The sequence below is a fragment of the Taurulus bubalis genome (assembly GCF_910589615.1).
Source record: "Taurulus bubalis genome assembly, chromosome: 10".
NCBI classification, from domain to species: Eukaryota; Metazoa; Chordata; class Actinopteri; order Perciformes; family Cottidae; genus Taurulus; species Taurulus bubalis.
The window spans coordinates 5,804,846-5,858,465 of NC_136598.1; the positions used below are offsets into that span (position 1 = coordinate 5,804,846).

General features: G+C 41.2%; 1 protein-coding gene across 1 annotated transcript; it reads right to left on the minus strand.

The window, feature by feature from the left end:
* Positions 1 to 5,881: 5,881 nt before the first annotated feature.
* On the minus strand, positions 5,882 to 38,352 carry LOC306742143 (CD166 antigen homolog; the record flags this gene model as incomplete). Its single annotated transcript, XM_079224483.1, has 16 exons — positions 5,882 to 6,445; positions 6,538 to 6,673; positions 7,069 to 7,180; positions 7,642 to 7,671; positions 8,372 to 8,504; positions 10,773 to 10,894; positions 11,478 to 11,604; positions 11,698 to 11,813; positions 12,168 to 12,300; positions 12,421 to 12,545; positions 13,931 to 14,104; positions 14,337 to 14,421; positions 14,820 to 14,884; positions 15,030 to 15,246; positions 15,486 to 15,592; positions 38,292 to 38,352. The coding sequence occupies 15 exons, from the start codon at positions 38,350 to 38,352 to the stop codon at positions 6,571 to 6,573; spliced, it is 1,710 nt and encodes a 569-aa protein (XP_079080609.1). The 3' UTR covers positions 5,882 to 6,445; positions 6,538 to 6,570.
* Positions 38,353 to 53,620: the final 15,268 nt, after the last annotated feature.

Sequence of the window (53,620 nt, forward strand, 5' to 3'; positions counted from 1 at the left end):
AAGGTAACATCCAAACAACAAAGTATCAAAAAAAAAAGGGTCCAGTTAGAAAACATCCCAGAGGAGAAAGTGGTTAATTAACCAAACAAAACTCAACACTGGGGAATCCAGGCTACAAGGTCCCCCTTCTCCTTCTCAGGTGCTCTCTTAAGTCTTCCAGCCCTGCCTCAATCAGGTGCCTTAAGCAGCTGCAGTTGGGTGAGCAGTGAGGCAGGCTGGGAGATGTAGTTCTTGCACTGGTGGCCATTTTGTAGCACCCCTCCACTACCTGTCCCCTTGTGATGCCACATATCCCTCTCCCCGGGCCTGACGTCCTCAGCAGGGTGAATGAGCACCAGAAGGAATCACGGCGGGACTGGGCATCTGCGTTGCCATGGCGTCGCCCTGGCCTGTGAATGACAGAAGTTAAACGGCTGGAGGCTTAAAAACCACCTAGTTACCCTGCTGTTTGTTTCCTTATTTTTTGCCATCCATTGCAAAGGTGAATGATCTGTCGCCAGAGTGAACCTCCTTCCAAGCAGGTAATATTTGAGGGTTTCCTGGGCCCATGTCAACGCTAGGCACTGTTTCTCCACTGTGGCATAGTTCTTCTCCCTTGGCAGCAACTTCCGGCTCAAATACAGAACGGGGTGTTCCTCACCTTCCTTCATCTGGGCTAAGACAGCACCCAGCCCCACCTCAGAAGCATCTTCCTGGACCACGAACTCCTTGCTGAAGTCGGGGGCCATCAGGACTGGTTTCGAACACAAAGCCCTCTTCAGGTCGGTAAAGGCCTCTTCTGCCGCCGGGCACCATGTCAGCATACGGGAATGTTTCTTGGTCGTCAGTTCGGTGAGAGGGGCCGCTATCAGAGAAATCAGGGATAAAACATCTGCAATAATTGGCCGGGCCCAAGAAGGATCTCACCTGTTTTTTGGTCAGTCTTGGATGGCAGCGAGTTTCGCCTCCTGGGGTTTCACAAGGCCCCGGCCGATGGTGCACCCCAAGCAATTGGTCTGCCCAAACGCCAGCCTACACTTTTTGGGGTTTGCGGTCAAGCCTGCCTGTCGGAGGGAGTCGAGGACCTTCTGTACTCGTGGTAGGTGGCTCTCCAAGTCTGGGCGCTGAATTACCACATCATCCAGATAGGCCGCTGCATATTCTCGATGGGGTTTCAGTACTTGGTCCATCAGGCGCTGGAAGGTGGCTCCAAACAGGCCAAAAGGCATCACCCGGTACTGCCAGAGGCCTCCCGGGGGGGCAAAGGCTGTCTTCTCCTTCGACCCTGGAGACAATGGAACCTGCCAATAACCTTTGGTGAGATCCAGGGTGGTTAGGAAACGTGCCTGGCCCAGGCTTTCAATTAGCTCATCGACACGAGGCATGGGATATGTATCAAATTCAGAAATGTCATGGGATGAAAATACCTCCTGATTTTCTTTCTACAAGCTCCTTTGCCTGCTGCCACTGGTGAGGAGAGAGGTCCGGGCCCAACTGCACCTCGTCCCGGGCGGGTTCTCTCGTCTCTCTGGGGGGGGAAGGCAATTGAACACAGCTGCCATCCGGTCCCGCATCGCCCCCATGTGTTCAATCATGGTACGATGGGGACGGGGTTGCTCCTCCCACGTCTCCTTGGCGATGTCCAGAAGGCCCCTGAGTTTGTGAGAATACAACAGGTCAAAGGGTGAGAAGCCAGTGGAAGCCTGAGGCACCTCTCTTACCGCAAACAGAAGGTAGGGTAACAGCTGGTCCCAGTTTCTTCTGTCGATGGCCTTCCTCAGCATGGCTTTCAGGGTCTTGTTGAACCTCTCCACTAGCCCATCTGTCTGGGAGTGGTAGACCGAGGTTCTCACCTCTTTTACGTGTAACAGCATATAACTCCTTGGTGACCCTCGACATAAATGGGGTCTCCTGGTCAGTAAGAATCTCCTTTGGAATCCCCACGCGGCTGCTGAAGAGGCACAGTTCTTTTGCTATTTGTTTAGCATTGGCCTTTCTTAAAAGGGACAGCTTCTGGATAACGGGTGGCGTAGTCCACTATGTCCAAGATGTACTGGGACAGCAGCCACCGGCGCTTTACAAGGTGGTCGGAGAATGTCTGAGGCCACCTGGAACTGTTCTACGGCTTCTACCAATCCTGTGGCCGTTGTTAACTTTTGGTGGCCAATTACCCTTTTTGCCTCGTATGGTAGACCCCGTAGATACTTGTCCATAACCAGGGTTTCTATCATGTCTGCCGGGCTGTGTTTGTCTGGTTCTAGCCACCTTTTCGCCACGCTTATCAACTCGTGCATTTGGGACATCTCGAAACGCTTTAAGTGCCTCACCGGATAGGAAAGGCGCCAGAAGTCCAACCCACTGTCTCCTTGGCCACCCTTCGAGTCGCCGTAGCTTCAAAGGCATGAAGGTAAGCTTCCACATCGTCGGTCACGCCAAGTTCAGGGATGAAATCAGCTGCCCTGGGCTTCGACTCTGGCCTCTGCCGGAGCTCCTGCTCCTTCAGTTCATTAGCCCTGATTTGCTGTGCCAACAGGGCATCGCTGATTTCCTGCTGCGCCCTCTGGCTCCCCAACAGCATCTGTATCAGTGGCTCCATTTTGGATTGGTGGCCTGGGGTTTTAAGTTCTGAAAAAAGTTGGGACAAGTCGTCAATATCTCCTCTCAATCATCCGCACTTTGGCCCCAGTGCCCGCATTCCGTAGTGTCACGGGCTGTCGCTAGGACAGGCTAGCCTGGGGCAGTCCAAAAAGAGAGCTGCACACAGGCACGTCCGAGGGTATTTAACAAAGAGTAAAGGTTTAGTTCCCATCCCACCAGCAAGGTAACGTCCAAACAACAAAGTATAAAAAAAAGGGTCCAGTTAGAAAACATAAAACATCCCAGAGGAGAAAGTGGTTAATTAACCAAACAAAACTCAACACCGGGGAATCCAGGCTACGAGGCCCTCTTCTTTGTCGTCCTCTTCCAGGTGCTTGTGGGTTCACCTTCCGCTTGTGCCCCTTCTCCTTCCCAGGTGCTCTCTCTTAAGTCTTCCAGCCCTGCCTCAATCAGGTGCCTTAAGCAGCTGCAGCTGGGTGAGCGGTGAGGCAGGCTGGGAGATGTAGTTCTTGCACTGGCGGCCATTTTGTAGCGCCCCTCCACTACCTGTCCCCTTGTGATGCCACAATATAGGTTGTCGTGGTGGTGCATCCCTGAACCCTTTAATATCTGTGATGTTCATCAGTTGTTGGATTGTTTGATTGGTTTTCCAAGTATTTTATAATGTTTAAAATCTTGAATACAATTTTCGTGCAACACTGAAAAATCCTGAAAAGTAAAAACCACAAATGCAGCTATTTTTCTAAAAGCTTAATGTTTTTCAATTTCAGTAGAAATCCAATCTTTAATCCTCACATTGTCAATTGTTTAACTCTTCCTTCTGCATAGGCAAAATGATCGGCCACTGAGAATAATAATGTCAATATCATGTGCAATGTCTTTTAACATCATGCACCATTCATTTTCAATGTCAAGTGCCAAATTACTTCTTAAATATAATGTGCAATATAGTTTAAATAAATCTTTCAGCATCATAGGCAAAATTACTTTTAAATGATAGTTTACTTAGTTTCCTTTAATTGTTATTATATTAGGCACAGGAGTTTGTATGACACTTTTACTCGTTTTTATTCTCATGTTGTTGTAATTTACATTTTTTTTATTGACTTATCTATCCTATTTTATCTTCGCTGATGCTCGCAAACTTTAATTAACTGTATGAACAAGGTGTTTATTCCCAGAAAAAAACACTGAACAGAAATGTTTCCTCGAATCCAACACAGATAATTACAGTATATTTTTTTAGCACAGGATGGCAGTATAAGCTTATTTTGTTTAGTATCATGCAGACCATAGTGATGACGTCTATGCTTACATTTCTTAGGATACATTTCATGTGGATGTTGTACATCAGCTGGCTGCGTAGAAGCTGGTTAAAGGTAACGGCTAATCATATGCAGAGCTATCACGGCCACACCCACTGGCAACATTGAGCTGTACATTTTCTCTCATGTGATTATTAAAGTAACAACATGTTTTAAATGTAGTTTAAATCAAAGTCTTTGTCCTTGTAGGGCTGCATGTCTCCAGAATCAGTCAGATTTAACATTCCCACCTTTTCTCTTGACGAGACCTCATGAGCCTTTTCTGCTTCAGTCAGTGAATTGAATGATTTCCAAGGATGTTGTCCACTTGGACATGATGTTAAAGCCCCAGCAGAGTCACCACTACTGAGTCAAATAGATTCCAAAAATATTGTTTTGCTATACAAGTGTACGGCAGTGCTACAAGAAGCAGTCCGATTCTTTATTTCAGTTTTAAGTAGTAATATCATAGAGTTAAAACACGGCATTCAACATGTTGACCTAAGTAAAGGTATTAGCACACTATATTTAAGTAAAAGTATAAGTATTAGCACAAAAAACATTCATTAAAAAGCATGGTATAAAGTACAATATTTCCCTCAGAAGTGGAGTAGTGTGGAGTAGAGGGTGAAGTGTGCTTCTTCAACACAATACTTGAGTAAATGTACTTTCCTCAAATGGTGGACGGTGAAATGGTTTAAATGGTTTTGAATCTGATATGAACACAATTCATCTATCCGTCCATCTATTTGTTTCCCAGTTGTTTTTGGTCACACTGGCAGCAGCATCAAGGCTATTTAGGTTTCTATTTCCTGAGACCTCACTTCCTTGAAATGAGGCGAGGTTTAACCTGGAATTATAGACAGAAAAAACGATGTTGCGGTAATAATGGAAAATCTGATCAAGAAAAATATTTCAAGAACCGTGTTGCTCTTTATTTCAAAAGATGAAAAATGTGAACACTGTTACAACATAATCACCATTCAGTGGACATAACTTTTCCAAATGTACACTTTATTTTAAACAAAAGTACAAAAACAAACATCAGGTATTTACAATACTTGCATGGCAATGTTCACTTTCTTTGGTCAGTCTTCCAATTTGATGGTTTTACAAACAGCAGCCTGGAGGTCTGAGATTATCACATGCTGGATCTATTCCACCAGACGCTGAGCAACTTAATTACACTTTTGTAACGTCTGCAAGCAATTTACCAACTGTTTCAATCTAAGTTATGAATTATATGGACATTATTGAATTTGCCTACCTGGACATTTTTACAATATAAATAGCAAAAAAGAAAATGAATTCACATACTTCACAATTATATCCTGGTCTCGATACATTTTCCAAATTTAGTAAATGCTCTTAAGAGGACCAAATGTGTGACATGTACAGCTGCGCGTATTCCGTCGTATTCTACACAAATCTGACATGAAAACATGAACCCTAGTGCACATCACAAACTGAAGCAATTACAGGTAGATTTTCCAAAGAAGGCAAATGTATCATGACGGCTACGTTGAGATAAACACCATGTCCTCTCTGTGTGCGCCGTCACAAACTCATGCCATAGCTACACAATAAACAATCATACCTCAACACGAATGAAGAACAAATTTAGAATGAATTTACAGCCTTGGAAATTTCTTTCACTACTACAGGCTCAGTGAGTTCTTCTTGCATGAAAACAAACAATGGCTTTATGTAAAACAATCTGTACAGACAAATTAAAGCCAGTAATATGAGTTGAGTTACCCTAACTTTCTCTCAATAATCTACCTGCCTGTGTCACACAGTGGTTATGTCCAATGCACAGTACATATGAAAAAAGAAACAGGCTAAATGAACTGAGTTTCTGTTGTTTTCTGAGGAAGACACAATCAAAGAACAAAAAAAAAAGCCAAAGAACTCGTGCCACACCGCCTACTTCCTGCAATGTAAATCATATCACCATGTATAACTAATGCTGAGTATTACCCCCATAACCCATAGCCCTTTCAGGAATTCCATCTCTATTTCATTCAACATTGTTTTATGCCTGAACGAACAAACTGAAACGAATGCACCAATAAATAGATTTAGTACACTGACGTTGAAGGCAGAGGTTGTTTGACTGTGATGACGTGAAGCTAAGAAAGCGATGGCGGTCCGAGGGCCAAAGAGTCAGACTAATGCAGGCCTACACATCCTTACAGCAAAGGCAACTGGTCTAGTCGTAATTCTACTTGCAACAACTAACAAAACCAAAAAGATCAGCATTTTCTCAGTTTCCCAAATTCCATTCTAACAAACATGAGTCCTAATAGTAGACAAGTTTACACGTGTATCAGTAGTGCAGACAAGTTATGTATATCACATACAGTATCCATTCTTTTTATTTTTTTTATTTTTTTATTTAGGAATGGAGGGGTGACGGTTTAAGGTGAGGGGGGTGTTTGGATATGCTTTTTAGTCAAATTTTCCCTGAAACCAAATCCAAAGCGTCTTTATCCCAATGTACACTTGTTTTTTCCCTCCAAAGACAAAGGTGAAGAGAAATGTGCAAAAGTTCCACGTTCCCACTGAAAAGAAGAGAACGAAATCGATGTTGTTTAAAAAGATAATTACTTGGTTCATCTTTATTTCTGAGGCATACGATAGAAATGTTTTCTACCTTTCACATTTCCGAAGGATAGTTGCCGGTTCTTTACACCTCAGCTTTTTGGCTGTTCTCCTCCACTTTCTCCTCCAGTTTTTTCTCTTCCTCAGAGGACCCATCCTCGTTTTCACCAGTCTTCCAGCTTCCTTGCCTGTTTAGAATAAAACATTGTTACCCAACATGCAGTCATTTGTATAAAAAACAAACTTTATATGGTAGGGATGGTGGATATAATATCTAATATACACTGTTCATTTGCACTTGATGTTAACTTAGTGGTGACTACTACTACTATTAAGTATGAAAATACTTAATATATACAATACAATAAAATACCAGAGCATAACACACATTCATTTTAAGAAAATTAAATAAAGAAAATATATATATATATATATATATACACTATATATAATATTATGTACGTATACGATTAGATACCAACACACACTATTTTAACCTCGTGCCTAAATTACACAATAATTGATAAATCAGAATTGTATAACAGTGTTATGATTTGTAGAAAGGTCAGTGTCAACTTCTTACTTGGATTTCTTCATGTAGACCCAGTATGCCAGGGCAATAACTATAGTGGCGACGAGGAGACCGACCACAACTCCGATCACCAGCTTGGTTTGGTCGTTATCATCCGATTGGTCTGGAAGAGAAAACAGAAACATGAGAGACCTGGGAGACACATTTCAGTACCAAACTCCAGTCTGACTGCATACTGATACCGGGAAGCAAACAAGTCATGATGTGCAATAAATGCCTCGATGAATGGACACATCCGCTCTGTACATGGTTATGACTCATTGAGTTAAATGTTAATGACAGATTAAAAGTGATTCATTTCATCAACCAATGGGATTATGGACAATGTTGACATTTTGTCAGGATGCTGGTAGCTCCACTCCTCTTAGTCCTTCATATCTGTGTTTTATGAATGTGAACACACTGTCCAAAGATTGATTTTCCAGTTGAAGAGTCCAAGGTGATGTGAAAGGTAAATATTAAATCAAGAGCCTTCTTTCAGTGAGCAACATTTGATTCCCCCAAAGACTTGACTTCCCCCCCCTCCCACCCACTCGTACAAGCAAGAAGACTGCTACAACTTACCTTGTTTATCCATTCTCACCTCCCCATTGACTGAAATCAGATATAAAATAAAATTAACTTCCAACAAAAAATAAAAAAAAACAGGCGTGATGTCCAGAAAGAATACCACTCTAACTCTATTCTACTTTTGCATGCAAGAAGTTCAACAGAGGGAACAGATTAAATCCAGCATCCCAACACACACACCACTGAGTGAATGGGGGGAAAGAGAGATGAAATGCTGTCTCAACCACGCAGGAATGAGTAAGCAAGGGAGAGCAAAGCATGATGTTAACACTGCATCAGTGTCTACAAAGGGCGAAGAGCATGCAGTGATGACATTTGGACAGTGGTGAGGTGTTAGAAGTCAAATCATCAAAAGGCGAACAACTGCTCATGTAACGAAACAGAGATCTGTCAACACCTCAAAAGAAGCAAAAATAACATAATCATTTATACATCATGTTGATTATACAAAGAAGCTTATGTATCTTAAAGGTTTGTGTCGGCCCTAAATTCTGTGATTTCCTTATCCACTGATTAAACAAATACTTAATTATGTGTTTCCTCTAAGGCACACACCTGCTAAGTTGGAGTAGTTTTATTCAATCATGTAAAGTTAACATGCAGAAAGAAAGAGTTAGTGAGCAGAATAGGAAAACATCAAAACAAAGGCAGATCAAGAGTTAGTCTTTAGGAAGAACGTGAAGCGGAGAGAGACGAGAGGACCACACTGCCACTTTGTACTTACTGGATGACACATTTATAGTCCTACTGTCCGAGCCAAACTCATTGGCCACCGAACAAGAGACAGAAAGATTTGCAGTAGGCACAACTGTGATCTTGTGTGTTATCTTTCCGTTGACAAATGGAGTCTCATCAATCTGAATGATAGGAGAAAAAAGTAGAAATGTTAGCTTCTATTCGTGCCACACATGTAAGGAGTGTATGTTCTGTACCACTAGGGGGCGGCATTGGATTAATATGAGCCTTTCCATGACAAAGAAACAGCATGTGCCTCTGGGATATAGACACTTAAGTCCCACAGGAAAACCCTAGACACAAAGACGAAGTGCCAACACCCTTTTTTATGTCCTCTACATATACAAGAGGATGGGGGCAATTTCGTAAATACCCATAACCGAGCCTGTATTCAAGGCTAACATTATAATCTCTGTGAATAGGCTTTAAAGGATGCGATGAGGGGATTGAAAATAAACTTTGACTGAAATGTAGGCATGTTTGTTATCTCAAAATTCATTATCCTTCAGTGAAAGAGTGCCTGTGCACCTTGGGAGTTGATTAATTATGACACACAAGGACCGAAAGGGCCGAAAAGAAGTGTAACCATCCCACACACCCTCAGGTTAAAGTGCAATTCAAACTGCTTCATTGAGTGGCTCTGCTATCAGTGTGCACACAGGTACACACAAAGGAGAAAAAAGGGTCCATTTAACACAAAAAACAAAAAAATTGTCTTTATGACAGTCTGGTGCAAAACACTGTGTTTGAGCCTCAGAGAAACTGAAGAAATGTACTCTTTCGAAACACTGAGCACAACCGCCTGTAAATGTTTGGTCTAGATAAGTGTGGTAGCTGGGGAAAACACGAACAGAGCAAACTGCTATGCACATAACAGGGAGCATTCATTCAGTGGCAAAAGCAGAGCAGGAACACGACACTGGCAGACCTTGGGCTTTTCTAGCATCCTCATAATGGAAGCAGGCCTAAACCGATTGCCTCTGTTTAGTTGCATCTTCACATCTCTGCTGATGTTGTTCATAGGTTTGTTTTAAGGGAAAAACCCACCATTATGCTTTAACAACCATACAAGCGTCTCAGTGGTTTATACCGGCTGCACATAAACATCATCTACAATATGGCTTGGATACTTTATAACTTTTAGATGATGTTGCCTAAAGATTGCAGATACGGTCCTGCAGGACAAACATGTTTCCCTCTTACACTAGAAGACCACATGGATTTATATGACGATCCGCATTAAACAGTCAGGGGATGACTCAGAGAAACATTCAAGGCTTTCTGAATGAAACTTTGTTTCAAATGTGATTATTGGCGGTCAGGAGGACTTGAGGAAAAACTGGGTCGTGGGGTTACTTGTTGAAGCTGGTTTCCATGCTGTCTAATCAATAAATCGTTATTGTCAACTGTAGCAGAACACACATATTAACAAGCACACCAGGGAAACTCTTCCTCCATAATCTAGGGTTGAGAAATTGGTTTGTTATGGTTCATTGGGTTGCGTCAATTCTAAAGTTCCGTTATTGAAGTTATGCAAGGGCCAATTTAGGATATTTTACAGTTTTTGAAATAGCTGATTCAAATGAAGCAATACAGATTTCATTACAGTTTAAAAGTTAGAATCCTTGAGATTTTAATTAAAATAAACCCTTTCTTGATGTTATTCATTGTCTGCAATGTAAAACTATTCATTAATAACCTCTATAGAGCTGTTTTCCTTGTTAGTGGCAGAGTCCCTCATTCCCACGCTGCATTAAAACTGCCCATCGACACACAGAGGACTCACAGGAACCGATGCAGCAGAATGTGAGTCACCTTTACTGCTCGTAAATGACTCTAAATGACTCAACCTCTTTATTAAAACATTGTGAGTCTGTTTGGCTGCACTGTAAACATATACACCAGTATATACATACACTAAAGGAGTGTTTAACAAAATGTACTGTTACCGTTATAACCAGGACTGCAATCTCAGAGATAATCATTTTAAACTGTGCTTGTGAGCAAAAAGTCAACCTGTTTTTATGAAGGGTTATGTTATATACCGCACATCTTTCACACCCTCATCCACAGCTCCCCAATAAATTCAAACCCTAAAACGGGTCAAAATACCACATGCCTGCAGTTTGTTTGTCTACAGCTTCGTGCGACAGGTTATCAGTTAACTTTCCATTTTAAAGAGTTTGTGAGTTGCGTATTATACCCCACTAAAACTCTGGCATAGACATCATGAAAAAAAAGTTTTTTGAGTACCAGCAAGTACATGAGACGTTCACATTCAGCCCGACACCAAATCTAATTTTGACCGTGTCTGTGTTGCAAATCTTAGAGAATCTCGCGAGACATGGACGATGTCCGATACCTTCGACCATGAGAACGATTGTGCTTACCGAGGTGCCGTTGATGCTCCAGGAAACATTTGGCTTCGGAAAACCTTCAACCTCACAGATCAGGACTTTATGTCTGTGGTCTTCACCTCGGTTTTTGGACAGCCCCCTGATAACCGGAACACCTGCAACAGGACGTAACTCTTCAGATACATCTGAATGAGCATGTGTGGCGTGAATGGCTGCTTTTCATTCATGCACGCACACACAGTGACGGGAGAAAGTCTGACTTAATATCCTACTGAAGAGAATAGATTCAGTAGCCTTTTCTCTTTCTTGCTGAGAGGCAGATGAGAAGATTGATACCATTCTCAATGTCTGGAAGGAAAGTATGTCGCTACAGTTAGCTTAGCTTCGCATAAAGATTGGAAACCTTGAAACAACTAGCATGGCTCTGTCGAAAGGGAACAAAAGAAGCCTACTAGCACCTCCACAGCTCACTAATTAACAGGTTGTATCTCGATTAAGGTGTACAAAAACAACACATTTTACAAGTTTTTACACTTCAGATTTTCTGTAAATTTTTGAAGATAACCGTTTCCCTTTTCCCTCATGTCTCCCGTATCTAAGCTAAACAAATCTAACCTGTCACTGGCTGTAGCTTGAGGAGGCATGAGAGAGGTAGGAATATTCTCATCCAACCCTTACCAACAGAGCAAATAATCACATATCCCAAAAATCTCAGAGTATACTTCAAGTCCTTCTTACCTTCGACAGCCAGCTCAAAAAAATCCTTTTTGCTGAGGAGCCCCATCGTCACCTCACACTCATAGCGGCCAGAGTCAGTGTAAGTCAGCTTGGTAAACTTGGGCTCTTTGTTCAGTTTAACATTGTCCTGAATGAAATATAATGGATACCAGCACAGTCAATAACAACCAAAATGTTTCTTCACGGATTCAGACTTTGTTGTATAAAAGATTGCTTTTACCTTTGTCCAGGAGACCTTGACGCCTCCAGAGGCATCAATCTGGAGAGTTAGATTCAAGGCCTGACCGGCTGTTTTCTTGACGTCGGTTCCAGAGTGGCTTAATTTGATGTCTAGGTCTAACAAGAGAGGAGAGGATGGTGAGGAGATTGTTCAGAGGCCTGACAAGGGTGGAAACATTGCTGTTGTTAACCACACAACCCTGCACTTGGCTCAGTGCCCTGCCGATGCAGCTTATTAGAGGCAGAGCGGTTGACACAACATGTCTCTTCATAAAGCACAGTAAGACAGGCAGGCTGGCACAGAGAGACATTAGGACGCTCTTTTCATTAGCAAATAGCAAATTAGCTTTCATCGTGACAGAAAAAGATTACAGGTAGAAAAGGAAAATTACGCTGACAATTATACTGGCATGTGGCAACATTTGAGAAATTTCTACCACTGAATAAATACAACATGTTTTGGTCTCTTACAGCTGACTGTGATGTTCTTTGATGCTTCCATTGTTGGGTCGTCAACAAGAGAGCATTTGTATTCACCAGTAGAGTTACGTGAGACATTCGTGATGGTGTAAGTATCTGTGTTTTCCACTTTCACCAACTCTCCCTACAAGGACATACAATCAAACAATGGTGTTTTCAAGGACTTATTGAAGAGAAACAACACAACACATGTAATAGGCATGAATGGAATATGTCTTGATGAGATATTGATGAGCATGTGTACCTTAAGGTGGAAGTTAAAGGCGGTAGGAGCCGGGTTGCCGTCTGCCACACACTTCAGACTCACGTTGTCTCCTTCAACAAGAGGGTCCTGAGCAGTTACCTGAAGGACGATGGTCTCTGTGGAGTCTGCAGAAAATAGGAGGCGGAAAGTCAGAGTGGGGATGTATGTGAGGGTGGATTAAGTAAAGCGCGTTCCTCCCAACAGCCGACTGCAGATATCGGCTGTGTCAGCACGCTACAGAGAGCTCTCAGTATTTGTTATGACCAAATTAGAAATGCAGCCGAGGAGATGGTTGAATTGTAGTCATATTCTAAGGCATTAGACCAAACAATCCTTTCAAAGCTCAATGTTTCTGCTCCATCTGAGACAAACTCTCCACATTTCTTGTAAGAAAGCGTTTCGGTACAGATAAGTTTGACTTTAAAGGCCAGGTTGAGCAGATAACTTCCATTTGATGCTACGTTCGGTATAAATCCCACGACAGAGCTACAGAATCCACACCTCATTTTTAAACTGTCACCTTTAAAAGGTGCCGTTACTGTTGTCTTTCTTGGCTGGAAGCAAAAAAAGACATAAAACACTGTTAATATATTCTGGAAAATAACACAGGCAGTCTTTCTCCACTAGCTACAGATGGGGTTAATAAAAGAGATGTTCTTAGTCTTCGTTGAGAGCTTGTGGCTGATGTCGTCTAGTCCTGAGAAGACACTGTGTGTGATGTTGAAGAAACTCGACCTCCAGTCAGGCTAGTGATACCTTTGACTGTATTTTAAAATTCACATCATGTCAAATCAAGTCACGTTTGCAAGCAGTTTACTCGACAAAAATACACCAAAATCTTATTACCGTAAGTAAAAACATCACCCCTTAAATAATTGAAGATTTGAACGGAAAAACAGTGTTTTGCTTGTCAATATTTAAAAATAAAGTTTTTAAGATGTGAAAGAATATATGCTCATGGGGGTAAAAGCATGGATACCACTACCAAGAAAAGCAGATCAACCTGGTATAAAATGATTGTGAGTGATTTTCTACAAGTGGAGAAGAATTCCCTGCTGCAGTGTTGTTTTCCTAACAATCCTTTCAACAGCAAGACTGGAATGCATTCAGACAGAAACCACTGCTTTAAGTCTCCACAACGCTCTGTTTTTTGTTTAAAAAAATAAGAAATATTTATAAAATTCTAGAATGCATCAGAATCTCGACCAAAATATGTTTTTCATAATGTTTTCATAATTTATATGCACATACCAAAGTAAATGAGGAAAATAAAATAGGTTTATTCTCTTTCTTGTAGAGAGTTGGATGAGAGGATCAATACCACTCTCATATAGTTCTGGCAAATATGAAGCAGCTGAGAGTCAGTTTAGCTCAGCATGAAGACAGTAAACAGGGGGAAATATCCATTTTATGCAGAAGTTAGTCTGACAACAACTTGTCTGCAGACAGAAGCTGGTGCGGTTTAGCAAGTGTGTCCAGGGAAGGTTGTTAAAGGGGTTAGAGGACTCACAGGTGATCGTGAAGGTCGCTGGAGAGGACACTAGCTCCGAGCCCACAGTGTGCCGAGTGCTGCAGGAGAACTCAGCGTCCGTGTCTTCCTTCTCGGCCGAGTACTCCAGCATGGAGGAAGTAGTTGAAAGGCCAGTAACAGGGTCCACCAGCACCGAGGCTTGGATGGAAATCCCTAGACAGAAAACAAACAACTCAGTCTGAAAACTCTAAAAAGTAAAATATAGTGTCATGACAAAAACACTGGATTCACACAGTCATCGAGTTCAGCACAATTCTACACTGATGGATAATTTACTGTCCGAGAGAATAAATACATCTGTGTATGTAACATTTAAAAATGGCAGCACTCCAAAGAGTTGTTTTGTTGTCATTTATAATCATCCAACAGAATAAAGAAAACACACCTTTCCCATTAGCCAGAGTTGTGTTGTTCTTTCGCCATGTGATAATTGCAGCTGGATTGGAGTCTTTTGCAACACATGTCCCGAGCTGTGGAACAAAAAAAGAAAGAACAAAACTTGAGGAAAAATAGCAAAAAACTACACTTGGAAACAAAAATATTGACATAAACATTTCATAAATTTAGAATAAATCTGCATCTTTTTAAATGACCAAACATCTGTGCAAATTGGCATTTTCGGAGCCTTTCCGACCATGAAATGCCCTAAGCATTTCTAAAGCCCCTCCGATCCTTTGGGTGTTTTAATTGCAGTAGAGGAGATTCTGCTCTTTAGTAATTCATGAGAATCACTTCAAAGAACTCATTACTGTAGTAACATGGTCTCTGCTATGCCTCAAGTTACCTTAGCTCAAGTGAAGGATTTCCCTTGATGGTTTACTGCGCAAAATAATGTAGGTATAAGCAATGTTTATCATTAAAAACCCACCGTAGTAAGTTTGCCAATCTCTAGGTCCTCCGCTTTGTCAGAAATCTCCAGGCCTGCCGGCATCTCTACAATACATTAAAACATTTTTTAATTAATGAACAGGGTGTTAGAGTGGGTGAATTGTGTGCTGCATGTCAGTCATTACAGCACTTTAACTGAAGTAATCCAAATAAGGAAAGTTATTTCAGACGCATGCCAGCTTGTACTCACTGTAGATCATCACGTTAACTGGATATTCTGTGATGTCGGCACCAGCCACCACCATGCAGGTGAAAGTGCGCTGGTCAGTCATCTTGGCTGCAGAAAGCAGCAGGCTGGAGTTTGCAGCCATGCTCACTCGGCCCTTGTATTCATCAGTGGCGCTGATTGAAACATTCTGGTTTTTCTGCTTGACCAGCAGGTCTCCCGGAAGTCCCTCTCCTTTGTCCTGGAGAGCAGAGCAGAGTGCACTTAAAACATGTCTGTCACATACAGCATTGACTTCCAATTCCATTAAAAAGCCCACAGTGTTTTGTTCCACGCCTTCTGTTCATAACGTGTCACATGGAGGGACAGATGACCGGCCTAATGCACATAGGCACTCAGACTGGGCGTGGTTCAGACATGATAAGTGGGTGTCAGACGAAGATCACCATTTTGAATCTATCGACCTTCACTGTGACTTACATATTTCCATTTAGTTATCAGGATGTCTTCTGCATTCACGGCTCCATTGTTGCAGGGGATCTCGAATGTTTCCCCATACAGGCCGATAACAGTCTCCAAACTACTGACTGTGAAAGAGAGAAAAAAAGGGAAAAAAATTCAATTACTTTTTCAGAGCAGCTGATCTGGTCAGCTCCAACACAGCATGACATTTTTCGACGGAGAATTGAAATCCGTTATAATTCTGAATTAAGTTGTCCCCCCGTTCTGTACATAGTTGACTGCCATTTATCAATACCACTTAGTGTTCGCCTCCAGACACTAAGAAAAGCAGTTTCCATGGAGTTCTGCTAATTTTACAGCCCCCTTGGTAAAAACCCCCTCCCGGAAAAAATATTGCCTGCCCTAAATTTCTTGAAAAACATCGCCATGGAGACAAAGTGCTTGAGAGGGGGGATGGGAGGAGGGCAGCAGCAGAAGAGTCTCAACGGGCTGCGATGAGAGGGGTGAGAGCCAGGAGGCTCCGGGGAAGAATGGGCTGCCACGGCCCGACTGAAAATGAGGTGCTGCTCAGTTTTTGGTATTCAGATTCACATTTCAGACCTCTCTGGGTTCAGACCAAGTCCACACACGACTGGGCGTGTGGAGACAAAAATCTAACAGCTAAAAGCCAAAACAGCTCATCAGCTGTTCAGTAAAGTGTAAGAGAGCAAAGCAGTGGCCAAACCATATTCCATCTGTTGAATCGGTGACAAACAATGTTCGTCAATTTTAAAGGATAAGCGCGAAACAAAGTGTGCGTTCAACCCTGAAATTGTGTGATTATTTTCACGCACAACAAAACTGCTGCAAACTGTAATGTCATGCCTGCACTGCAACTCAAGTTTTCGTCTCTCTTTCCCTCCAAGCTTGACTCAGGCATTGAAAGGTTCGGTGCAAAGATGGGGCGGTGAAATTCATTTGCTGTGTGCGTGACACTCATTTGAATCTCGTTTGAATGAGAGTAAATACTTTTACTATGGTTACCATTGTCCTACACCAGGACGGAGTAACAACTGGAACCCTGATGGCACGGTGGCTTGTGATGTCAGGATGAGCTCAAATGTGTGCTTCCTCCTCCGTCTGTTTGTTCTCCCACACGTTGAAACCACTCTTGTCAAGTGTCATTTTCATCAGGACAATTAGACACGCTCCTAAATGGCTGGTGCTCTTATAATGTTGTCACAACTCACAACAACATCAAACCGTGAGCCTCAGCTAAACTCAGTGTGCCGTCCCTCTGACACTGAACAACTTCCCACTCCCGACACTTGTCACTCATCTTTACGAGGTGTCAGCTCTGAAACAACACTGAGTCTGACGCTGAACTAACCAGAGTCAGTAAAGCCTGTCAGGAAAGCTAACACAGCAAGCAGACGACAAACAACAGACAATTTAATAATGTCATTTCTACAGGCATGTCCTGCTTTATGTTGGGCTCTGATGCATTTTCCTTATAAGTTGTTTCTTGCCAGTTGTGTTACTTGTGTGACTGCTCTGCCCTGTGGCCACTTCCACATTTGGGAAATATACTTATTTCTCTTAGGGAGAGTAAGATGAAAAGATTGATACCACTCGAGTGTTACATTTGAAGCTACAGCCAGCAGCTGGTTAGCCTAGCTTACAGACTGGAAACCGGAGAAACAGCGACAAAATTGGGACACGATGTACTCGCCAACAACTTGAAAGCTCACTCATAAATTGTGTTATGTCTCATTTATCTGTACGAAACATACAAAAAGAAGAAATAAATATATTGTTCAGAACCAGGCTGGTTGTTTCACTGTATCCAGTATGTATGCTAAGCTAAGTTAGTCCAACAAACATATATGAGTGTGGCATCAATCTTCTCATACAACGCTCAACAAAAAAAGCAAAAGCGTGTATGTCCAAAAATGTCTTCCCCTTTAATATCCACAATCTGTCACTGGCTGCTTTGTGCACATTAACGAGTAGTATACTACATTTTAAAATCTTTTTATATTTTGTAAAAAAAACTGAAAACATGGATATAATCAAACAAAAAGACTGAACAAAATAACCATTTTCAGTGTTTGCTAATTCTTTATCACAGCCATTTAGAGCTAGATTGACGGCTGCAAAAACAATAGAAATGACCAATAGAGAGACCGGGAAACACACATATGCACAGAAGAGAACAACAAAGCTTTAAAAATGCATTTGATATTTGCTGTGGTGATGACTATAATCAGTTTTTTTAGAGCTTTATCTGTGAGCATCAAACAATGTAACACAATAAAACAACTATTAAACACTGATACTGCTGCACGTCCCCCACACAGATACAATTCCTGCATTTAAATAAGGCTCAGCGACATTTAATAGTGACAGCAAGGGATGAAAACAAACCTCACCACATTTCAACTGCTGACAGTTTTACCAGGAATCCTTCACCAGACACGGGGATAAGCTCTGTCACTTGTCAACTGCAGTACAATTAAAACTTTCTCCTGCATTGATTCCTCTTATTATGCGTGATTTTCCACACCTACAACCGGTTCCTTTGGCATCAATTCCAAGGATTACAAGCTTCTTTAAAATCAAGCATTGATCGATTCAATAAGTGATTTTTGCTTATATCGCCAAACCTAAGCACATTTTCTGCATTCCCATATTCACAAGTATGCCATAATAATAGCTATTTTCTCTAGCATTTGATGAAATCTACATAATAGTCAACGGGGAGCTGTACAATTGGGTCTGTATTTTACAGAGTCTGGCTCACATCAAGATATTGACAACTGGGTTTCTCGTCCACCTGAAATGGTGCTGCAGAGTACTGGTGCAAACGCAGTATGCTAATGTAGCTGTCCAACACCGCCTTGTTTTGTCTTTCTAATGTAAATCTAATGAAACTGACTCTCATGCTTGAATGTGCTGTAGCTACACATGCAGGTTTCTGGTCGAGGCAGAAAAGATTGCACACGCTGGGGCGGAAAATGGAGACGTTGTGAATCTATTAGGAGGTTGAGTTAATGAGCTCTCTGTGCAGGGCATGGACACATGTTTTGCATATGTGTCAGATCCAATGATAGCCTGCTACATTTCATATTTGGACTTCATTTACAGTGCCAAAAATAATCCGTCAGTATAGATTATGTGTTACACCTGGGTATGTCAGTGCCAGAATACTCGAGGACCCATCCAAACGTTGAGAAAGTAGTTGGCGTCCGGGGCCACGTGCTGAGCCTCTATCTTCTTAGGAGAGTCCTGCACAACCTGCTCTGCTGGATCTTACAGTTGTTAAGGAACAAGAGTGAGTTATATCCGGGTTACATTGCAAGCCCTGGAGGGTTGGAAGGGTTATCGCCCTTCCTGTATAATAGACTCCTTATATTTCAAATTCAAATAGGCAGTTTTGAATATTCAAATAAAGCTGTGTTTAGCCTCTCTGAGAACTTTATGAGAGTCTGGATGGAGGAATAGGCTTTATCTGTGCAGATTACACTGTTACACAATGAGAATAAATCACACATGTAGAGTAACAGAAGACAAAGCTCCTGCTGTTTACTGAGATAAGGTAATCCTTCGCCACATAAGTAGCTGTAGGTGAACAGTGAGACTTTACATTCACAAACACATACACGCACACTATGCATACAAAATACCATCACTTCTAAAAGTTGTCTATATGATGAGGGAGCAATGGATACAAGCAGTCAAACCCTTCTGTTTTGTTGTGTCTGGCTTTACTTCCAGATCCTCTGCAAATAGTAATCATAATTGTAATTTCTTTTCTTTTTTTCTTATGTTCTGACCTAAAACCCAATTTGTAGAATAGCATTGAAATGGTGCTAATTATATTTTTTTACCGAAAACTGGCCTTGCACATTTGAGGATGTATAGCAGTGTTATGCATTGTAATAAACCACATTTTACTTTCAACTTTAAATTCGTTCACAGACTAAAAACTTAACAGTATGTCGTCATTCATTATAATACAAAGCATTTTTTTGGAGAGAGATAATAAACATACTGTTAGAGAACTCCAATAACAGAAATGTGGTTTCTGAGACTCCAAGCTGAAGTTATGCGTCATTTATTTTTTGCAGACTTCTGAAACTTGTTTATATACAATTCTAACCGTTATTAAAAGTAATGAAGAATCAAGCTGAACAATGTTGCTCATGTAGACTAAGATGAAGAAGGGTCTCCACACAGCAGGGTGAAGCAACACTATATTCCAGTGCACTACATCCGTGTCTTTTCAAATAATTTACTGGCACTTAAGTCCTCTGAACTCAAAATAGCTTGGTTTGATGTGAATTTCTCTCTACTTTATAAAGAAGAGTGCTCATACTGGACAGAAATTATAGCTAATATTTTGGTGTGGGTAAATCACATAAGAGGCAAGTGACAGAGACAGGAGGCAGCACCACAGGAGACACTTTCATGTTCCTGATTAAGGCGCCTCTTTCGCTGGGAAGAGACAGGTGACGACAGCTCCGATATAAGCTCACCAGGGAAATCAGCTACCACCCCACAGTAGTCTCTGTACCCCTGTTTTGCTACCTTACAACCTCCCATTTGTGTGTGTGTGCGCACGTCCTTCAGGTGCAACATCCAAAAGAAAACGGAGGCCCAAGCGTATTAAGGGCTGAAAATGAGGATTGTGCAGTGAATGGAGATCCCATGGCGCATGTCCACAAAGGCTTGATGGCAAATAGCCTTGCTTCAGCAGGGAGGGAGCAGACAGAACCACTTCAACTAGATCAATAATACTTGAGGAAAGGCAAGATTCTTATAGTGAATGTTGCTTGCTTAAGGAGCGAGAAATCAAGGAAAAAAGCTAACCCTCCATGACATTTTTCTTCTCGTCCTTGTCTTTTCTTAAATAATTTAACAAGTGCTGAGATGAGATCAGAGAAGCCCAAATTTCTCATTATTTGCTGTCAAGAAAAATAGGACTGCTGTCATATGGAAAGGTGCGGAATGTTTTGGAGTGTTGCTCTCTCTCCCAGCAGGTTCCCCAAAAGCATCCTTGTAGCCATTTAATAGGCTAACATATGAGCTCTATAGGCTTTAGTTCATATTTTACTATGAAAAGCACTTGACTGTATTTTAATTGTGTTACAGTACTGGTTCAGGCTGAGGAAGTGTTCCAGACCGGCTTGCTGAAGAGTTTTTTTTTACTTAAAAAATACCGAGCTACATCCTCACTATCTCCGTCCGTCTGTCTTGAGGGAAGGGGCGTAATCATGTGAGTGATGGATAACTGACTGCACACTTGCACAACATTTCTTTCACACTGTTTCCCTTTATGTTGCAAGCTGAACCATGGAGGCATGATTTCAAGCGTCAACATTGTGTGCGCTGTAATTTAGCTTTTCCTGACTACTGTAATTGCCTTGTCAGGTTTTTTATCCTGTAAAACTAAGGGCATCAGCTTGTATTCTTTACCCGACTGTCGAGAGCTGTTCGACAAAACACACTAATGCCCATAGCTGGGTGGCTCTGTTTTTGAAGCACGTAATAAGGGCGCGTGCACAACATAATTGTCCTGCATGTTCTGTTGTCTATGTTGCAGTGAAAGAAGGGTGGTGGTAGTATTTCCCCAAAACATTAGGCCAGAAGGATTGGCACAAAACACAGTCACGGTTCCCACATGGTGAAGCCCAATGACTTTGATGGTCCCATAACTTTTCATCTCACAATAGCGTGAAGTTCAAAGAAAAACAGAGCCAAGGTATGACCAAGGTTTCCACACTGTGGTAACTAGTCTGGTCTTACAATAATACAAACACACCGAGCAATTTAGTCAGTCTTCCTTCAAATTGCTGCTGATTTGAGTTGGTATTCTTATTCATAAATCTGCTGTTTATTTTTTGTGTTAATCGTTTTGTCTACGAATTGCTCAAAATAGCACATTCACAGAAACAAAGGCAACGTCTTCACTCTCCTTGTTTTCAGCATTTATTTCAATAGTTGCTGAATAATTGTTGAAATGGTTTCAGCTCCAGTGTTGATGTTGACGATGAAGTGGCCTAAATGCAGCAGGCATCAGTTGGTGGAAGTACTTTGTGGTTGACAAAAGCCGCATTGTGTAGAAATGAGTCTGTGACATGGCGATTTCGAGCCCTTTTACAAGCCTCATGTTTTGCTACACCATCTGTTTCAGGGCACAGAAAGCTATCCAACATCCTAAAGATGTCTCCCTGCACCTCTTTGACCTTCAGAAGGGTGTAAAGGTCATTCAGAGAGAATCAATCTGAAAAGAGAGTCCCTTTATGGACAGAAATACTTAGCACAAAGGTTTCATTTTCTACAATGTTCCCCATCGGCTCTATCTGCAGTCCAGCTGAACCTTTCTTTTTTTGGTGTGTTTTTAATAAGTGATCAAGTTCCTGCAGATTCTTATCGACAAGTTTCATGAGAAACATTGTCATGATTATAACATATGTATTAGTTTTATGGTGTAAACCAGAGTGTGATACTTTCTGACATTAATAAAACGCTTTATTGATGCACAACCAGTCAATTAAAAATATTCAAATGGGAAATTAGTCTAGATAATGGCCATCAAGGCGTCTTTAAAGGCGTTGCTTTGTCTGATCATTAGTCCAAGACCAAATATATTGAGTTGATGAGCAGAAAATATGTTTATGTCGGGAGTTTATGCTTGAATATCACAATCAAAACAGTAATCATTAATCAATAAATCTACTTATCATTTCAGCTCTATGATTGACATTTTTGTTGTTGTCAAAAACAGGCCAACCAGAGGAGAACCTCTCATATTTGCTCAGTTTACATTGAGCAGAGCCTTGTTTGTCACCTCAGGGCAAAGCAAGCCTGTGTGCTGCTGCGGACAATGGACAGCAAATGGAGAATTATGTACAACACACAATATTATTAGTGTGAGTATAATGGCTCCCCTCCTTCACCCCGGCCGGATGGACACATTTTTAGAACGCTGTGCAACCAAACCAACAATAGGACTCATGCTCGGCAAACAAAATGCCCGATCACATGACTCGTGCTAATGCTGCATGTTATTCAGGAAAATAAGGCAAACACTCTAATGTGCATGTAGAGGTTTTTTACAAAATATAAGAATGGAAACGGGCAGAAGAGCACAGCTCACCGAAATAGTCCTCATCAGTACTCTATGCATTTACAAAAAAAAACTTCAACATGAATAGCCGAACCTGCTTTAAACTCTCCCTTCCCGAGATTTACATGTGGTTTCCCGTGTGGCTTGTCGAGAGAGACACATCTCTCTGCCCCTGAAGCAAAAACAACAATGTTCATTTGCTGCATCATGTGTGGTCAACAGACACCTACAGACGACAGCAGGCGGTAACGGGGCTAACGCATTGCCTGCAGTCCCACCTGTCGGGTCCCCATTGTTGCCTCGTAACTAAAAAATCCTGGCTTCATTTTCTCTGGTTTCAGACTGGTCTTGAGGAGAGCCTTTAGTACCTGTGCCGACCTGCTGCTGAGGGATCAGGTGCTGCTTCCGCCTTTCTTCTGAGATTGAGTCGAAGAAGGAGAGAAGGGCTCAAGAAGGAGAAAAGATTTATTTTGCCTTCAGGTGTTTCAAGCCACTTGTGTAATTGATGGCTGCCTCCCTGAAGAAATACCATGTTGTTATCTTTCATATCATAAATCCTTGATGTTCAATGCAGGTTTGAAAGAGCCTCAAAACATATTTTTTAATCAGCTTCTTTCTACGTCTGATGGGGTCTTACATGAAAACAATATTTTCTGCCAAAGGTAATCCAGTTTTGATCAATTCATGAGATTTTTTTTTCAATAGGATTTGATCGCAGGTTTGAAGTGAGTGATGCTTAGTTGGAAAATGGGATGTCCCATACCCCAGAGCAACAATCACAATGCAGCGATATTCAAATCAAAATGTGATGACAGAGGCAGACAAGCTGAGTTGTTGACTGTTAAATCTTCTCTTTTTTTGCAGGATTGCATAGCAGGAGTTAATTCAAGAGAGAGACTTGAGTGCACAGAACATCATATCTTGTTTGCTTCCACCTCTGTGGTTTACTACAATTCCCAGAGTACCTGCTGACAATCCCCAGACAACCGGTGGAAACACTACTACTACACAATAATAGCGCTGGAACAATAAGCCCAAAGGAAGCGGCGAGTCCTGCTCTGCAGCTCAAAACGCAGGATGTCTTGTGACCAAATTGCATTCTGGTCCATTACGGACGCTGTCCAAGTAACGTATCGCTTTATTGCATTGGTTTAAGTAATGGGGGAAAAAATGTGATTCTGAAGGACTGATATCAAAAATGGCTGTTTCCTGTTGATGTATTAGAAAGTGAAGTTCTCCATTTCATTGAGGCTTCAGTGGAAAAACATTTCAACATGATGACACGTTGTCTGTGTTTGACTCGTTATGCAAGGTGATGAGGAAAAAATACAGTGCCAAGCAACCAAATAGACCTCGGACTGCCAGGTAGATTGCCAAAACCATGTCCCATTAGCTTCTCCGTTGGAGATATGCTCTCATACATTCAACAACACGCTGAAAATATTTGCAATCGTAATTTCTGCCCTTGCTGTAGACTTACTCTAACTAGCTAACATAAACTGTCATTCAAACCTTGCAGCTGGATGAGAGACACACCATAAAGACTTCAGAATACCCGGACATTTCTGCAAATAATTCAAGAAACTCTTGCATTTTTCCCTTTGATTAGCAAGGGAGTTTAATATGAGACTTTAAAAGGGAACCATTTGTCAAGAGTTTTTAATAAATGATGTTCAAGTCCCTTTAAATAACGGTCTCACTCTAAAGATAAAGACGGCACAATCAAAGCAGACAATCCGGCTTTGATTTGGCTTAAATTGTTCTGCGAAACTTCAGCAAAGCACTAAAGTGAGGTAATATCTAGGGGGAAAGTTTCTGTTGGTGCTGGAAGCAATGGGAGCATACATAAATGTTACCATAAGGCTTAAGAACATATGTACATACAGTACACTTAGGAGAGAGAACACATTTTTATACAGTGCATCTGTCGAAGAGTATCTAAAGCTTTGTGTATGCCTCTGCACATCATTGGCAGTATCACAGAGCCATTTTGATCCATTTTTCTCTGAGCGAGACAGATGGGGAAAGATAAAAGTACATTACAAGAAGGGTGATTATCACTCTAAATGACTCGCCATAAGGTTTCCTAGAAATTGATCTTGTGGCTCGATCATTAGTCTTTGAAACGTTCTCCTCTTTACACTCGACCACACAAGCCTTCGTAAAAACCCTCTTAAAAAATGTAATAAATTGCGTAAGCAGATGAGCTGCACAAGTGCGTGGACTGCTCTTAAGACAGCAGCCTGCTGCTGGAGTGACCGGGTGCTAAGTGCACTCAGAAATCCCGTCCATTATATCGTGAATTATGTATTTGAAGGGCGTAGGCCAGGGGACCGGAGGGGAGAAGTGCTTGTGAGGTGCCTGTGGGTAGACCTGGGGCAGATCATAGGAGAGCTCACAGTCCTGACTCTTACCGTCCGCCAACAACTCCCATTAACGACGTGCCATTAAAGGCAACATTAGGCCATTAACAAAGCGCAACCACAACGCTTACTACTTATCCATTAACCCTTGCTAATGCAATGCAGTGCCGAACATTTTGGCAATTACTTCATTTTCCTGTTTCAGGAAGAGCGGACATTAACCCACCAACGGCTCTGGGCTACGAATGAATAAGATTGGTTTTCAAATTCCCTGACAGTACCCAAGACTATAGGGGAAGCTAATGGATTCCTATGTCTCGGCTGTACTATAAAGACCGTGTTTCTCAGGTAGGAATTTCAAAAAGCTCTACCTCTGCAAGGGGAATGCAGAATCAAGTACATATTGTGTGTTTATGTTAATATATAAACAAATACATTTAATTCCGTGCCTTTCTTCTATGCAAGGGAACTGAGTTCAACTGACATTCATTCATACATGAAAGCATCAAAGCATCAAAGGAAAGGACGTGTGTCAAATTTGCTTATGAATTTATATCAAATGCTGTTTTTGTGTACAGGATATCAAAGCTGGTCACTTTAGACGTGTGATTAGAAACCACTCATTCATTCTTAATTACTACTGAGTCATGTAAATGTGATAACTTTCTCAGATGCCAAAGAGGCTTCAAACTTTATTATGCTGGAGGAGTGTTATTGAATTTCTCCTGCTCGCCCAAGCCTAATGATGAGCTTGCATCCACACGCAACAACTCTGCCTGTAATCACAGAGGCTTTGAATCAAAGTTTATCTCACGGTTACTTAAACACTTCTAAGACTTTCTTCAAAAAAATTGAGCTCTTAAATCCAAAGGTTTTTTAAATATTTGCACAATCTTGGTGAGTCTTTAACCACATTTCAGCAGCACGGGTACAGCACACTTTATAACATATTCCATCAACTGCAGCTTGGATTCATTTTAGTGCGTTCAACTAGACTCACAACATTTTAGTTGCATGCATCGGAGTTTAGCCTTAAAACCGGTACATGATCACATGGTTCAATGGATTCCAAATGCTTTTGAGAGTTTGACATTATGAGGCACAGATCAATGCACAGAGAGGGCAGGACTTGCTGTTTGAAAAATCTATTTTCAGCCTACGTAATTACAATCACAGACCCTTTTCCTCCAGCAATCACTGGGAAGTATAGTCAACCCAATTAAGGCTTAAAAATGCAGTCACACTGATAATTAAATAAATATTTACTGCCTAATAAAATAAATGTTGGGGTTAAAGCGATGCAGCAGATGGTGTGATGCTCCAGATGGAGCCCCTAAAAGTGAGTAATGCTTCTTACTAATGAATATAGTGCCCTTTGAATTACTGACGACTTTGAACTGATACTCATAAATCCAAGTCCATGAAGTGAATCCTCAAGTTGTTCTAACCTTTTTAATTTTTTCTCCAGCCTGTGCAGCTACATGTGTTAATAGGCAGTTTTAAAATACTGACACATTCAAAACAACCTTCTTGACATCAAAGTGCTCGTCGTTTCGGCAGGTCTCTTCAAGAGGTATCACATCAGACGGGTGGTTTCAGTTTTATTCATACGCTCCATAAACCTCCGAGCCTCGCCTGCCTTAAGCAAATGAGGCTACCAGAGCAGGACTGACTTCCAGGATGTCCGATTATAGATTGGACATCGTTTGTGATCAGTTTTATTTATAGCCCAAAGGGTCCTCGTCACTAACGTCATCCAGCAAAAGAGAGAGAAAGGGAGACAGACTAATACTGGAACGATTAATCAATGACAAAGTGAATCCATCCACAGAAAATAAATAGTCAAAATTGTTTGATATGTTCATGTCATTTATCAAGCTAAAATGTCAAACATAATGCTGATTCCAACCTTTAAAGTGTAAGGATTTCTCTCTTTCGTAGAACTGTGAATTGATATGTTTTGGGCTCTTTTTCAGACAAACCTAGCAATTTAAAGAATTGTATTTTATTTTATACCTAAAGATTGATTAGCTAAGAGAAAAATAATCATCAACAGCTTGCGTTGTATTAAATTGATAAATTGGTCCTAGCTCACTACAAACCCTCTTGCAAAACATTGGTGACTAATGAAGATTTTGCAGTGATTAATAAAATATGTATTTTGTATTTGATTTGCTTGGTCCATGGAAGAGATTGGTGAAAAACTGGCCATCACAATTTCTCAGAGGCCAAGGTGATTCAATGTCTTGTTTTGTCTGACCAACGGTCCAAAATATATGTATTTTACTGTGATATAAAAGAGAAAGACGAAGCAGCAAATTGCCATTCGAGATGGTTGAACTAGAGACTGGTTGGCATTTGAAAAATTACAGATTGCTAATCGTTTCAGCTCTTAATTGTTGAATTTAATCGTTTACGAGGTAGAAATGTCCAACACTATTATTCTCTGTTTTATATCATTGCAAACTAAATATATTCAGTGTTTTGGACTGTCATATTTGCACATGTTATTTATATATAATATCACATCATTGATTGGGTATTTCTACGTTATTTATACGACAGAAATAACAGCTGAATCTGCAATGATAGTGATAGTTAGTTGCAGCCAAGACCCCTGCCAAACCCTCATGCTAAACATATTATATATGCTAAGAGACCGAGCACTACAGGAGGGCAGATTGAAACATCCACTGCACCATCAGACTAAAAGCATCCTCATACTGGTAGAAAAATCTGTTATATGTTTTTTTCTTATTTTTTTTATATTACCCTAGGTAGCAGCTACACATCCCACTATTTACCCCAACTGCAATAATCTTTATGTTCAAGCACCTGCAGGTCTGTCTCCACCATAAGTGCTCCCTTTCCTGTAAAAGTGGCCCCGCCCTGTTCTTGCCCCTTTTCCGCCATAAATAGGAAATCCTTTGAACATCTGCGGCACATTGGGCCTGGGGGAGCACTTGTGTTTACTATTATACTATCTGTTTGTCCATATTACAGTTGCAGGTGCCTGAGGATACCAATCAAACCTGCTGCCACAACAAAGCCCCTGTTGAAGGTAAAGGCAGCCTTGTCCACACAGCAGAGCTGGCCACAGAGCCACACACAGCCAGAGCGGCAGAGAAAGAGTGGGATGAACTCGCCCAGAGCCCATCACTTCTCTACGTGGCTAAACAAGAATGCATCGATCTTAAAGTGCTTCATTAGACACCGCGTGAGCCATGGACAAATAGTTTCTCCAACACAAAATGGATGATTAGTGGAAAGATGTGCAAAAGTTGTAGTATTGTCTCAATGTAATGCACAGCTCCTACTTTGCCTTATCAATAATGCATGCCGTGCTATGCTGTAAACAACAGAACATATTAACAGGTAGATATTTCCATTTGTTCAGCAGATGGCTTGTGTAGCTTTCATCACTGGTAATTGCCGTGCCGAGGCTGCTACTTTCACATTAGTTGAGCAAAGAGTCATGTAGGCTGTTGTGCACTCATAATGACGGGCCTGACCTTCTAACCGTTCACTGTGAAACAGAGCAGGCAATGCTCCCCATTCCAATAAGCCAAACAACCTGGTTGGTATTAAGAGGGCATGACGGTTTCAAATTGTGTCCTGCGTTAGCTTCTGGCTCTGAGGGGGTCCTAAAGCCTCGGCTGGCTCAACAGAGCAGAGAGCGATGGGAGGAATACATGGAATGCAGATAATACATACAAAGGATTATGCACCTGCTTGCACATCAAATCTGAGTGGTTTCACATTTAATACCCATGGACCAACGTCTGCTTTGATGGGAGGGCTGTGAAAGGCTGGAGATTAACATGGGCTGTCCCACCACTGAGTCTCTCCATGACTGCAGGACGTTCACATTTACGTGGCGGGATAACCGCTAACATTATTCGGCTGGAAGGTTTTACTGGTGTTAACTCCAATGGCGCCAAGCTGTTTTTTCTGTATGTTGAATTTGTGTATTCAATAAACTATTTGTTTGTGTGAAACACAAAAAAAGACAATTTATCTTTCAAAAGCAAGGTCACTAAATGCAATATCCTACTTTTTCTAAAGACACACAACAGATATCCAACCCAATCGTGTGCCTTTTGTTTGCGTCTTTTGTTCCTGTACAATTAGATGACCACTCTCAGTTCATGTCCTTCCACATATGTCACCGTCGTCTTGGGTAAACAGGTCCTTTAAGGCATGATAATTTAATTAGGAGTCGCTATTGCGTTTTCTTTTTCCATTATGACATGAGAAGAAGCCATACATCAGGGTAAGTGCTTTAACCCTCCAGCCTGGCGTTGCACATCTTTAAACGCTCCCACTCTGTGGTACATCCAGAACAAGAGCAGAACAAGCCCTGCAGATCCAACCGATAGTGAGCAGCACACAAACACCACACAAACACAAAATCTGCCAATGAGCACCTTTGGAAGATATCTACAACATATCTACAATATGGCCGAGTGAGCTTGGGGGTATGAATCTCCATGGGACTGCTCTGCACAGACTACCCCCCTTCAAGCGAACTAAGTCAACACGCTGTTCAGAAAGTTCTCTGGACCAACAAGCGGCTTCAACTGCAGGGTCAGACAAAAATGCAGGAGCTCGGGGCAACGGCTGCTCTGAAAGTACAGAAAGGGCTATAAATTGCAACAGAACAAAAGAATCGCTGATAAATAAGGACATTTGCTGCGGTGTGAAAAAACAAAAACAAAGCCATAGTTGTAGAAACTACACACGTATTTGGAAATACGCCATGCAAATGTATTTCAAGCTACGCTAGCGGCACGGCGCTACAGATGGCGATGTCGGTCGTTTGCGCTACCACTTTGTTCCAAACTGAATATCTCAACAAGTATTGTATGGATTGCCATGAAGTGTTGGACAGACATTAATGTTACACTGACAAATGAAGCTTATTGACTTTGATGGTCCCCTGGCGTTTCCTCTGGCGCCACCATGAGGTCAAAATGTAGCTGTTTTGAAGGACTTATCTCAACAACTATTAGAAGATTGCATTGAAGTGTGTTCCAGACTAGAGCTGTGGAGTCAATTGTTTGATTAGATCAGCAGAAAATTAATCAGTAATTATTTTTCTACTCAACGAATCATCACTTTCGCAGCCCACGTACAGACATTCATGGTCTCCTCAGGATGCATTTTAATTTCCTCGGGGACCCCTTATCTTTCCCTATAGTGCTTCTTTAGGTCACAATTTTAATATATCCGAGACTTTAATGACCAAATACCTGCAAAAATAATGTCTTTCTCGTCATACTCATCTGCACTCAAGTTTTTAGTGTTTGTAAACAAATTAGCAAATGTTAGCATGCTAAATGTTAGCATGCAGTGTATAGCCTTGTTTTAAAGCTCACTAGAACTTCTCAGCAGAAGGAAAACAAATTTACCAACTGAGCAAGAGGAGAGAAAATCACATCTAAAAACTAACTTTCTTAGGCGCTACTCTTATGTTAATATTACAAACATGCATATTTGCAGATGTAATGACCTGAGATATGAAAATGCAATGAACACAATACATTACTGAGGAAAATAAGACATATATTCATTCAAGCATGCTATCAGAGGAAATGGTCCCCTGAGCAGAAAGGTGACAATTATTCGAAACCCAGTGGGAGATATTATTGGGTGAACAAATGACAAACGGTGGGTGTGATATGCTCTTGGTTTGGTGTGTCCGTTGGTGTTGGCTCTGTTTATACGTGAGCGTGCTGTGACAATGAGACAGGTAATCCTGAGATTTCCTCAGAAAAGAAGCATTGACACTCACTAAAAAAAAAGTCGTTCCAGTGTCAGTGTGTGCCATTTTTTGCTGTGTGACCAGACCCCGCACAAAATGAAATGAAATGAGCATCATTATATGAGGAAATGATGTGTCATCTCTTCCTGTATGCACTACTTGTATGTGGGGGGAAATGAATGGCAGCATAATGGGTTATGGCATCTTCATTACTCAAAATGAAACCCTGCAAAGTTCATTTAACAATATCCTCACTCTCAACAAGACAGGCACTGTAATAAAGCAACTTTATATGGCAAGCCTTGGGTAGACAAGCTGCCTGTGAATATGCTCTTAAACGCTCCTGCTTTTTCGTTTGCGACCACCTTGCCGTCAACACAGTGAAATAAGAGTCATGCGCGTTGTTTTCCTGTGCCAAGGGTATAGTCATTAGAAAAGTCGGTGTTTAAAATGCACCAGTGGGATGTGTAGTGCATAGAGATTCTCCCCAGGAACACGAGGCTACTTGACCTCTTAAGACGTTCCATTAGAAAATGAAGTATTGCATCTAATTAATAGACAAGCATCTCTTCACCTTGCGTGTTAGGTCTGGCAGTGAAACAGCTGAATACTTAACTGCAAAGAAGAGTGTCTAATCATAAAACATCCAACACAGCCACCATTTATCAGCCAAAGCGTCGCTAGTGAGGTAGCCACCACACGACTTCTCAGAGCGACATCTGATGTTGAATCTGAGGACATAAGGCTGCTCTCTCTGATGCTTTTTGTTAATGAGATCGTTTTGATGCAAGGATTACATTTCTTCTCACTTAATTATGGCTTTTCCAAGAAGTTGCACACCAGAAAGTGGTCCTGGGGCCACAGTGGAAGACTAAGTTATGTGTGAATGTCTTTCATTAGAGGATTAATGAACAGTTAAGAGTGAGCAACCCTTCCAGACAGATTCCAATAATAATCTATATTTAATGAATAGAGTAAACATATTCTCTCAACCATCAGTTATTTAAATGGCCTATCCATTATTTTTGGATATATGACCTGTACACAATTGTTGGTAAATATTTCAGGTAAATATAATGTTTATCTCTAAAAGGGCCAGTCTGTATATGATTTGTATGATTCGTGGTGAGGCTGCAGTTTGCCACCAACTGAATCTTCTCCTGTGTGCCAAGCGTGTCGGAGAACTGCGGTGGCGGATGCAAAACACACAAATGGCCCTCTCCAGACCCAATCTTTGGTTTGTTCTTTCTAGGCTACTGTAGAAACATGGCACCCCAACAAAGTGGTCTCTGGAAATGGGGCCCACTCTGTATGAAGTTATAAAGGGCTTAATCTGAGCTAACGGAAATACAACCATTCTTATTTTCAGGGGATCCATGAAAACATGCTTATTATATTATATTACATTCCTACCAAAAGATTGCCCTAAATGCTACACACTGACAGACTTTAAAACCCATTAATCCATTTCTTTTGCAACAATTAACTCAGGTTGGTGCGAGGTGTGGACTCTGCAGTCAGCGTGTTGTAGCCTGTAGCTTGCTGGTTAATGAGACAGTAAAATGATTAAAGATAAGCATCACATCAATTGGGAATCTAATAGAATAAAGCAGCATGAAAGCTAGTAAAAGAGTAAAGCTTTAGTTTACAAAATTATAGCGACCATTGTGAGAAAAACACCATGATTTTAAATTTCAAGGGTAGCATCCAGCATGTGAGAATATGCCTCGGCTTTTCTGCCCTTTTCCATGAGCACATTCTCCCAAGTGTATTGATATATGGATGACCCAGAGAAGATGAGCCAACCATTTAATCTTCTATATGTTTCACACTTAGGCACTAACTGTTAGTGACTAACAGACTGTCAGGCTTTTAATTCCAATCAGAGATATACTCTTGCTATACCCTGTGAAAGATCATCTCCTTGAATGAGAACTCCTGTCTCCGGCAAGTTCAACCGAAGCAGTATATAATCAAAGATAGCTCCGGGCTCTCGCAGACTGCCGCAGCAGTCTATGAGGGAAGAATGGTGGACATCAGCGCAACACAAAGAAACAGCTTTTAAAATGGCGGGAATGTGAATACCGAGGTCAAATGGAGACACAAGACTGTTCTGTTGAGTCCTAAAGGCAGTGCGTAACAGGGAGCAACACAATGTATCATGACTGAAAAATTGCTAAACAGCGTCTGAATGAATAGAGATTTCTCAGTACTGCGGACGAGCTTTTGGCCCAACAGAGGATGATTCAGAAATGAATGGAAGACAAAACTCTGTGTCATTTTATGAGTTGGCCCCGGGCTCCAAATGGATGTTTCACCTTTTGTACAAAAGCTGTGTCAACCCGCCTGACTTCTTTGAACCTCAGACAAAGTCAAAATAAAGGCCTAACACACTAGCAATCTCCTGTCTTGCCACTTTGAGTCTCATAAATAGGCAGAGATAATGATTTTATGGAAGTGGAGGCATAAACGAACAAACCCCCATCATGGGTCAGTAGGAGCCCCTGCTGCTGACGCTCTGCTGTTAGTGGTGAAAAAAATATTTGTCTTTGCCTAATCTAGAAGATACATTTTAATGAGAAAAAGAAGTTAATTAAACGTAATTTACAAAAGCCACATAAGCACACTCTCTGACTTTTCATACGCCCCTTTGTAGTATTCCTTAAATATTCTCTGAGGTCGAACGATTAACATCACAGTTAATGGAGAGCTCGCAAAGAATTCATTAAAACATAGCAATGACTCTAATGGAGAATTTGAACAAAGATCCAGGCCCTGCTGAAGATGGGTGTGGCCACAGGCTTTTCATATGGAGGAGAAACCCCCACCCTACCCAGTCAGGTTGCACATGTGAAGTGCAGGGAGAGGCAGCCGCTACTCTGTGCCCTCTCCGAGGGGTGTGTGCTGTTCCATATTAATGACAAAGAGAAAAGCGGGAGCAAGAAGTCACTATCATACACTCATTTGTTAAAAAAAGAGTCAGCATCACAATACAGTCGGCGGGAGTCCACAGGAAATCCAGTGAAAGCGTGGGGGCTGCGTCAATGACAAAAGAGAGAAACAACCTCACTTTTTGTCCCTGAGACAAGGGCTGCCCAATCTCAGAGTGCTGTTGGGCTTTCACCAAAACCAAGGATACCTTCATGCATTTCAATAGGGGTATTCCTGCATAAAGAACGAAGCACTACTGCATAGCACAGTCATCCCTCTCCTGTTGTTAAGCCTTTCTTTATAGCTGAAACAATAGAACTCTGGCCCCACCCCTTGAATAACAAATAAACCATTATTTTGCACGGCAGAGCGAGGAACCTGTGTGCACAATGAGAAAAGTGAGAAAATGGCCAAGAGTAAACTGAGACGATAGCTTGTTTGGTAATACACTACAACAACTCAGTCTAACCATGTAAAGTGTGCAGCACGTATGAAAAGTGAACAAAGTGCTAAATTCAACCGCCGTTTTTTTTAACCTGGCGAGCAAATTACACCGAAAAAAATCAACAGCTGAAGAGGCCATTTTAGCTGAGATTGTAAAAATAAAAGATATCTCACACTCTGATCCTAAAAGTGGGACAAACCAGTCGTCAGAGTGTAACTAAGATTCAATTGCTGCTGTTTTACTGATAATCATGTGCGTAAAACTGTCACAGGCGAACAAAAGACCTTTTTTCTCATTGAGTCATTGCCTCAGAGTGATTGCTTTTGCCACACAAGTCCTTTCATTTTCTCTTTTCAAAAGCTCTCATACATCTCCCAGCTCGGTGAGTCCAGCTGAGAGTGAATTGCTCTCTCTGACGTGTAGGAAACTCAGCATGTCCATGTGGTTGCTCATAATATCTCCACTGCGGTCTCACTACATCTAATCTAAAGGTGAAGTTTGATTTAGTAATGAGACTTTTGGAGCCAATCTGAAAGTCTATACAACAGTTTTAGAGCTTTAGCCATAAAACAACTAATTCTAAAAGTTATAATCGAGTGAACAATTAGGCGAAAACGGTTAGAACTTAGTTTAATGTGTTTTTAACAACTGCACAAATACAAGAATCCTAATGAGACAATGGGCCTCTTCACGGCCCATTGTCTCATTAGGACACCTGTTCAGTGTTCTGCTGGATGTGTGTGTGTGTGTGTGTCTGTGTGTGTGTGTTCTGGGGGGCGGGGGGTTCTTCTCCAACCCACAAGGTCTACAGTATCTGATCAGCTACCCCACCATATGCTCCAGATGCATATGTTATAAGCATAATTTCTCCGGGGACAAGCTGAAGGCATCGGCTTAATTTCTTGCAAATTGTCGTATCCACAGATTTTTCAGGTTACTGATCGACCCTTATATCGAATTTCTGAGTTGCACTAAAAACCTGCTTTTTGCTTTTGTGCAGCATTACATATTATGTAACAGCCATGTTTTAATTTCAGCATAACTTTTGGTTATTTTTAGTTGTACGTCACCCCTTAGCTGGCTACCATGTCAGTAGTTAATTAAGCTTGAGCCCCACATCCGGGCTGCTGCCAGGGGCGCTAGTAGGAATCCTGCACCCCCTGATGAGAGGTGACACTGGGCTCCCCATCGTAATGCTGCTTTAATTTACAGTACGACTTCACCTGTCTGAAGGGCCTCCTCTTGTTTGAGGAGCCCATGGAAGTGCCCCCCTATTTTCTCCATTCTCCAAACCGCCCCTGTGCTCAAATGTTCCCTGATTTCATATTCTGATCGAGGCCTGAGGAAGACATAATGTACAGAATGATCCTTGTGGTACACCTGTGTCTTTCAATGTTGTGATTCTCAGGTGAGTAATGGCATATGCCTCACTTCCTACGCAATACTAAGGTCTTTTTCATCAAAAACTAGTACACTAACTGTGTGATGGCAGGAAAAAATCCACTTCACACCGTAGTTCCACACACAGGACTGAGAGTCCTCACAGGGCTTTTTAAGAGACATTACAAGCTACCAAATCCACATTTGGTAGCTTGTAATCTAGCTTGTAATGTTAAGCATCCAGTAATGGAATGAGTTGAGTGTGGATATCACATTTGGGGACTTTTTAAGCATTTGAATTCCAAAACGTAAGAGGAACTATCGATTAAAAGGCGCTTGGTTTCCTTGGTTTGTTTAGGATCTTTTGCACCCACAAGAAAACCTTTCAATGCTGCAGATTTTCATACCACCTCATGTCTTTCCTCAATTATTCAGATAGTTAAACTTGATGACACAATTTTATTACGTTCTGTAGCTAGCCATGAGCAAAATTGATCAAGAAACAACTACTTCAAGAGAGTACGTTTTAAAGTGACAGCACCAAGATGCAGCACTTCTATTCAAAGTCGTGCTTCGGCTGAGTTGCCATACTTCTCATGAATGCATTTGAATTTTGCATGAGGAGATACAATACAAGTCACAAAGAAATCTCTTTTCAAAGAAGAAACAACCACGAACAGACATCAAGAGTAAAGCGCTTATAAACAAGACGAGACGTGCACACGCACACAAATACATAGTTGTACAGATTCTCTAACACAAGTGTACAATTAAAGCGGTTCTTTCCGGCTCCTGTGCATTAACATCACAACATTTAAGAGACAGGTCTGAACATAACCTGGTTAAAGATGAAAGAAAGGAGACAGACTCCATCTCAGGTGAAATTGGGTGACCCCCACAAGAGATTAGTCCATTAGCAAAAGGGAGAGCCCCACTCGCTTGACAAGTAATACCAGCTGTGACACCGAGTGCTGCCTGTCTGTTCAGGGGGGGTGAGGGTGGTGGTGGGGGAAGGGTGGAGACAGGGGTGAACAAAAAAACAGATGCATCTTTCTGACTATTTGTTCTCAGAGTTATTCAGAGCTCTGTTTTTCTATTCTATCCGGTTGTGGCCATGGCTCGGCCTTTACCGACGAAGCCCCGGGAGCTGTTATTTTTTCATCAGTTCCAATATAATAAACAGAGGCCTGTTTTTTTTTTTATTACAAGCATCGATGCAGTTTTTATTGCAAATCCCAAATTCAATAAAGCCTTTCAGTCAGATTTTGTTTGCCTGTATTGAGAAAATTGAAGAATCACAAACATTTTTGTAACAACAACTCAAGAGAAACCTTCAGTTTGTACAAGACTGACCATCTGTTGTGTAGGCAAACACACACTCACACAAACACACATGTCTTGACCATCACTCCAACTAAACACACAGTAGTGTAGACGACCATAAAGTCTAACCTCATTACCAACTCAGTGCACTCCTCCTGTCTCAAGCACACAGCACTGCAGCGGCACAGCGGTGTAAAAACCCTTAAAAGGGCCATTCATTTCCTCACAAATAAACCACCTGAGCCTGACTGATAGGTGCTGCATGGTGTTAATTTTCAACAACAGGCGCCACCGGGGTGTGACGAGGTGGAAGAAGGGAGTACGGTGAGATCAACCTCTCCAACCCTCTCCTTTCCAAGGGAGTACTTTGAGCTCCTGTGCAGCTCTGCTTAATGGCCTGGCTGAGTGATGTGAGCACATGGTGCTGCTACCTGTTGGCCTGACAGAGCAGACAACAAGGAAGCCTGGAGAAAAGGCAGAACCACCTTCTGCACAAAATTAGGACAAAGAAAAAAGCCCATATTGTCCACATTTGAAAATCATCACTTCATGGCAGGTTGCTGCATTCACATCACACCCAAAGAAGCGTATTTCTTTGCTGTACCTTGGACACATTCACTTGAACAACCAATTCCAACCGTTCACATCCACAATGAATCCAATCCTGCATGTAATTACTAGTGGGAAACTGTCAGGAGCGCTTTCCCCACAGCTAACAGGCAGCCCATAATTACAATAATTCAGACAGGATGCAAACGTGGCATCATTCTGGTCCACAGACTGCGTTCACAGAAATAAAGCACATAAAAACGAGGCATCATCATGACATCATGGCATGAGCACATGGGTGATGATGACTACCTCACTGCCTGCCTCTCCCACCATGAAGGGGATACAAAAAAAGGGTGGCACAAAGGGCAATATTTCATCTCACATAAGCCGTTTATACACAAGAAAAGTTACTTTTACAGATATGACCAGGAATGTACAATAATAAAACATTTAATGAGGTGAGGTAAGTTAAGTTAAGTGAAACTGCCTGGTCTCATTTATCTTGACTTTTTTGTATGCGTTATAGATAATTAGATTTGTTTTCGATAATCGAACAAAATTGCCATGGATACTAATAACCACTGCATTATATGTGGTTTATAGCGACAAACAACCATAAGATAATCATTTTTCATGATTTGAAAAACAACAACTGCAAACAATATCCACATAAAATAAGCACCCATGGCTAGATACTTGATACTAGTAACATGAACTATATATTACAGCTTTCTAATTTCAACAATAAAATACAACAACAAAAAAAGCACGGGCGACACTCCTCCACTTCTCCGCCGGAAATGTGATCGATATCCCTGGCTGAAGTTTTGGTCGCACGCAGGTGCGAGTGCTGGGACTTACTTCCCCCCTCACGTGAGCCACTTGCGGCTTCAATGCACGGACGAAGCCCGCGTGAACGGCACCGCTGCCCGGAACTATTGGGACAAAAGCTTACCTTGGCGGAGGAGCGTGGCCAAGAAGAGGGCGCACACGCAGCTGGCGGACAACAAGTGCATCCTTGCGGGTCTCTCAGATCCTCAGTCGGCTGCTTGTTTCAGAGATTTGTTAAACCACTTGGTGGAGTTTGAGTTTTGTGTTGTTGTAAAGGTGGATTAAAACTCAAATGGTCCTCGCGGGCCCCTGTGGCTGGTGTTCAGTTCAGATGTTCCCCTCTCAACGTGGCATGTGCTCGCCAATTCGCGCTCGCATCAGTGCAGTAGGAACAGGTAATAGCGAGGAGCGCACAGACGAGCACGAGGGCGGGGGATGCTGTCTGCAGCTCCGCCCCCACTCTTCCCTCCCTCGCACCCATTCCTCCCTCTCTTTCCCCCTCCAGCTGCACCCCCTCACCCCCTGCCACCCTCCTCCCACACACAAGTGTACCCCCCTCACCCCACCCCTTTCTTAGACCCCCCCCCCCACACACACACTCCTCCCTTTCACCCCCTTTACTCTCATCTTCAACTCCTCTTCCTTCCCCCAACCCTTCTCTCTATCCAACATGCGCCCTCACTCTGCATGCACGCACACACACACAGACACACACACACACACCCACACCCACACACACACACACACACACACACACACACACACACACACACACACACACACACACACACACACACACACACACAGGAAGAAACATTCAATCAAGCAGCACCTCAGACTTGTCTCATGCAGAATACCCAGAGGTACAATAAATACTATAATCCTAAACATGCATTTAAAACTTAACTGACATAAAGTACATATTAGTACTTGGCGCTTAGGGTCTAGAAAACGCTTTACAAATAAAAGTATCATTATTAGTAGTAGTAGTTGTCAGTATTAGCATGTATCTAGCAGTAACCTGACAATTATTTTTTCAATAAATTAATGAGAAGATCAGTTGGTCTATTAAATGTCAGGAAAACAGCAAACCATCATATTTGAGAAGCTGGATTAAAAGGATTTATCATTTCTGCTTTTAGAAAATGAATAAATTCTCTATAAAGTTGCAGATGACTTGTTCCAGATGAGCTGAACGATTGCGTTCCTCCCCAATTCAATGTCAGTTCATTGTCAAAAAGCTGTAAGTGTCATGAAGATTGACACGGCTGTTTTTGTTCCAGAAATGTTGACATTTAGATTTTTTTTTCTTTTTTTTTCTCCATTTGCTATTTTTACCTCACGACAGTGACATTTGATGAGCTTATCGCAGTGAGAAATCTGCATCTGGCAAAGTAACTTGTAGTACCTATACAGCCGTCACATAAATGCAGTGAAGGATACGAAGTACATCTGAAGTGTAGAAAAAAATTGGTGGAGTAGGTGGAGAGTGACAGAAGCTCAGAATTGTACTTAACTGCTGTAACTGAGTAAATATACATGCTACTTTCCACCTCTGCTGTCTCCAAAATGCACACACACACACACACACACACACACACACACACACACACACACACACACACTGCCAGAGGCACGCCCGTACAAACACACACTCACACACACACACATACTGAGGTAGACTTTCAATCAACCCCCGCCTCAAACTGAAGGCAAGAAATGACACAGAGCTTTGAGGACAGACGGCTCATGGTAAAGCATATAGGATGTGGGTCCAAGGTTAATTATAATGAGGAAATTTCCACATAAATAATTTAGCTGTAATTAATTATTCAAGTCCTTGCTCATATCTCCTTAGTTTTCAATTATTTCACACAGCACATTCAAGAGCAGTGCCACAATACTTAATATCCATACAATAACTATGTTAATAATTAGGATTAATGTGAGTGCTTTGGCACTGACTTGTACTCGTTTACGGCTCTGTGTAATCTCATAGCCGTCTGTGTTTACTTGGATGTTGTGTCGTGGCTTCAAGTCGGGGTTTGTCGTGCGATGACAAATAGATTGTGACGGTAGATGAGGGCGGTTTTCTGTTCCACGCTCTAAAACGGTCATAACATTGAGTGTCTCATCGAGTCCATTTCAGAAGTTGGTAAAAATAACATCAGAGCACGTAGAATGTCATTAAAACCACACTCGCTGCAAATAAAATGATTTACCCCTGTGCTGTAACTGCATGAGCATGCTTGTCTGATCACAAAATGTGTGCGTCTGTGCACAATGTGTGTTGGGCTGGGATAGGAAATCTATTGGGGTGAAGAAGTATTCCTCACCCTGGGTGCGGAATTCATGTAGGTCTGTGATGGTTTGTGCAAATGGAGTGAGGGCACAGGCTGTGAAAACCTAATGCAATTTGATTAGAAGTTAACCGCAAAGCAATTTTTTTTTCCTGCCTCAGTGCGACGAGTGCAAAAGAGAACTACTTTTTCTCCACACGGGTGTAAGTGAATGAGACTGACTGATGACCGAGGCTGGAGCGTGGCGTTACATTTACCAAACAATAACTTCTTGGTCATAATTGGGATTTCAGGTGAGGCTGGTCAAGGACTACATATTGAAAAACACCAAACGACAAAAACAGATTACCAAATCCATCTCTGCATCACGTCTAAACCTGTGAAAAAAAGAGGTGGAACAAATGCAGCTGAAGCTCAGGTTTACTTTGTATTCACAGGAGACCATTTTCAGTCAGTCCCCATGACTGGAGAAAGAGATTACACACAGACTAATGAATTACAATGTATCATGTCATATTGGAGAAACTGTAGCAGCTCTAGCTTTATTTATTTGATGAGAGGATGAGCGCTCCTATTTTGACATCTTGTGAGACATCTTGTGACACAGCTCCTGCTATGAGCATGGAAACAAACAACCTCTCCATGCAATGGACTCAAGCAATGAAAGTACATCTTTTTGACATTCGGAGGATGCAGCAGACAGGAAATCTTTTTTCTTCTTCTCCCTCACCTCCACTGGATAATGTTGCAGGTCTACACTGACAATCATAGCTGTGTTTCAGGTATAAAAATAATAAAATTTGGCTTCGTCAGAATAAATGGAACAACAGCAGTACCCTGAAATGGCGGTGCAGTGTAGGTTACTGAACAGGATATTGCTCATTTACAGCCCTGTGGTGGTCAGTTCTCTTTTCCAATGTGTCATGCTCGCCCAGCTGAAGCAGCAAATATGGCACACGTTAATTTGGCTCTTCTCTAGGTGTTGTGGAAATCAAATTCCTCCCCAATCCCTTGGAGGTGTTGGCCACTTCACAACAGCTCCTGGGAGGCGGACAAGTGATTAGTCTCCTACAGATTGGGCTTCAGTAAACTGTGTCAAGCAGCGAACACAGTGACCCTGACATTTTCAGCATGGCCAAGGGAGGGGAAGATCCACTTAATGGCTAGTCCTGTGCCGGCCAGCAGCCACAATTTGGATCGATAATTGCTTCATTAGTTAATCTGATTGAGTGTGTGAGCAGCCTGCAGTCGATGCAGAGTTACCTCTCTTTCTGTGAGGAGTCTGCGTTATATTGATTTCACTGTTCTCTGTAGAGCCTAACTTTCCCCCCCAAATGATCCTCACATTTAGAGAAAGAAAAGGAGAATGGATCTCTTTGTTTAAGCTCTTCATGCCGTCCATACTTCACTTATATTAAAGCCGATCAATGAAAACTGCTTTTTGATAACAACAGTGAAACAAAGACCAAAAGGCATGTCTTGTGTTGCTCGGTTGTTATGTTGGTGGTTTAAAAGGGCAACTGTGTCAACATTAATTAGCTTGCACCGAATGTTCTGTATATATCTAAGCCTAAAACCATTGTTTAATTTGAGTGGGAGCTAATGATAAATGTTGTGTGTATCACTTTACTAACTGTCTTTCAGAACATATGTTTTCAGCTATTATACAGGACCTTTAAATCTGCATTAACTGATATCCTACGAAATAACTGAAATAATGACAAACATTGTAGTTCACAGTTGCCTATTTCACGAGTACATCAAGAAACAATAGTGCTCATTTGAAGCTTTTGGCCACCTGATCAATGCAAGTCAAAAATTGCATTTTGATTTTCTTTTTTTTCTTCTTTCTTTTACAGTTATTTAACATTGTAATGCCAAATATATTAATACTGTAGTAGAATAGTAGTATTACAAATATCTGAACGTTTGCGACACTGGTCTCCTTCTCGATGATAGGAAAAGTGGTTTTGAGCCCATTAAGGTGTTGAACATTAGCATGTAAGATCCTTCAAATAATAAACTACATTATTACTACACTATATCTGTGCATTAGTACTTTGATGTGTAGTCGGTGCATATTTAGCCTTTGAACCTGATGTCACACTGGTACAGTTTCTTAGTTCTTAATGAAATGTCTTTCCACCCTGTGTGGGTGTCCTGCGCGGCATCAGTTAATCCTGTCCTGTGGAACCGTGTTGCAGCATGTCCCTGCAAATTTACCGAGACAAATTCCTTGTGAAACCATTATACTTGGTGAAAGAACGCGATTCCTGCTGGCCCTGTATGAAAAGATGCTCCAGAGAAACTACCGCAAGTATTAGGAGAAAAAATGGATAAAAAACGAAACTCTTTGACTATTCTGCTGCCCTATATGATTGTATTTAATGATCATATAATACAATTTTTCTGAAGAGAAAATTACACACATTTGTACTTGGAGTAAACAAAACACCTGCATGAGTCATTTACTGTATCCTGACATTCAGATCAAGGCACACAAGCAAGACTTCAAAGACCGCAAAAGTCTTGCTCAACAGTGATGTTTTTGATGAAAACATATTCATATTCGTCGTGTTTGTTGAACCAGCTTCTGTTTCAACACTTTCCTACTGAACAGGAAGCCCAAATATTACCTGATAACGTTATTTCAAGTAACATGGATTATTTAAGGAATTAATATAAAGGGCAAGGAAACCAACTTGGCTGATTGAGGATACAATCTGTGAGGTAGAATCAATTACACCGAGGGCTGTGGGGGAAGAAATAGAGTTCAGATGTATTACAGGTGAAATGTGCACAGTCTGTCTCTGCCTGCATCCTGCGTTGGATGCAGCTGTTGATATGTGATAAATTTGACAAAGTCTGGCAGGCTTGGCTGCTAGTTGTGTCTTTTTTTTTGCCCAATCACCTGGTTGTGAATGCATAAATGTAATTTACTAGCAACATGAAAGGCAAAGAAATTATTCATGAAGATGTAGACCATTCTGCTACAACTCAGGCATCTGTCACCTGTCAGTATTGTTTATTTCTCACCTAAGCCTGAAACTATTTGTTGGTTTGTCAGTTAATGGCAGCTCATTGCCGGTGGAATCGGCAGTACTTAAATGCCGCCTGCTGCAGGCTGATGCTTTGAGCAACAACCCAGAATAAACACAAATGGCAGATTCTTGTTATCCCTCTTTAATATGGCAGCAAGCGTTTCGGGAATACGTCCTCTGCTATTTCCTCATAATGATGCGCAGCACCCAAATGTTCCATGAAATTAACTCTTAAACAAAAGATAAGTCATGTTATGGCAATTCTGTTATGAGAATTGAAAAAGTTAGAACTCCTTGCTAAGCAGGGATTTCAAAGGCAAAGTTGTTGGAATAATTTGTCATTTGCTTGGGATTCTTTCCTCTTTTTTTCTCTTTTTACAATAAAGTGGGGAAAGCAGGTTGACATTCTGTCGCTAGTTAATCTTTAAAGCAGAAGGGGTAGATACCAGCCGAACTGAGATACAATCTAGATATATTGGAGCGAAAAGGGCATGTCAGGAATATCAAAAAGATGACAAAGTTATTAAATATAAAAGATTGAGAAAGAATTCTCCAACAACAAACGAATCAGGTGGGGCCATTTTTGGTCTGGGAGTAAAGACTTGTGGGATTTCATCGAAATGTAGTTTGTTCAATATAGAAGAAGAGCTACTCCTGCTTTCAGCCACAGAGGCCTGTAAAGCTTAGCATACAGTACAATAATCCTGCTCTCATTCAGCTGTTGGAAAATGTGTCACCAGACAACGTTTTGAGTTGGGAAGGTTATTTGTGAAGTAGCTATAATAATTGATTGTTGTCACTTTTAGAAATTTGTTAATTTAATTTAAGCTTAGACAAGTTCCCCATACCACAGCATTTACAACCTTAGCTAGTCGGGACTTCATACAAATACACACAACAAAACAGCACAGTAGTACAAGAACGATATCGACAAAACAATTTAAAGATCATTTGATATCCTGACAAATTGCTTCAACTTAAATTCCAACATGGATGCAAACAGAGACAAAATGTTTTAGAATATGGTATCTCAATGGCCCTGAGATGCCCCTGAGGGACAGCACCAGAAAGCCCAAGAGGTTTCTCTGTGCCACTGAGTGCCTGAGGAGTCTGGTTATGTTGACATTTGCATATTTTAATAGTTTAATATTAGCACATTTAAAATTAAGATGTGAGATCTTTTTGGCAACCTATGTCAAAATGTAATTGCGATATGCAATTTTAAGAAGCTTCATGTACAAGTTGCATAATAACTTAAAGCTGGTTTGTGAGACTTCTTCCTATAAATGAACGTCCGTTCCATTGAAACCTTTCCTCAGACAAGTTCACACATTCTGATTAAGCCAATCGCCACCAGGGAAAGCTCTCTATATTTTGCAGTATATACCAGAGTAGTTTTGGCTGGTGTCTGTGGCAACTTTCCCGTGCCGGCGTGCCAAACGTGATGCGTTCACGTCAGCCAGCCAGAGCTGAAAGAAGCTGGGGCAGGAAGCAGGAGAGATGATTAGTGTCGAAGCAGCAGCGAGTATGGCGGTAAATACTAAGAAGCGTCCAAGAAAATGTTGTTGTGTGGATGCTTCAAATAAAAAAAAAAGAGGAAAAATAAAAACCTATTCCTGTTTTATTAGTTATTTAAACTAAACTCTTACAGGGAGTGTGAAGCTTTTATCGGACCCATTCTAGATTTATTCCAGTTTGGCAGGAAATAAATATGGAGCTGTGTCCAGAATAGCTAGTGAAGCTAGTTTGCAGTGAAAGAAAAACATCTGTAGCTCCCCAACCTTCGCTGAATGTATGTTTGTCTCCAACTAAGACTAGGACTTGTCTTTTAATTCTGAGTGGGTGTCAGATTTCTGAACGCACCACTGCTTACAATCCTTGTGCAGGTCCCAATTGGTGACGGCAACACACAAATACAAACACATCACCTGCATTGACAATACTTTTGCATTTTTTTCTCCCTGAATTAATTAGTTGCGTGTTCCCTCGTGGTGAAGCAGTTTTACTTCTACATTGTTTCTGCCTTTAACTTAAGGTTACAGTTTCCTGATTCCAAAACATCTCTGCTATCAGATGCTGTTTGACTTCTCTCCAGACTTCTCTGATTGCTAGATGTTCGCTAGATGTCTGAGGTGAATCCTCGCAAAAACAATTACAAATGAAGCATCTTCCAAATCAATCAGTTTAAAATGTCAGGAACAGAAACTAAACAAGCAACCAATCATTTTACAGACAGAGCTGAATTGCAGTATGTTGCAAAACCTGTGGATTTCAAACTATAAAAATGGCAACAAATTAAACTTAATGAGGGATTATACTGAGCTTCTAATTAAAACAGTGTTTTTCCGTAAGCATAAAGCTAAGATGATTTTAGCTTATATATTTTCTGGTTTTAATGTCTCTGTGTCTTTGCATACTCTTTTTGTCTGTCGATCTTGATGTCCTTTCTTTGGCCTTGGCCTGGAGAGCACTTTGTAACTCCTGTTTAGAAAAGCACCACATATATTACGTTTGCATACGTACTGACTACCTAATACCTTGTTTGCAGGGTGTGAAAGAAGAACCTTGCAGGTGTCACCTCACACTGCCGCTGTAAAGCCGGCCATTGTCTATGGCAACAATGCGGATCCAGCCCTACCCTCAACAGTCCAACACATAGATCTGATTAAGACTGTTTAAACACAAGCGGTTGCACTGCAGAAGAGAGACGACTAAAGCCCCCTGAGTCTGGAATGTAGAAGGATTGGAGCCTCATCGCCCTGAAGGTTTAATGCCGGTCTGGGGCAGGAGCAGTGGTCTGTTTGTTGGCCCACGGAGGGCTGACATTATCACTTCAACGCCCTCGGGCTCTGAATAACAAGCCATAGTGTCTACGCTCACAAGCGGTGACCTACAAGAACATTAGTACAATTAGCCCCACCTACATTTACAACACACCTCCTATCAAACGGATGTTAACATAACAATCGGCTCTGCTTCTAACCAGTTTTCCCTTTGCCTCATGCCGTGCCCATGACAATGCTACTTCAGCTGCAGAGAGTGACAGCTGTGTGGTGCAGGGCTGCCGCTGTACTATAGAAGAGAGTTGGATCGCAGTAGAGGAGAGCCCGGTGTTTGGGATTGTTTTAATTCAAAGAATGCAAAGGACCCTGATATCTGCCCGAGGGCAAAAAAACAGCACATATCTAAAATCTGGCCTCAGTCTCTGTTTAGTGTTGACATGTGTTACTCTGTTGTTCATGTTTACATTTAGATAACTGTGACATGCCTCAGGTAGAATGGACTTGTTTGATTTGTGTTGGCCTTTGGGTTTACTTTTAGTGACATCATGTTGTTTTGTTTGGTCTCTCTGGGAATGTATTTCCTGGGATGTGATGAAAGTAGTCAAATGAAATTACTCCAATGAATACAAATGTTATAAAAATGTTAATAATTGTATAGACGCGAAAGTCTTTAATCAGTTTTTCAATTGAAATACTCCAGGCTCGAATCTGCATTTTCAAATCTCAATCTGATCCCATCTATGAAATCAACGTGGAAGTCATCCTGCTGAGCAGTACTGTGGACATACATTAGGCCACTTCGGGCAAAAACAACATCTGCGTGTGAACTCGTGGAACATGTACAGTGTAGTTCATTGCTTGACTGAAGCTGACGTGTCCCTGCCCTGCTGCCCTTATACTCTTTCCTGCTCATTTCCTCCATGCCAAGACAATTACTCTTTGCAGCTAATTTCCCCTTTGTTTTATGCATTTCATATGTAGATTAGCTAGCTGTGCTATTCAATCCAAACCTGCTCTGGTAAGACAGCCTTGAATTCCATAACGTTGTATTACTGAGGCTGACTATATAACTTTTTAGAAAGTAAAGCAAATGGCAGCCAAATCAGATCATTCTAGAGTCAGAAGCTGTTTATTTGAAACACTTGTGATGCATGCCTGTCATTTCTAAGCAGTTTCCTTTAGCCAGTAGTTCAACTTCTAGATATTGTTTTTGATGAGGAACCATTGATTGGAAAAGATTTCACACAGACTTAGATAAAAACAGTTTGTTGAATCTGCTATCACCAACTAAAACTGACCCCAAACCCATTCTTTAATTGAAATACCCAGCACTCTGTTTAAACAAACTGCTGAAAAAATGCCCTATTAGATGCCCCTATGATGGATAAAACATGAAGAGGTGCCCTCTAAGGTGCCCATCCAGTGAAGAAAACCTTCTGAGGTGCCCTCTAAGCTTGGACAAAACGTGACGAAGTGCCTCTAAGGTGCCCCTCTAGTGGAGAAAACGTGATAGGTGCCTCTAAGGTGCCCTTCCAGTGTAAAAAAATGGGATGAAGTGCCCTCGAGGGTACGTTCTGCATGCTGGTGCCCCAACGCAAGCAGCTGGTGCCCTTTTAAAAAAAACGTTTTGCCCCTGCCTCTCAGACCACTACTGACCATGTGTGTCACCGTTCACAATATAGCAACCATTTGATTGTAAAACAAATATATTGATTCATGCAGCTTTGTCCTATTAAAATGTTGTTATATATCTACTGTGTAAAGCTATCTTTACACCCATTTAAAAAATAATAATCTCAGACTGATGCTTTCTGCACTTCAAAAACAAGCCTTACAATACTGAAATGGAAAACATTTAAGGAAAGCTGAGTCTATTAGCTTGTCGGGCTGCTGTCAGGCTGAATCAGGAGGGGCAGCTTATCATGCACTGCGGAGAAAGTTTCTGCAGTATCTGAGTCAGCCATCCAAATGTCAGTAATCGTATAGCATTCGTCTCTAAAAAAAGATTCAACAGTCCTATTTTTAAAAGTCCTTGGCATGAAAGATACAATTTTGAGATATCCATTCAAAGCTCTGCTTTTGAGGTGCCCATTACAACTGTTAAATGTAAACCGTCACCGGCTTTGTCCCTGACTTATTTATGTGATAACCACATTTTCAAAATTGAATGAATTAGTCCGAAATTTAACCAGCTTAACCCTAAATTTCATGAAAGGTCTAAAACAGGGCAAACAATCGCTCAAATTTGTATTTTGATCCACTCACAGGCGGCTTGCTCCTGCAATTAAGTGCAAGCAAATGCATTTGCAAAGTAAAACAAGATTAGCCATCTCCAGCGAGGCTGGGTTGCTCTCATGGATAATGGGTTGCTTACACCTCCGGTGAACCTGCCACGCCTCCAAGCATGTACACTGCAAATAACATCAGGGCTAATTTTACTGCTGCTGAATGAGATTCTCCTTTAAAGGATCATGATGGCTGTTTTGTATCTTCCGTCTCATTAGCCACAAATCACGTATACGTGCATGACACGTTTCCAGAGCAAACCATAAGATGCAGATTGATTTTCTATCTAGGCGGCCATTATTTTCCATTCATTTCAGTGGACTCTTAATATCAGATTGCCGAGATTTTAAACTTGCTCGTGACCAGTAATCCATCACTGTGAACAGCTTGCTGCCTCTCATTTTGGTTGAGGTGCTAAAATATTATTTTGAAAAGTAACCATTCAAGAACATTCTGATATTTGACAACTAACATGTTGGTTGGTGAACATGAGCTGAAACTCTTTTGTTCATCGAATAATCGGTGAATGGAGTAACTTTTCAAACAGAAAAAAAAACAATTTGTTGGTTCCAACTTTTCTAATGGGAAATGTCTTGTCAACTGTTGGACGGATTGCCTTTTAATTTTGTTACAGACATTAATGTCCATGAACCCCTCTGGATGAATGATTTTACCACAACTTCAAAAAGATGCATGTGTAGACTAATAGTCTTATAGAAGCCTACATTTAATATTTTAAACTCTTGGTTGGACAAAGCTAGCAATTTTAGAACATCATCTTCGGCTTCAGTATATTAATCAATATTGAAAGTAATCATTAGTTGCACCCCTATGAGCATTTATATGATACAAAAACAAGGAACAAATTCACATCATTCAATCATATCCAGGTTTGATTAAACTCTGCAGGTTACATCCACACTACTACGTTTCCATTTAAAACCAGCGTTTGAAAACAAAAACGATCTACATCCACAAAAGCGTTTCAGCATTGTTTTCTAAATGATTAACGTCCATACTAGCATCACATGACTATTCACGTACACTGGGCATGCAGTTGCCGGTGTGAACAGGAAGTAGATTGATTGCTTAGTTACAGAAAATACAACATAGTATTATAGTACTCTTTAATATTTAAAAGGTTGTGCTTGATACTTAAGAGTGTCATCTATAATCCTCCTATACTCAAATGGACAAATTTCAAAGAAAAAAAAGTTTTATTTTTCAAACTTAGATACACGGCTGCAGGTCTTGCTCTACCTCTCTATCACTACTTTAAAATGAACCCGCTGGTGGCGTAACTTCCTTTATGTTTATGTTTTTGTTCACTTACAGTTTCTGTGTGTCCAATAGTGACACAATGTAGCCTTAGACAATCACGTCCCATTTTATAATGGATGGAAACCAAAGATTGCTTGATGAGTAATACAAACACGTTCACACTGCTTTGGAAAATGGTGATGTTAAATATATGCTACAACAAGTGGCCGATTACAAAAAACATCAGTAATTTCCTTGGCTTGTCACACTGAAGTGGTCCATCTTACATCCTCACACCTATTGCACATTGCTACAGTACATATGGGAGATAGGGCTGAAGGGTAATTCAATTACTCACCACTGTCAACCCTGTTTTCATGTCGGGCGTCTGTATGGATTGATAATGACTAGGACTGCATATCTCTGTCTCTAATTAGACAACCTCTTTAAGCCCTTCTTTGTGCATCCCAGTGTCCATTTTCTACAGGCACAAGTCACATTTCATTCATCCTCCAGCAGCCTTGGTAACTGCCACAAGGACAACAAACCATTAATCTGGTGTGATACGTGTGCAGCATAATGACCTGTTTGCATTCCTGAGAACACCTAGAAGTGCCTCTGCTCTCGACGCTTTCTAATATCTGGTATTAACCAGAAAACCAAACCTTGGTCTGTGTTTGTCCTTTTACTTATATCGGTGAAATATGTGTGAATAATTTGAAATATATATATGTGTGAAATATAACTCCTGTTTATGCAGCACCTGCTACAGGTATGAATATCTAACATTACTCTGAGCATTTGCTTTGATCTATCTACTTTGCGCTTTCACGCTCAAAATCGTACATGAGTTGATTAAAAATACATAATGTTTTTTATGACCTGAGTCATACATTCACAGTTTTTGTCATCATTGATATTGGTTATGAAACATTTCCCTAACCAACTGCTTTGCTACATCTAAGGGCCTGAAACGTCCCCGTAGATGATCAGACAAAATTAAAACCCCATCCCCAGTATCTTATCTTGTCTTTGAAGGAACATTTCATGAATGTTACACCCTGAGATCGGTATATATCTCATGGGGTGTACACAGCATGTGAAAACAACGACAGGCTACAATGTTTTCTGTGCTATTCAAGGGAGCTTTGAAAAGCTTTCTAAAAGTCGAATGAAAGATGTCACGTGTTACATTAAGTGGCTTTGTAGTTTAATCCATTTTTGGGATTAAAAATCAGGTTATCTCAGCCTCTGCTGCATCCGTTTTCATTGTTCACTGGAGTAGCCAGTAATAAATACAACCCACGTCCATTGTTAAAGTTAGTACAATATTTAAAATAATAGTAAGAAATTACCAGAATTTAGTTTTTTTACCAGTGAACATAATTCAGGCGGTGATTATGTTTCCTTCACAACCTTTTTTGGCAAAACAACATTTCTTACAGTGTGTGATAATATCATGGCTCATGCTGCTCGTCTAACTGGACCACATTGTAGTGTTAGAGTTGTCTTGTCCCAATAACATTATTGAGTAACATGTTATTGTAACCTTGAAGGAATCACGACCAAAGCTACAAAAATGAGACAGGTTGTAACAAGACGCAATTTCCTGAATGTCATGATATATTATCTCCAGTAAACGATCCCCAGGGTGGTATTTCTGCTTCCAGGACCGGTTTAACTACTGAGGCCCCCGCATGGCCTTCTGGCACTTTCTTTCCCCTCTCGACGAGGCGGCCTCCTTCGCCGACATTGCCACATTCCGCTTAAAGGGGTCAGAGGTCGGCTCTCCAGCTCTCCAGCTCTCCTGACAGCCGGTACCCTCTCTAATTCAGAGAGGAGACCTTTTATTTCCAAAGGCTTTAGAGCAACAATGATGTGCTTGTAAGCGAGTCCATCAAGTGTCCTGAGTAATGAATCACCCTCCACTGCTTTCCACATTCATCTCTCACTTACTCACAACTGCAAACAGCACATATTATTAAAAAAATGAACTCAGCCTGAGGCTAACCCTCAAGGTTCTTCACTGTATTCAATATTTCACCTCATATTCCTTTTTGCTGAGATGAGCTGTTTGTGTCCGTGTTGCTCTTTGAGGAAGTACTGCTGGACAAAAAAAACTAACAAAATCAATTAAAGAGCTAAACCGGTGAGCCTGATCCTGCTCAGAAAACATCACCAAAAACAATTTGACCTATAATAAGGAAATGTTTGCAAAAACATATTCATTCTGTACTTGCTTATTTATATCTTATGACAAAAAAAAAACAACTTCTCAAAGCTTTTACTCCTGCAAACCAGCTGATAATGAGAGAGCTGAGAGAAGGATTTGCATTTTGATTCTCTAATGGCAAGAGACCAATTAAAAGTCACAGTGTTGTCCACGGCTTCAGGGCACAGACAGACTGACACCCTCAGGTGGACATGAACCGGTAGCCTTGAACGCCAAATGACTCCTCTCATGCATCACCAGTATGTCCTATTTAATGATTTTGAGGAGGTAATTTGTGTCCAGAGCTACAATTTATATTTGTTGTTTTCTCTTTACCTCATTATGTCTCTCTTATTTCAACCTCAGCTAATTTTTTACAGAAATACTTTCACCATTACCCACAGAATTTGCCCAGACATGTAGATGTAGAGTGATAACAATGGAGACAACTAGTTTTTCCTGTTGAGAAAAAAGGAACACATCATGCTTGTGGCTGCAGTGTATGACATTACAGTGTAATTATTTTGTACATACTGAGAAGATTTTTTCAAGGCAAATCACAGAAGTAGAAGGGAAGTATTCAACAGATTGGGGGGAAAATAAAATAAAAATTCTACAAATATGACTTGCCATGTACAATAAATTACACTGGCAGTGTTTCCGTTATAATTACTGAGTACTTATTTTATAATTACAGATCACACCACATATTGCAACTGAAGACAGAAACAAGCCGCTTTTCAGTTCATGATGTTTTAACTTTTTCAACTTGCCTCTGCGGTTCATTGTGTGACCATGGCAACCACCAAAACAGTGAGGAAAAGGTGCAGCAGCTGATTTAAGAGTTCCCTGAATGATTCACCCTTTCACCAACAGAAAACAAACGGATCAGGGTAGAGAAACAGTATTGGAGCAGCATCAGCTTCAAAGTTTGATTATCTGCTCTTGGACAATAAACAATGATGATGCTTGTTTGCAAAGCTTGAGACGTGACCACGTTTCAAGACAATCCACCCCATAGTTAAATATTTCAGTGTGGACACAAGTGATGGACCGACCAACCTTTTGTGTTACAGTGTTGTAATGGAACGAGTTATTTTAAGATGTACTGAGATGAAGAAGGGCGCGCCATATGGTAACCAAAACTGTAGTCAGATAAAAGTCGTAGATGTAGAGTTTGAGTGTAAATTATGAAGTCAATGATGGCTGAATTCCATTTAGCTGCCTCCGTTTCATGGTCCTGATGTTGTAATAGCTGACTCACTGTCAAACTGTCATGGCTTAGTGGGTCACTTGAGCATAGCAGAGCCATCGTTAATGTTATTAGTAACACCTGTGCTTTTCACACAATGACAAATCTGAATGTATGCTCGTAAAAATGCTTATTTTGAAAAGGACATGGCTAAGCCGGTTGGTCCTCGGTGTGCACTGTAATTGCTTCAGTGCTGGGTAATTAAAAGGAGTACTTATGGAGTAATATATGTCTGTGTTGGCCACATTTACCATCTTTCATCTGAGGTAACCAGAACAAACAACAACAAAATGAATCCAGGAATGCCAGGTGCATCCTC